We start from the raw sequence: 60948 nt of genomic DNA on the forward strand, positions 1-60948 counted from the left end.
GGCATTCTCCTGGGAGAAAGCAAGGTCCTTGCACTTCTTTATACTCTTAGCACCCAGCCTCGCACTATGCTCGAGAATTATATGAGAAAGAAAAGATGTGGGGAGAGAGGAAATGGGACAGGTGGTGTGGCTTAGGCTGGATCTGGGGCCAAAATGAAAGTGTAAAAAGACATTCTAACTTCTATTTCTGAGTGAAAATTTCATTATAGGCTACAGTTGGATCCTTGTGGTGGACCTCATCACATAACATCCTAATGTTAACTAATCTTAAGATATCAATGTGGGCCAGGAAATAAGAAAGGGTAGAATGGCAACTTTGCTTGTTTACGATGTTGAGTTCCTGCTCCCCCCCTCGAAACTTCTGGTAGTCTCTGATAACAGTCCTGCACAGGAGTGCCTATCATGCCCTTACTGTGTTCATGTTCTCTAGAGTCTAGCAATACAAAACTATGGAACTTTTTACTACAGGGTGACAGAACCTCAGCTAAGCAAGTTGAAGGGTGGTAATTTTACACAACTGCCTTTCTTAGAGGTCCTGGCAACAACTTCCTTTTCCTCAGTGTGAGCTGATGGCATAGTCACTTCCTATTTGGTCTTAACTGCCAGTTTTTTTCCTGTTTTTAACTGCCACCTTTGACTAGAACCGTTTTCTTGAGAAGCCTATGAATTAAAGAACAAGTGGTCAATTGAATATACTTTCAAAAGTCAACCCAGAGGGAAAAAATATCACCCAGGTTGGTTATTTAACATAATTTCATGGAAACCCACTTAAAGGCTCCCCTGTGACTGAAAAATATACCCTGGAGAGCACAAAGAAGTTATCTGAGCTCATTACAAAGAGCCCAGTCTCCCAAAGCTACCCCCCAAAATGACCTTCAAACTTTTACCAAAAAAAAAAAAAGTTTTTCATGTACCCACAGAGCAAGAGAAAATGATCCTTTATGGGACGACCAGTTCAGCAAGCAGTGTGCCTCTTGGCACCGAGGAGACTGGGAGTAAGCTTATGAAGGCTGTGAGGCCTTGGGTCCAAGTCATCTAAAGGTCAACAGTAGCTTTGTACTGGACAGTTTGGACAGGTGGCAAAACCGGAACCAGGAAAGGAACTCTGAACATTCCATCTTTTTTTTTTTTTTTTTTTTTTTTTTGATACAGGGGATTGAACTCAGGGGCACTCGACCAATGAGCCACATCCTCAGCTCTATTTTGTATTTTATTTAGAGACGGGGTCTCACTGAGTTGCTTAGCACCATGCTTCTGCTGAGGCTGGCTTTGAACTCGCGATCCTCCTGCCTCAGCCTCCTGAGCCGCTGGGATTACAGGTATGCGCCACTGCAGCTGGCCATTCCATCTTTTGATTGCTACCCCTACATGTGAACAAAAGTGTCCAGGCCATGTTTACCTTTCTCAACTCTGTAACCAATTGGTAAAGACAAGAAGTTGTGAGCTTGATTCTTTCAGTACCTGAATGCAAATATTTCAAAGTGAGTAAGCATATAAGAAATGCTATAAGCAGGAAACCACTTAAGCAGCATTTGCTTCCACCCACCTCCTCTGTTGCTCTATTCCCCTCAGTAGTGTCAGGAAGTAAAGCCAGTGAGAAAATTCAGCTGTGCAGAGTCTCAGATAGTGTGGTTTCTGTTATAAATGATGCTATGATAGAGTATTGTGTAAGCCCCAAAAGGTACAAGGTTATTCTAGAGAATTCAGCAATTATACAGGTTTAATGTTCCCTGACCAAGAACTGATTCAATAGATTTTTCCGTGGGATGCTTTGCTGGAACTATAGTGAGGATACAACATCTGCAAGAACTATTATGTCATGGTTTCCAATTTGATACCCACAGAGAGTAAAGAGGAGATGTGAGGTATCACATATGCTTTTATTAATAATAAAAAAAGGATACTTGAAAGCTGTAGTTCCAAATATCAGTACAGAGTTTCATAGCCTGAATCAAAATATTTCTATCAGTGGATGGTGAGCTTCTAGAATTGCCCAGATCATTTCCCTTCATTTTAAATATCCTGATAATGGAAAGAAATCCAGGTAATTGTATCATTTACCATTATATTTTTACACATTTTATATATTTTAACACAGTCATTAGGCTAAAAATGTGAAAGTTCAAAATGTGAAACACTATCTTTAAATTTTGTAAAGTGAAGTTAAAAGTCAAATTTAACTTATGAGTTACCATATTTGAAGGCTCTTGGGTAATGTCTGGTATGTTAGAACACCTTCAGTGACTGTTTTTTAAACAAGTCAATTTTTTCCTTTAAAGTTGTTTTTTGTTCAATATTACTTTGAAGCAGGGGTAACAAAAGCATACTTGAATTTCTTGTCATTATATTCACTCTTTGGGGGCAGGTGACCTGTGGTTTAGTACAATGTTAACATAAGAATACTGCTTTGGCTGGATATAGTAGCACTCACTTGTAATCCCAGCTACTCAGGAGGCTGAGGCAGGAGGATCTCAAGTTCAAGGCCATCCTGGACAATTTAGTGAGATCCTATCTCAAAATAAAAATAGAGAGTGCTAGGAATGTAGTTCAGTGGTAAGTTAACCCTGGATTCAATCCCTAGTACCTACCCACCAAACAAAAAGAGTAGACTGGCTTTGTTTCCACTACTCACTTTTTTATGGCCCCAGATATCACATTAAACTGAAATCCTCAAGGAACAGTGAACCCCAAGTCTGTTTCTTAATAGCATCTAATATCGAGAGTGTAGCAGATGGTTTCTCAAGCTTCAGCCTCATTTGCTTTTAGGCTAGATTATTTTTTGTTGTGGAGATTGTCCTGTGCACTGTAGGATAATTAGCCTTTCTGGCCTTTACCCACCATTAATATTTGGTCATTTCTATCTACTTAACACTTTAGCTATGAACCAGTCCATTTAGTAAATATTTATAAACATGGGTAACATTAAATATTTAATGTTAAAGGTATGACAAATATCAGGAAATTGGAACCACAGAAGCTAAATTTAAATAAAGTTTTTTTGAGCTCAAGGATATTAATTTGTAATCCAATGACTGCACAATCTGTGTAAAACCATTTTATATAGTTACTAAGTATTCATAGTCACTCAGGTCACAAGAATCAAGCATGTACCAAAATCTATGTGAGGTACTCTATTACACCCTATATGCCTACCAAGAGGCATAGGTGTGGTATTAACGCACAAACTGATCATCTCTAATCTGAAAAATCCAAGAATCAAAACACACTGGAATCAGAAACTTTTTGAGTGTCAACATGGTGCTCAAACATTTTGGAACATTTCAGTTTTCAGATTTTCATATTAGGCAATGCTCAACTGGTAAAGTCTATGCAAAAGGCCCCAATCCAGAAAAATTCTGAAGTCACTTGTGGTCTTGTGTATTTTAGATAATGCAAGGCAGAAAAAATCTCCTAGTGCTCTTAAACTTTAAATTGTTTTCAAATGTTGACCTCTTCACAAGATTTTTATGCATGCATACATATATGTGCAACATATACATACATGCACATATAATGGAAAAGGTACAAGAAAAACCACAAGGAACTTCATATAAGAACACAAATGAAGGCAATAGTGCAGTGGTAGAGCACTTGCCTAGTATGTGCAAGGCCCTGAGTTCCATCCCCAGTGCTGAAAAAAATCCAAACTATATCTATCAAAAATAACAACCTGAGATGGTTTATTTAAAATTACTAGTCCTGAATAAAAGTCAAAAAGCTTACTAAGCAGTGTCTCTTTGGAAATATCTCAGTTGTCTAGGTCTCAAACTTTAGCATTCATTCTTCCACATTATAACATAACTCTGGCCCAGAATGATGTCAGAGAAAACCACTTGTCTAAAATGTTTAATTTACTTATTTATTAAAATTACACATCCTGGGGCTGGGGTTGTGCCTCAAGTGGTAGCGCGCTCACCTGGCATGCACCAGGCACTGGGTTCCATCCTCAGCACCACGTAAAAATAAAATGAAAATATATTGTGACCACCTAAAAAAATAAATATTAAAAAAAAGATTAAAAAAATTAAAAATAAAATTACACATCCTGGGCTGGGAATGTAGCTCACTGGTAGAGCAGTTACCCAGCATGCCTGAGGTTCTGGGTTCAACCCCTCAGCACCAGGAAAAACACACACACACACACACACTTTGCTCTTAGGTAATTGTGAAATTAAACTGGAAAGAATTTAGGAAGCAAAAAATGAACAGTGTTAACACATTAAGTGGTCAATTTAAAGGTTTAGCAGAGCAGTTCCTAGGAGTTTAGCCTGGCATCAATAAAACATACGGTGTACCTATTATGCACCTAATACCCTCAATGAAAAATTCAAAGGAAGTTCATTCATTCATTCATTCAACAAATACTGGTTGAGAGCCTACCATGTGCCACAAACTGTTCTACGCTCTGAGGTTACAACAATGAACAAAACAATAAAAAAAGTTTGCTTTGGAGAGCCACCCTTCTACCTGAATAATTTTCATGTAAGCGAAGCTGTCACTTCAAGGATCTAGTAATCATGATGGACAGAAAAAAACACATGAAATAAGAGGAAAGAACTACAATGTAAGTGCTGCTTCCACCAACCTACAATAAGGAGAATTTGAAGGGGGGCTTAGAGCAACAAGGAAGGCTCAATGGGCTCACTTGAGGTGTGTCTTAAATGATGGAGCTTGACTCAGATCCATGCTAAGTCGAAGTGTGATCTAAGAATCAGCAGAATCAGCACCACATGGGAGCTTATTAGCAATGCAGAACCTAGGGCTTGCTTCAGACTTGTGGGATCAAAATCAGCTGTGGGGGCATAGCTGAGGATGTAGCTCAGTGGTAGAGCTCTTGCTTACCATGTGCCAGGCCCTGGGTTCAATTCCCAGTATTACTAAAGCAAACAACAACAACAAAACCCTTGGAAATTTCTATGGTCAATAAAGTTTAGGAGGCACTGCAGCTTTCTGGCCAGGCTAGCATTAAGTGTGAGCAAGGCTTCTAGGAAATAAAGATTAGACTGAGGCTATCATCAGGTTAGAAATCCTAAGGACCTGGACTTGGGGAACCAGGAGTAGGGAAAATGCAATTTTATCACCTTTTAAAACAAACAAAAACCATACAGGAAGTAGGAAGTTGATCACCAGAGAGACCTGGGTCTGAATTCCCAGCTCTACAACTTCTTGGTGTTTGATTAAAATATTTACCTGGTTGAGCTTTTTTTTCCTTCTGTAAAATGGGGGCATGTGCTGGGATTCAATAAGGCAACACACATACAGCGTTTAGTGGTTACTGGCCTGCACAGAACAAATGATTCATTAATAACAACGATACTGGGCTGGGAATGTAGCTCAGTGGTAGAGCACTTGCACAGTCTGCACAAAGCCCTGGGTTCAATCCTCAGAGCCTCAATAACAATGTCAATGATGGTGATATTGATAATAACCCTATGCTATTCTCTGAGAAACATTAAAAATAATAAAATGTATTGAGTGTCTACTTGAGCCCCTCCTACACTGTATTGGGTACACAGACTCCTAACAAACTGCAAGGTAAGGAACTTCATCTTCATTTAAGATTGGCTCTTAGATATTATGTTTTAAAAATGTAATTAACCTGTTGTGTGTTCCCAAAAGTGCCTTCATAATGAGATTCCTGTAATTGCTATTAATATCATTGTTATTTTGTTATTATCAGGGTCTCAAAAGAGTTCCTGGAGTGGAATTTAAACTTGGGCGGAGGCAGAGAGTTGCGGAAACCATGGCTGTGTATGCTGAATTCAATAACATGTACTGCTGCTGCTAATGATCCAATCTCATTTCCCTTGCCTCTATTATCCTCATTAATTTTTCTGCCGATATACCATCTGTTTTCCCATTTCCCTCTCCTTCACACGTGCAGAACTTGGCGCCGAGAAGCCCAGCCTGGCCATCTCCCAACGAGTAGTCCAAGAGGTAGAGAAGCCTCAGGTTGAAGTCACCTGAAGCATGTGGGCGGGCGGGAAAACCGGAAAGCAGGAGAGAGACTACGGATCTGCCCAGTGGCTCGGCCCGCGGCTGAGGACACGGTTCGCTGAGAACGAGCTGGGGTCTACCAACTCCGCGACTCTGCGTGGCCCCACCCTCGGCCAGGTGGAGGAGCCAAGGAAAACTTCCAACACTCCCCAAGTTTCAGCTCAAGACGTCTCGGAGGCTTCAAGTGCCCTAGCCTCGCAAGCCTGCCTGCAACGTGGCCACGTCTGGGACACCCTCATACCCCCAGGGTCTCCCAAACTCTTTCATTCTCTCTCCAGGCCCAGTTGTGTTCCAGGTTTCCCGTTCTCGGGGTCCTACTCTCCGCTTGCCCGGAGATTCCCCCCTTCTCAGGCTCCTGCCACCCCAGCCAAACCCTTTCGCTGCCTGGAGCTTTAGCTCCCCCGACACCGCCCCGCTGCCGGGCGGGGGCAGGGCCAACTGCGGAACCGCCCCCAACCGCCTCCCAGGCCAGGCGAGCGGGCGGGTTGCTGGGGCGCCTCCACCTCCTCTTCCTAAAGCGGCGAGGCGCAGACGAGCGGCATCACTCCAGCCCAGGTCCCAGCCACCGCCACACACAGCGCCCTGCATTCAGGAAGAGGAGCAGCAGCGGAGGCGGCGGCCACAGCGGCGGGCGGGCACCAGAAAGGTAGACTGAGTCCCAGGGAGCCGCGCCGCGAACCGCCCACCTCCTAGCCCGGGGTTACAAGCCACGAGCCCAGTAAGCCCACTTCTGTGTGTCCTTCCAGGCCCCGATCGAAAAGCCTGGGAGGGCCGCCGAGCTACCCCTGTAGGAGGAGCCAGCCTGAACCCAAGGCGCCACCACCGCAGAAGCAGTGCAGAGCAGAAGTCGCCTTCATGGCCCACTCACCGGTGGCTGTCCAAGTGCCTGGGATGCAGGTGAGGAAGCCCAGGCCTCCCCTCCCTCCCACGTGACTGCTCGGGGGCCCAGTGCGCGTCCCGCACTAGGCACCAGCGACGAGGGGCGGCCCCAGGTCTCCCCTGAAGGCAGGGCCCAGCGCTCTGGCCAGGTGACCCTGGAGTAGGGCTTGAGGTATTTTCCTGGCGTCTAGGCTAGGTCGTGCTCTGCGCTGGGCAATCAGGGAGGGACTGGGGTGTGCAACTAGACGGGGTTTGCTGGGGGGGAGGGGGGGAGGGTATAAAAATAGGCCAGAACCAGAGACACCTGCGTCTGTTGAGCGTGGCACCATGGAGGATTGGGGGTGGGGGAACTTAATCTGGAAGAGATGGAGGTGTCTCGGAACTTGTGGGATAAAGCGCGAGTCCCCCAACACACACACACAAGTTCGGGCGGGGCGAGACAGGGGGTTGTGGTGGCACTGAATTGGGCTCTTCCTGTGTGTGTAGAGCAAAGAAGAGTGAGGTGACTTCTTTTTCCCTTTCGGTGTTATTTCTTAAGGGCGAAGTTGTATTTCCCTCCCCCACCTGGGCTGGCTCATAGTGGTGTGAGAAATGCAGGGTCCTATTCAAAGTGGCTGAGGTGATCATTTCCCAGCCCCCTCTCCTTGCCTTTCTCATAAGATGATTGTTGCATGTGATTAAAGGAAACTTTTTGTCCAGTACATGGGACCACTGCATGGGACCCAACTTCTTACTCAAGATCTCATCGCCATCCCCCATTATATTTTCATTTTATTAAAGGAAAGTTGTATCCAGAGACTTTTTTTTATGCTGTTACGTTTTAGAATCAGTACATTTCAGCCTATCTGATGTTAATCCTAATTAACTTTTTAAAGCATTCACGCTTTACCCCCTTTTGCTAGGTAGCCTAAACAACCCGTTTAAGAACAAGTCAGAAGCTTAAAAAGCACTAAAGCCTCAGTCCCTCATGATCTTCTGAAAATGAGAAAACAAACTTTTTTTCAAGTTAAGAAAAAAAAGTCCAGAGTGGTACATAGCTTATGTTTCTAGTAGAAGATCAAAGCACTGTGGATTGATGCACAGAATTCATCTTTCCTTAGCAATTGGTCTTATTTTACACACGGTGGCAAAAGTGATTTTTAAAATCATTTTCCCACAAAAGGGGCCATCTGTGTTAGGGCATATATCTATCTAGCTGAGGACTCCTGCTGTGTCTGAAGCCCTAGGCCTTTCAGCTGCATTGAAGGCTAGTCTGGGTTGCGTCCCAGGAAGTCCCTGTATATTTCATAAAAATTAGGGGAGGATGTGAAATAGGAAATAGTAGGGCTTTTTTTTTTTAAGTTAATCTATTCAAGCTTGCTAAGTACCTCCTCCAACTTTCTTCTCACTTTCCCCCCTCTTTCCCTTCCCCCCTTTCCTCCATCCACTCTGCCCCACACCCCATTCATTCAGTTGTGCCTTTGATTGTATCAAGAGAATTGTAGTTTGCAGTACTAACTGTCGTTTTGCTCCATCTGATCTGGAAGAAAGTGTAATGCGCCCCCCCCCCACGCGCGCTCTCCTTTCCTTTGGGTGGAGAATAGAACATTACATGTGTAAAGTTTGTCTCTGAGGGTCTGCATGCTTCTTTCTCCATTGTGTGCGTGCGCCTGCTTGCGTGCATCAGCCTTGTCTCCTGTTCATCATTTGTGATTTGGGGCAACTCTGTGTGCTGAGTAGAAAATGGTTTCTTGTCTTTATTTCATTTGTCTTGATTTTATTTGATTTATATGGTTTAAGAACTGCTGTTCAGTGTTTCTTATTGCTTCCTGCTTTGCTTAATCATCTAAGTTGGCTATCTCTTGAATGTTTAAATCTTAATTGAGGTTGGTTAGAATGTGAACCACATATTTTAAATTTTGCTTTGCAATTTATGCCCTCTAAAAGTTGTGGTAACTCTCAGCAAAGAAGACTATTTGTTGTTCTCCCCACCTTAATGAAAAATAGCAAATTCTTGACTTCTTATTTCCATTTTCTTTTTAGATGTGATTCTTTAGCACTTGGTGAAACAAAAAAGTTTTTCCCATAGTTGAAATTGTACAGTCTCCTAAAAATAAATTTGATGGCATGCAGTGTGACCCTTGAACCTAGACTTTTACTATTCTTTTGCAAAAGTATTGCAGATGAGATGTAGAAATATATCGTGAACTGGTAACATTTGCCTGAAATTTTGTTAACATTGGGAACAACTTTTAGGCCTTTAGAGGAAAACTTGAGTTAGCCATGTGTTCTTGAAATTAATGTATAGTATTTCCACAAATCAGGGCAAAGTAGCCTACTTGCCTAAAACTTTTTAACAGTTTATTTTAGAGAATTATGAAGATTGATGGAAAAATGATTTTTCCAGAAATAAAAACAAAATTGCTTTATCCACAATGTTTTTCTCCCTCTGAGGAGAGCTGTGAAGTAGAAGCTGAGCTACCTGTTCTATCACTTAAGACTTCAGCATTCCTAACTTTCAAACAAAGAAATTTCTGTTGCCACTAGTTTAAAATAGAAAAGAAACTTGGAGTGAACAGAGAAAACCCAGGATTTAGTCCAATTCAAACTCTTCCTTATGAATTAGTTACTCAAACTCATATTGTTGATATTTCTTAATATTGTGGTAATGAACATTTTTGCCCTATTACAACAAATGTTGAGAGTATTAATTTTTTGTAGTTAATTTGTGCTTGCTTCTTTAGTGTATAACTAAAGGAATTTTCCACCCCAGGAGCTGAACTCTTGAACAATATTTAAAGTATAACTTTAAAAAAATAATAAAGCAATAAACCTGTTTCTTTCCACCCAAATATTTACTCTTTAATGATTTAAACCCTGTTTTTTTCTTTGAAGTTTTAGTTATAAATCACACTTAAAAGCTTAAGATATTTCCCCTTGGAACTTGCATTAGCATTTATGAAGACAAATACTCTAATTTTTAGATCTCGCATAAATTTAGGTGGGGAATTAAAGTTAAATGTTGAATTGGAGTACTAAATGTTGTTTTATGCTTTGTGCTATACCTTTCATTAAATAATTTTTAAACTTTTTGCTAAACAATTTTAAAATTAGCTTTTGATTACCTTTAAATATAGTCAAGGTGGTACAGTTTAACAGTGGTTGTTATTTGGGAAATGAGTGGTAATAAAATTTTAGGATTAATGAACACTTTACTGAATTGGTTTTTTTAACCTAATGAATAGAAAACATTGCCTGGCATTGGTAAACCTACTGCTGGGCTCTGTAAAGTATACTACATGATCTGCCCTTATGGATTTAAAAATCTTGTGGGGTTCTTAAAGCTAGTATATGAAATAATCAAATAATGCCAAATCTGTGAACTTACTGTAAGTACAATAGAAGTTTCAGACTGGAAGAGTTGAAAGCTTCCAAAGTGTTGTTAAGATCTATACTGAGCAAAATTATATATAGATAGATATATAGGGGAGGGTACATGTGCACGGGTAAACATGTGCATGCATGCACACACACACACACACACACACACACTGAGAGTGTGATAAAAAGCATTTGGGTCATGATGAAGACTATCCCTAGAGAAGTAATAGGAGATAAGATTGGAAAAGTTGATTGAGTTCAAATAGTGGTGGTCCTCAAATGCTAGGGAAAGATTTAATTAATTAATTAATTGATTAATTTTAATTAGATATATATGACAGCAGAATGCATTTTGATTCATGGTACACAATTGCAGCACAACTTTTCATTTCAGTGGTTGTACACGATGTAGCATCCCACCATACGTGCAGTAATTACCTAGGGTAATGATGTCCTTCTCATTCCACATCTTTCCTGCCCCCATGCACCCTCCTAGGGAAAGATTTTATTAGCCTTTGAACTAACCATTAAACATTTTTGAGTAAAGGATACTCAATGAAAAAAGTTATTATGCAGGAAAAGAAAACTTAATATTGGATGAATGGATGAACAGGAGAGTTAAGAAATTTAAGGCAGTTTGACTTAAAGAGGCTATTTCAGTGGGTCAATCCTAGCTATACAGATGCAATGAGCCTTACATTGACAGAATGCCTTCCATATGCTTAGTAATGTGAAGAAAAAAATTTGGCAGAGTTAATAATTAGCTAGTTACAGAAGGAGACAAATTCTTTGCGAAACTGGGAGAATTATGGTACATTTGAAAGAAATTGGAATGTAATGGGGAAGAGCCTAATCTGGTAGAATGATTTCTATTCCAGACTCACAAATTTTGAGGTAACAATGGGATAACAAAGTAAATATGTCACATAAGTAGTTAAGCCATATAGAACTGGAGCTTTAGCTATTCATCAGACATTAACTTTGCATCTAGTATATGCCAGGTACCATACTTGAAAATGAAGAATGGGGTGCTTTCAAGGAGGGAGAGGTTCATGATACCAGAGAGAATATATGGAAATGAGGGCCCTCATGAGACAGGAAACAGAAGTTTTTGAGAAAAGAAGGATATCTTTGAGAAGCATGGAACAATGAGACAACGTGTTAAGATAGAGGGGGAGGTAACTGGGTTGGGGGTGGTTCTTTCTTTAACAATCATTAGAAAAACCAAATTGGAGAAGGAATTCTTTTTGATATCAGAATCCAGCATGTGGAGTTCTTATCTCTTATACCTTCCTAAGGGACTAATTAGATTTGCAGTTTGAGGTGCAAAGAGGTAACAAGCTTTGTCTTGAATTGCTGAACCCAAACCAGTGTCTCAGTTGTCCAGTGGTTGATACAGATGGATTGAATACACTAATCATAATAGCAGAAGACCAGCTGAAAAAAAGAATCAAAGCCAACCTTAGAGAGGTGGGGGTAATTGGAAGGATTGAAGCTAGGGACTAGGGACTATTGGGGAGAGTAAATGGGAATTGGGCACAGTGGGACATGTGACTTGATCAGTAATGAGGGTCTAGAAATGGCACTTGAGTATAAGGTCCATCATGTACCTCCCTTGCTTGAGTCATAGAAAATGAGAGAAAATAATTTAGAACCATTGAACATTGTGATACTGTTATTTTTTATTCTTTCATTTATTCAGTAACCTTGAGCAAATCATGTACAAAATTGGGAATAATAAAAGCTGCATTTTCTTTGCCTCAATGAGAGGTTATTTTGATGAATTAACTATCATCTGCGGATTGTATTTTTGGGCTCCTTTAAAAAAATGTGTTATGATGTATATGGACAGTTCATCCTGCAAAACAATGTTGGGCTAATTACATGAAAACACTGTCATTATCTCAGCCCTCTCCTGCTTTGATAACCCAGATTTTTCTATTGAACCCCAATCACAGCAACCCCACTTTCCTCAGTCGTATCCAAAACCCTCTACTCTGACTCCCAAATGTTCTGTTATTCAGCTCCTCTCTATAGACCTAAACTGAGTTCTGGGTATTTCCCAACAAGAAATTCCATTTATCCTTGTGCTGTGGTGCACACCTGTAATCCAAGTGACTCAGGAGGCTGAGACAAACTAACATAATTTTTAAACTTTTTTATTTTCCTGTTCCAACTGTAACATTAGAATCATACAATTTCATTCATATTAACATGTTTTTATTAATGGATCAGTGTGTGAACTATTCCAGCAGGAATAAAGCCTTAAAGAAATGGAAACTTAATAGTGCAATTTCAGGCATTCCCATAATAGTTTTTGACTGAGTTGTGTCTTCTGAAAGAGTGGTGGTTGAACTTTTGTTGTTGTTGTGAGAAAATGGAATTAGGAGGACAAAAATTAATACTATTATAAGGTATGATGCAACAAACTCCTTTTCATTTTTTACATAAATCCCAAACAATTTGCATCATGGGTACATACAAAGCAATATCTCTGGAGCAATGCTATGAATAACTGGCTTTAAAACAAACAAATATCAATAAAATACATGTAACTAAAATGTTGGCCCCATCTTAAGAACATTTCTCACTTTTCATCTGCTATTTTAGACTAAGGTGTTATATGGTAGGGACCATATCTTTGAATTAATATGTACCAGATCAAATATTTATTAAAGATATTAATTAATTTCTCTCAACAACCTTATGAAATAGGAAGAGTGATTAGACAGGAAAATGCCTTCAAAATTGTATTAAAAATTAAGACTGTCAACATATTGCTTGCCATCTCTACCCATGATTCTCTTTATTTTCCCTCCCCAAAACTTCATATGATGGAGGTAAATCACTTGATATGTTAAAAAAAAATCAGAAAACTTATACATGGAGCAGATTCTATCCTCCTCCTCCTATTCCTGCCTGCCTCTCTCCACCACACCTTCTCCACATTACTCCATATTACCTAGAGCTCCAGGCTGCTGCCCAGAACTTTTCCTTAGCCTTCTCTGGACTTATTCCAGCATTCCCTGACAACAGCCTGATGCCCTTTCTTTTTCCTCAGTTATCATAAGATCATGAATTAGAATGATTCACTTTGCAAAATATCAGATTAGCCATTAGTATGGCATAGTTTGGGATAGTCTGGTAAAATTAGAACAAAATTGTCATTCCTACTTCCTGAGCCTCAGAGTAAACAAAACTGTAGACAGCTTAGATGAAAGAGCTGAAAATATTCTAATTAGCTTTTTCAGTATCCACGTTCCCCCCTTTTGGTCAAGTAACTTCAAAAATGTGTGGTTGAGAAATCCAAGGTGTTTTGTTCCTGTATGTTTCTGATGAAAAATATTTAGAAAAAAAATTTTCAACCTATCTTTGTAACAGATTGTGTGTTGGTGGTATTTTCCCTCTCTCTCCTGTTCATTCATCTGTTAAAGAAAAACAGGGTAGGGGGGATGTGGAATATGTAAAACCTTATTAATTTAAAATACAAAGGAAAATACAAAGGGCTGAAATAAGCTGGGCTCAAACCAACCATCATTGGATTTTCTCAGTTTGTTTATTATTACAATAGGGTGTCTAGCCAAAGTATAACAGTTGCTTTGAATTTGAGAAACAGTTTCCCAGTATCAACTTAATGAAGTTTTACTGGTTTTGAAATCCATACACTAGGTGTGTTAGGACATTTCTAAGTATTTTAGTGAATTACTCTACCAGGTTTCAATAGTGCCTGGTAACATAATCCTAGGAGTGAATTTTTGGCAGGTGGAGGAAATACTTTAAGGACATCTAGAATCATCCAGATTTTTCTTTGAAAATACATTTTTTAGTTGCTCTGTTAGTGGTTTTTTAACCCTGCTCCCCCCAGCTTTCCATTAAACCATTGGCTTTGGAACATATCAGTTTACAGTATGTACATTAAGCTAGGCTTAACTATTTGATGCAGTATAGTATAAATAACAGCAGTGCATGATGGGAAATCAAGATAATGAGGTGGGGTATAAACTTATCAGTGCAAGAAAATTTGGGGGAGCTGGACCAATAGAAATCATAAAGTCAAAAATTTTTTCCCAAAGCCTCTGCATCATCATTATTGCTGCCCACTAGAGCTGGGAAACTTTTTCGACTCCCTGGTCTCAATTTCCTGCTGCCTGCCTTAACTTTAAGCAGAAGCACAAAAGAAACCAATCAGTAAAGCATGAACACATGCTACTTAAGAATGGTGAAAAAAATAGAACTTTGACCTCTTGTGTTTAAAGACACTATAGTCAGTGTATCTGGCAGCCTTAGGAAAAGAAGTGCATTTCCAGTGTATGCTTTTTAATGCTACTGACCCCATGAGAAGAACAGTTAACAAACTCATTAATTAGGGTCCTGTTTGCTTCTCTAGTTCAAGTCCTTTGAACTTAGCTCTGAGCCTTTCTATGTGCTTGTCAGTAAATGGTAATATATTGGACTTTCCCAAGTTGGACAGTAGTGAACCAGGCTTAAGGTTTTTAATGCTTAGTCTTCATGAAACAACTGAGTTTGATTTAAACTAGATTATTAACAGCAAATTTAGGAAGGCTTATTTTGAGTAGAACATAGGACTTGATGCTTGTCTTTAAGATATAACAGGTATAAGAGTCTTTCACTCAAGAAGTTTATACTCTAATGAAATGACTAGACACCTACATTCTTAGCAATCCTACAATGCAAAGCAAAAATGATGAATCCCAAATGAGATAGAATCTGATTTAATGCAAGCATCCCAAGGAAGATTGGACTTAAGTAAGGAAGCTATCATTTACAGAATGAATATCTTTATGCCAGCCACTTGTGTTTTGCCACTGCATTCCATTGCTTCTAGGCAGGGCCACCTTCATTAGACCCTTAAAACAAAATGGGAGACCAATGGGAGAAAAGACACAAATAGTGTTTTAGACAGCTTTTACACTGCTGTGACTAAAAGACTTGACAAGAACAACTGTAGAGGAGGCACAGTTTATTTGGGGGGATCACAGTTTCGGAGGTCTCTGACCATAAACAGCTGGCTCCATTCCTCAGGGCTAGAGGTGAGGCAGAATATTATGGCAGAAGAGTGTGGCAGAGGGAAGTGTCTCACAGGATGATCAGAAAGCAGAGAGAGACTCCATTGCCAGATACAAAATTTATAGCCCAAAGCCATGCCCCCAGTGACCCACCTTCTCTAGTCACATTCTATGGCCTTCAGTTCCCACCTCAGTTAATCCCATCAGGGGATTAATTCACTGATTGGGTTAAGCCTCCCATAACCCAATGATTTCACTCCTGAACCTTCTTTCATTGTCTCACACATGAGCTTTTAGGGGATACCTCATACCCAAACCATAACAAGGAGGCACACTCAAGATTCAGTGTTCTGAAGTAGGTGCCTATTGGCATAAACTGTGTTTTGGCCAGGTTGTAAAAGGCCTTAAATGCCAGACTGAGACATGCATTCTTCAATGGATAATAAGGAGTTTTTCAGCAACACAGTGAAATGATGGAAGCAATGTTGTTTGTTTTGGAAGACTGCATATGGCTTCCAAAAACCGAACAGCCTGGGTTGGAGATAGAGAAGGGCTAAAAGATTTAATTGATAAGGGTTTGATCCAGGGCAAGGATGGTCAAACTTGAGCCTGCATAAGAACACCTGAAGGGGCCCATTCTGTGTTTATGATTTAGTTGGTCTGGGGTGCATTTTTTTTTAATGAGTTCCTAACTGCTCTGCAGGTTTGGGAACCACTCTGAGCATCACTCAAGGAAGACTTTGGACACCTTGGGTTGCTAATTGAATGGCAAGAGGAGAAACCTGATGAGATATTCAAGAGTCAAAGACATGGCTGAGCTTGGAAGAAAATGGGTTTAGTTTTAGAAATACTGAATTTGAAGTGCTGGTCACACAACCAAGCAGAAGCAATTATTAATTTATTCAGGAGAGAAGATGGAGGGAGATAGGAGAATCCTGCATGAATATACCTAATTAGATGAAATTATGAGAGATGAAAATAACAAGATTTCCAATTATCCTTCCAAGAAGCTGAATACAACTTTGTGTCAGTTTCTACAGTTTCCAAAATTTCACTGTCACCCATGACTTGTATTTTCCTCGATTGAAGTAGGTTTGTAATTTAGGCAGCAGATGCCCATTCTTCTTATTTGTCATTGACCCAGTGTGCTATATGTAAAGTACTTCAGTTTTTTATTTATTGATTTAATATCTTAAATTTTGTTATATATATTTTTAGTTTATCTGGATAAGCCTCTTAGATGATCTTAGAAATAAATATTTTGTGGAGTTGTTACTGTACTTGAAATCTGTATGTTTACAGCTTCCAAAATGCAACTTGGCTAAAATGAAGTAAAATGTCAGTATCTTAAATGCCAAAAGTGACAATGGAGATTTTTAAGACCTTTTCCAATTTTGACACATCTCGCCAGATTTTATTATTCAGAATACTTTTCCCTCCCTCCATTACCACCCCTTCCAAACTCTACCTACCTCAACAATCAAACAAACTGAACTTAATATCTCTGGGCTGTTATTATATAAAAAAATTACTCATTCACAATGATGACATTCCAAAGCCAACTTTTGATTGCATGTGTAAATTCCTGGAAGGAAGAGGAAGTTAATTCTGAGTCATTAAGGAAATATCAAACCACTTTCTAAATGCCCTCTTCTGCTCCCTGAAATATTCCCTATACCTATCAGATTAATATATTAGCACTTTCCAACAGGTTCCATGTAGGAAAGCTCAGAATTTAGTTCAAACATATGATGAGAACTGAAAATATGAGAAGCAAATATTGAATGAGTTTGCCAACACCAAACAGTGTGAGCAAATGTGATTACCCACCTCATTCACCAGCCTTGTACCTAGCTTACTTTTCAATTTCTAAAATGAACAGACAGCCAACGAAAATAAATCCATCCTTTAGAATCAAAGATTTTCCACCTATGTGGATGTTCAATAGCATGTATAGAAATGTCTTCTTAAAACGACTTGAAGTCATATTTAATTATTGTTAGAATAAATCCATAGAATTACTAAGAGGCCTATTTCCCTTTTAGGGAATACAATTTGTTTGGGTGTAAAAATTAAGAAGTTTTTATCTTGGGCTGGGGTTGTGGCTCAGTGGTAGAGCACTTGCCTATCATATGTGTTCAATTCTCAACACCATGCATAAATAAATAAAGGTCCATCAACATCTAAAAAAATTTTAAAAAATAAATTTTTATATTTCCCACTTCTCACGTAGTTATCTCTTCCAGGATACTTATTCTTGTAAATAAATGGTAAATTAGGTTTTTGTTGGTGAAAATGATAGATGAATGAATGGACAGATGGATAGATGTTTGTATTTATACACACATAATAAGTGTCCCACATGAAGTATATTTTGCAATTTGAAAACATTTTATTAAAAATAAACTAAGGCTCAATATTGGCCAGTTGAGTTTTTAATCAGTTGTACCAATTGTAGATATAACTACTTTTTATAGCTTTATTTTATTCTTTTATTTTATGTGGTGCTGAGGTTTGAACCTCAGCATGTGCTAGGCAAGTGCTCTACCACTGAGCTACAACCCAGCCCCAGATATAATTATTTTTAAAAAGTAGAGAAATATGTAAAAGATAGGATGTTTACTAAGTTCAAGAAGTAGAAAACTATGACAGTGTCATTTAAGATCTGCATATATGGGTGCTAACATATAACAAGGGGTGGGGGAAGAATAGAAGTTCATTGGATAATCAAAGGGGAATGAAGGGAAGAGAGGGAGGATGGAAGTAGGAAAGATATAGGAATGAATCGGACATAATTTTCCTATGTTCATATATGAATATACCATGTGAAAGTCCACATCATGTATAACCATAAGAATGGAATCCTTGTTAGAATAAGTTATACTTCATGTATGTATAATATGTCAGAATATAGTCTACTGTCATGTATATCTAAAAAGAACAAATAAAGACATCTGCATATAAAAAGAAGTAAAATTTATGTAAAAACTATGTAGTCAGGAAATGCTGATATTCATGAGGTTGCTAAATATTTTAAAACAAATGTTTTAGTTGTTGATGGACTTTATTTTCATGTGGTGCTGAGAATCGAACCCAGTGCCTCATACATGCAAGGCGAACGCTCTACCACTGAGCCATAACCCCAGCCCTAAATATTTTTATTATATGAAAAACAGAGTAAATGTGTAGAATTCTTATCTCATTTAAAATATGTACTCTAAAGTAAATGTGTGTATGTACCTATGCATAATGAGATTATCAGGATTTTACATGTTGTACTTATGTTGTGACACATGTTGCCCTTTTACCATGTCTGGTTCTTTCTGCCTTTGATATTTAATCCCCTATTATTCTTGAAGAAATTGAACTCACAGCAGTCTGTTCCATACAGGGTACAGATCATGGGAAATGACTTTTAATGAAATTCAATACCACTGTTAAGCAGTTTTAGTGAATTAGAATTGAACATTATGTAGGATTACATTTATCAAGATTTCCAATTCTCTGCTTAATTTCTCCCATAGAATAGTCTTACAGAGAATCATTGCATCAAAGGAACTGCCTTTGATAAATGTAAATCTGTTCACCTGTTAGTAAAATCAGAGCTATTGGGCAGTAAACAAATGACTTCTACTTAACAAAAACTTGTCATCATTGTCTAAGTACTTATTTTGAAGCTAAATTTATTATGGGTACTTCACACTATAGAGGAGACCAGGCATTGGAGTCTGTTTCAGTGACAAACAAAATCTTGTACCCAGAGAGCTGCTTTTTTCAAAACTATTTATCTCTTTATGAAAAATGGTGACTGTCACTGAAAGATCTTTTTTCCTCTGTCACAAGCTTCCCAAAGGGCACATACAATGAAAAACGTGGGATTCAACTAGTTAAATAATGAATCAATTTTGAGGTTTTAGCATAGGTGACACCTCCATGGTCGTCTTTTTGGACTGTGATTTCTGGTAATAGCAAGTGAAAAAAACTATTACTGCTGTTGCTATGGATCTTCTATCTGCTGAGGTTCGGGCATCGTTTTTGGAGGCTGCGGTGTAAACCCTGCTTAGGGAAGGTAGAATTTCATAATACCAGAGGATTACTGCTGCCTCATGAACAAACAGAAAATGTAGGTGAGGAAAGAGGTGTTGGAGTCTGGAAGAACAGAAAGACAGTATTTCCAAGGAAAGGGAAAAGTAGTCTTTTGCTTTAAAGATTGAGAATTCTTTCTATATTTTTTAGAATGGGAAATTTTTCTACTTTCTGCAGAGAGGAGAAAAGGCTAACAGAAAAGGAAATTGGGGAGGTAATAGTAATTCATTTCTTTCTTGTTGCTTATGACTTCTGTAATGAAAGTTACATTTACATAATTAATTGGTTATGGCAAGAAAATGTCTTGTTAAGTGTCTTTTTGGTTGGGAGGAAGCTTGGGGAAGATCAGGGGAAGAGCTGATGACATGGGGAGAGTGATTTCAACTGCTTTTCTGTTTAAGATGTGCAATTTTGGGGGCATGTATATTGTCCCAAGACACTGGAGTCATTTTGGGTGGCCTTTTTTTCCCCTTTAGAAGGTAAAGGAGTCCTCTTCATTAACAAGGGAAAATGCCAGAATATCACAGGTTTTATTTGGTTAATTTGGACTGCTATTTTTGTGGGGGAGGGAAGGCAAAAGAGGAGACTCACTGTCAAATGACTGGATTTAATATCATTGTTACTTTTCCAGTAGATTCTGGCATTAAAGGTCTCCCTCAGGGAATGATTAAAATAGTTCTTTGGAGCATTTCAAGGCTGTGAAGCATCTCAGATTTACTTGAAAATAAGTTTGCCTAATGACTTTTTAGCACCATTTGATTTCAGCTTTGGCTGAGAAAAGAGTTTTAGGTAGTGGTAGTACAATTCACTTTTATTTCTAAGAACACTTATGAATGCTAAATATTGTTTCTATTACATTAACTTTCTGGTGGTTTGAAAGGTATAAATGTCATCTTACTTTGAAAAAAAGAAAGCAAAACAAAACCCACTTCTTTCTGTCCAGGGGTTACAGCTTCTTCTTCAAGTTGTAAGGCAGAAACAACTCTCTCCCATTGTCTGCTTAACCTGCTTGGGTTTGGGGTCAGTCTGTTTAAATGGATGCATTTTAATTTGATTAATCTGGTGTGTATTTTTTGATGAGTGTGTTATGAAGTTGTAGTATAAGGGATGATCCTGGTTGAAAGGTAAGGCACAGGTTTAGACTTTCTAATTAATTAATTAATTTTGTGGTGCTGGGGAGGGAACTCTGGACCTTACACATGCTGGACAAATGCTGTATCACTGAACTACACCACCAGCCATTTTAGACTCCATGGGCAAAAACCTCCATTATCTGAAAAGAAGATGTATTCATTATGAAAGAATATTCTTACTTAATATGATCAGATGTTTTCCAAGCCAGAATATTTAATTGTTATCCCCAGTATGATATTAAATCATTTCCTCCTACCTGCTAGGATAAAGAATGCAGTATATTCTTTGAAATAATGCCTGCAAGCATCTCCTCAAATGTGAAATGAGGAGATTGAATAGAAAACCCTTATACTTTGAATTTTGGGGGATCCTGCTTAGGAATTAAGACTAGATTATTATTTGTAAAAAATTAAAAAGTAACACTTACCTGTTTATATATCAAAGGGATTTGGTACTCATTCCAGGCAAATTTTGAATTAGATGTAATTCAGTTTCTACTGAGGCAATTAACGTGTAATTATTTTTTGACTCTGTGTAATTAATTTTCTACTAAGATATATTAAGGCTATAATGTTTGCTTTGTGTTTCAGAAGAAAAGTTGTTTGAAATTTTATATTTTTAACCTCTCCCTTGGAAATATTTTTTAATTTCTATGTGTTTGAATATAATAATCATTCCCCTTCTTTCAGTAGTGTGTTTGGAGCGTTGTTAATCTAACTCAGACTTTCTCAATCAAAATTCTTCTCTGAACCATAAAACAGGGAACATGATTTGAATTATTCTTTTCTCAATTCTCTCAAGAAGGACACATAACTAAGACCAATTCTAGATGCACTACAGAGCAGTTAATTTATTACATCCAGTGGATTCCTTAGGGTGACAGTTGGCAAACTACAGCCAAGGGCAGAATTCTGTCTGTAGCCTGTTTGTAGGTGGCCTGCAAGCTAAAAATATTTTTTTAACACTTTTCAAGAATTGCTAAGAAGAAGAAGATGGGATACTCAGAGACTATAGAGTATTCCTGACCCACAAAGCCTAAAATATTTATTATCTGGCCCTATACAGAAAAGTTTCCTGACATTAGAACCTTGAACACCACTGAGAATTGCTATTCTAAAGAAAGGAGGGCTTTTATGGTATTTTCACTGAGGCTGGGGATATTGTATGAAAATAGATAAGTTTTTCTGTTTACTAATGCAACTAACTTGCATATTGGTCCCAGTAGTGTAATGCTGAATTCAAGGAAAGACCTCAGATTATAGTAAATATGGAGATGTATTTTTGTCTATTTTTTAAAGATAAATTTTAACCATTGAATTATATGGCAAGTTGTGTTGGTAATGATGATGAATGATAAATGTGTTTGTATAAAGATACATTTTAATATTTTTCTCAGTTTCTGGAAAAAGAAAAAAAATAAAAGTGGACGAATTTTATAAAGGAATTTAAGGGGGGAAGGAGAAGGCATTAATTGCTTTTATCAGTATTTTAAATTAAACAGCCATATCTATTAGAGAAGGAAAGTGAATAGCGAGTGTTAAGTGTCAGATATAATCACATTTGTTTCCTTCTTGTACTGAGTAAGTGTCTTCACCCTACAATTAACATCTCAGGTACCTTGTCAGCAGTAAGGAGAATAATACTTAATCAAAAATGCATTAAAATTATTAGATCATAGCACATGAAATAATCAGGCTCTACCAAATGCCACTTAACTATTTGATTTAGTGGGGGGAGGTACCAGGCCATAAAACATGTATTGGTGAATCACAAAATTATCAAGGGAAGAGAAGCTCAGCAGGCATTTATTTGGAACTTGCTGCTGATTTCCTTTCTCTCCATGTTTAGTTAATCATGAAGTTCTATCAGCAATTTCCCCCAGAAAGTGTCAGGCATCGTCCCTTCTTTTATCATGCCATTCTGGCCTTTATCACTAAGTACAGTCAAGGCTGCCTGCAGACATGATGGAATTACCTGAAACACAGCATTTATTTTTTCACTCATCTGCTGAGAGCTGTCAGTGGCTTCTTAGCAGCCTGAGCAGAAACTCAGGAAAGATGAGTCAAGCTTGGCTGCAGAGATGGTCAGAAAAGGCATCCCTGAGTGGCTGAGATGATTCTAAGACTAGGTGTGATGAAGGGAAAGAAAGGGAGGGAAAAAATTAGCTGAGGCAAGAAAGGACAAAGGGACTTCTTGAGGTTGTATTTTTCAAAGTGCTTTTTAAGTCCTTATGGGGCGAGCAGTGAGGATTTGTTTCGTGAATGGTACTTTCTCTCTGGGTAGGACTGGAAAATGATAGGGTACAAGTCAGCTCAAGTTGTAGATCACAGATCTTTTTGGGTAGACATTGCTCCAAGCATTTTAATTCCTTTGAATTGCTCATCAAGCTTATTTTGGTGATGGCAAGTCAAGAACTAATTAAGGAACTTTGTCATTTGTCTCCATCCTGAGGTTACTTGTCATTGCCCTCCCTACCCCAGCCACAACTAGAAATCACTTATCATCAAATCAAAAATGTCAAGTGTTTTATAATGGTCATGTCCAGTTCTAAAATCATGATGCACTTTAAAGTTCCTAAATAGACCACATAGCCTTTGTTTTTTTAAAGAAAGAAACATCATATTTTGTACATTTATGCAAATTTAGTACTGGATACTGATGCTAATTGAAGAATCACAGCTTTGTTAAATTGATTGCTAAATACACAAGGATTATAAATGCCACCTAATAAATGGTATTCACTTTGCCGTATTTGTGTAGAAAACATGGAAATAGCTTTATGTTAATAGTGATATTTGTTAAAAAATTAGAAGATTCTACTTATGTTAGCAGATATCTCATAATTCAGTAACATTTCCCCTTTTGTTTGGACATTTAATTTATCAAACATTTAAATTGTTACAAACTGATTTCAGCAATATCAACATAGATCAATGGGTGTAAATACTGGTGAATCTGTACCTATAGAGATTAGCATATTCTAATTGCTATTGAGGAGGACAGTGGGGTGTGGGGCAGGATGGAAATAAGTTGAAAATTTTTCAGTTCAGGAAATGTTGGGGGACTTTCAGAGGAGATTAATTCACAGTAAAGTGTAGATGTGTTTCTAAGCTGCAATTCTTTGGTAAAATGGAAATAGGACAATATTTAGGGCTTTATAAAAATGAATGGTGTTCTCTGTGCAAACAAAAGAATAATAAAATCATCATCTTCCAGCCAGCCTGTCTTGTTAATGTAAGCTACTTTCTCATATAAGTGGTGTGTGTCGTGTGCTCAGTACAGAGCTAATCTTTATGCTCATTTGTAGTGGTCTTCTTTGGTTAGGTCAGCAGGTTTCACATACCTATACCAAGAATACATGGTTTTAGAGTGTATTCTTTTTTGTTATTGCTATTCTAAATCTTTTAAAGAAGGCTATAAAAATAACAACAAGCATTCTTTAAGCCCTAAACACAGACATACATACATAAACAAACACTCTGATGATATTTTTCACTTTGAGGAAATGAAAAAGTGGACTGTTGAATTTAAAAGAGAGCTTTCTTCTAAAGTACACTATAATCTCCCCTCAGCTCCATTCTTAGTGCTTGCCAAGATTAAAATCATATTGCTATTGATGCCTTCGTGCCATCAGTATCATTTTCTTGTGATCATAGAATGTTAAAGCCAGCAGGACCCAAGAAATAATTTTCCTTAGTCTCAAGATTCCGTTGGGTAACTATTGCAAATACTATTTGATTAAATTCATTCAGAGCATAGATTTGATTAAGGAGGAAAATGTTGGAAGGAAATTATTCTGCAGCCACTTTCTCATTAAGAATGAAAAGGTAAGTCTATGTAAAATTCCACTTTTTCAATCAGTGTTAATTTTCTAAAAGAACTCATGGTGTTAATAATTTAGTGCTGTGCTTACCAGCTTCAAACCTATTGATTTTAATTGGAGTTCTGCATCTAGAAGGAAGATAGGCAGTGAGCAAATCAATTTTGTTTTAATCCAATGCATTTTAATAAGTGTGCTAAAGATTCACCATAACATTACCCATGATAGTTCGATATTTGCTATAACGGGCTGCTGCCTTAGAGTCTAACCAAAGGTGCTTATTATTCTAACCAAAGGTACTAGAATGACATCCTTTTATTTTCCCGCTAATATGGGTAGCATAAATGGGGCTCTCGTTGTCCATCACTTTTAAGTGCCCTGTGCGGGTTTGATTAAATAATAGCCTGAATAAATTAGCATAGCTTTTTTATCATTTATATATTAACAGAACCTTTGTCTTCCTTTCATCATATGGCCTTTTCTCCTTTTCTGAATGAATATTTTATAGTTAGGGCTTATTATCAATCCCAGACCATATTTATGTAACATCCTGTCTAGTCAGTAATAATCCCTCTAATTTTAACACTAATATTCATGGTTAAATCAGACCCCAGGTTGAATTGTATATTTCTACATGGGTTTAGCCCAACTAAATTAAAAGACATGTACAGCAGAGTAATAATGCAAATTGTGGCTCTTGGAGACCTCTAATCTTTACATTAGAATATGAAATCCTAGATGGCTCCAGGACATGCAGTAGTCATGTGCCCTGGTTAATTGTGATTGTAGATGTGTTTTCAGAATTATATTTGCATATGCTGGAGATATGTACCCTGTGCCTGCTTATGGTTACTACCATCTTTTGTTTGCGCAGACCTTCATATTATTTCAAGAACTGCTGTTTTGCAACCTAATGAACTCTCCAGTTGAAAGGAAAAAAAATCTCCAGGTGTTTAGAAAGCTTTTATTATTTTAATCACATGTGAGGATAGGGATCAGCTTAAAATTTCATACCTATTTTAACATCCTTTAGCTTACTGAATGTAATTTCTTGTACCAAAAGTGAGAAATCAAATTGCAAATAAAAGTATAATCTCATGCCAAAGATTTCATCTTAGGTAGTCTTTCAGGTAAACACTCCACAAGCATCCAAGGGCCACAGTGTGTAATGTACTGGGTACCATGAGGGTACCTGGCACTGAGTGAAACAGAGAGCCATATCCTTAATGATCTTACTGTTGAAGATAGAAAAGTCATGGCAATGAAAGAGTTTGCAAACATAATAAATGTATGCTTTAGAAGAGGCACGACTAAAGGGTTTTGAGAGGGCAGAGATGAAGCAATAGATTCCAGGGGGGATTGGAAAGTTTGGTTTTGTTGTTTTAATTAAAGATACTGGGACATTCAGAGATGGAGGAGATATTATAGATATAGATGGAGGATATGGTAGATTGAGAAACTGGTGAGAATAAAAGATTCAAAAATAAAAAAGTAGAGTCATTCCCCAATGAAGCATTGCATTTAACTGTGTGTGTCTAAGCTACTACCTACTGAAGCATTGGGCTTGAGATATGGTTAAGATAGCCCTGGAATTTTCCCTTTAGACACTTTGTTTTGTTGGATGTTGAAGTTCTATTTATGATTAAATATAACTGTTATCTTGTGAAGTTCTATTTATGATTAAATATAACTGTTATCTTGTGAATACTTTACTTTCTGAATGAATTTACTTAATGATTAAGGACAGGAAGACTAATAAAAACTTATGTCCTGTATTTGTTGAGTTCTTAGCTCCTTTTGACTTCCTTGGGGATAGTCACTCATATATAATAGGACACAGTGAGGGGCAGAGATTAGTCTGAAGAGTTGACTCGTGCATTGTACAGCTCTTTATCCTGCCTTGGCTTCCAAACCTGCTTCATTACTATATCAGAATTGAGACTTGAATGCAGCGTACTAGTGATTCTGATTTTCTAACTGGAACTGCAGGGTATTATAAACTTTTCCTTTTAGCCATTGTGTACTGCTGTAGAATTGACTATGGAGCCAATGCCAGTTCATCCCTTACTTTATATTTCAAAACAAGGCTGGGTGCGGTGGTGTATACCTATAATCTCAGTGACTTTAGAGGTCAAGGCAGGATGCCTACAAGCTCAAGGCCAGCCTTGGCAATTTAGCAAGGCTCTATCTCAAAATAAAAAGAGCTGGGGGGTTCAGTCAGTGGTAAAACACCCTGAGTTCAATCCCCAGTACAAAAAAAGTACATTATATGTTTATATATAAACTAGGTTTGGTGAAGCAAGTGATAAAGGGAGAAGAACAAAGGAACCTGCCTTCTAATACTTCACAAGATTCACACAGCATCAGAACAGGAAGCGATTTAGAGATCATGAGTCCACCTCTCTCCCTCATTATACAGATGGTGAAGCTGACATTTAATCGCTGATTTCTTGTAATTTCCGGGATAAGCAAAATTAAGCCAATTTTGTCTGACCTCTCTGCTCTCTTTACCTCTGTAATACTTATGCGAAACCAGACCTCCTTTTTCCTTTGGAATGGCTGTAAGGTTAGAGAGAAATGAGCTAAATGATGTGATGGAATTTGCATCCAGCATTTATTGTGATGATAGCCTTGAGTTTCGGTTTATTGAGAGAAAAATGTGATTGTTTGCAGGACGTTTCCTTCCCCTTCCCCATGGATATAATTAAAGGTTTAAGGAAATTTCAGATCCTGGAGTTGGTTGAAAAGACAAAATTTGTTATTTCCTTTCATTTAAGGTCTGAGATCCAAGGATGATTTACCTAGCTGAACAAAATAATCTGATATTTCTAGTCTAAATTAAAACAACAGGGAGATAAGACCTCCATATGTGGGAAATGAAGTTAATAAAAGTGCTGCCTGTTATGACTTGGGTTCTTGCTTGGGGATTTCTAATATGAGGGAAGGTCTGATTAAATTTCTTCTCATTCTTTCTGAATTTTCATCTTACTTTACAAAAATGTGGTATGTGATAAAGTGACAACAGAGTCAAAGAAATGTCTCATTCTACTTTACCCCATTGTAAATTGAACTGACTTACAAACATATGTAAAGAACTGCATTCTTGGGGACCCTTTGGCGAGAATGGTTCCTGCTGGTTTCATTGTTCTTGTGATCTGAGTTTGAGTAAAGAGAAGAATGCAAGTTAGGAGGCAAAGAGGAATCTCTTCTCCTATCCTCCCTTGAGTAGGAGGAATTAAGATGAAGGAATATTTTCAATTATTCTTTTGTTCTTAAAGATGAAGTAGAATCACAATTGCTAATCAGGGGAAACTCCCCAAACTGCTATGTTATTCATACAGCTATGTCAAAACCTTTGGTAATAATTTTAATGAAGTTATCCTTTACTAAAATATTTGCATTCTAAATATTTTTGCTAATGAGGTGCATTTAAAAATAGGAATAATAAAATAAAGGGGAGATGAAAAAGTACTTATACATTTAATTGTATTTCTGCTTTATGAACACATTTTTCTTGTTGCTGCGCATAATATTGCTCAGAGTTTAAATGGTTGCTTCAAGGGTACAAAACAATGCTGTATGAGACCTCTGACTTCATGCATTGCTATTAGGATCACAGTGGCAGGGCTGGCCTCATCCATCTCAAAACTCTGCCTTTTAAGTGAGTGAGTCCAGAAAGGGATTCAACTGTGAGTTGATCGAATGCTGTTGATGACCATAAGGAAGCCCAGAGTTGTTATAACTGCATTTCTGACTATATTTCATTTATCTCATTGCGTGTATATAAAATCTGGCAATTCAACTGCTACTTTACGATGCAAAGACAAGTTAAAATAACCTTTGAGAAAGATGTAAGAATGTGAGTAAACTACAAAAATAGATAAACTGAGGACATTTTCTTTATACACTTACATATTTTTTAGCTCTTATAAACATGGAAATACAAACTTCCATGACTGACCACCTAAAGGAATCTGACCTCTTGCAAATTCTTCATGTTTAATTTAAAACATACATAGACATATTTAAATTTTATCTTAGTTCTTACTCTGTCATATGCAAAATATGGTGAAGCTAAGTATTTTGTTTCAGGAATATACATCACAGGGGTTTCTTTTTAAGGAATCCATACAATTTTATCAGATAATTGTAATATGAACTTGAGGTTATACACAGTAGACAAACACTCTGCTAACATCTTATTCTCCAAGAGTTCAGACAGATTTATGGGGAGTTTATTTTATCCTTCTCATTATAAATCTGAGCATTCACACAGCCACTTAAACAATTCTAGGTCTACATGAAATAGCACAAGATTAACAATTGATGTTAAATATTATTTTTATTCTTGGACAAGTTCATTGATTTGTGGGCTTTTTAATGAGCAGAACTGAAAACCTTAGTGTTAGTGTTACTGAAGTCTACAATAAATCACTGATAGAGCTGAAATTGGAGCCAGTGGCTTTCTGCCATTGGATCCTATGGGAATTATGATATGGAATACCATCACTACTTTGCCTCCTACACTCTAGAGACTAGCAGATTCCAGCCTAGTTACTGACATGGAAAACAAAAAATAGGGTCAAGTAACTTTGACAGAAAGTCAAGGTACTTACAGATTACTTTTCATTATGATTCTAATATGAAATTTGTTGTATTTATGGACATGTACAGGGGTCAACCAGTTGCACAGTGGTTCAAAATTGTAAGGAATTATATCATTTGGACCAACATCTCCCTAATACCTGCCTTCTGCCTAGTGCCCCAGGCCCTGGTAGCCACTTACTGTCTAGTTCTATTAGACCAACATTTTAAGATTCCACGTAATGAGTGAGATCATGCAGTATCTTTCTGTCTCTGGCTTATTTGACTCAACATATCACCCTCCAGATTTGTCCATGTTCTGGCAACTGATGGATCAAAGGGTACAAACTTTCAGTTAGGAGTAAGTTCAAGACCTCTATTGTACATCATGGTGAGCATAGTTAGTAACAATATGTAGTCATCTTGAAAAATGCTAAGAAACTGGATGTTAAGTGTCCTTGCCACAAAAATGATAACTACCTGATTTCAGCATGCCAAAATGTATATGTATGTCAACAGTATTGTAAACATGATAAATCGATGCATTTTTATCATTGTTTAAAAATAATAAAAATTGTATCATTTGGAGAATAGAAAAGTCCCATATTAAATTTTAAAAATTATTTCATTTTTAAATTTTTCAACTTCTTTAAATATTGGGATATTACAATTAGACATTGGACAGTTGTGTGATCTGTTTATGATGGAAATAATTTTGGGTTTATAGCAAAAGGGAGTATAGTTTTAAGTTACAAATCTAAGCTGTGGCAAAGGAACTTTAGACACAAGAGTCAGGAAATCGGGTTTCAAGTGTAAATTTTGCCACTGGTTAATGTCTTATATATTTCAAGAATTTATAATCTCTCTAGGCTACTTCTTTCTGTGTTAGAGAAAATGGATTTTGGATAAGATATTTGCCAAGTTCCTATTCATCTCAAAGGGTCTATAATTTGTTTAATTCCAAGACTCTCTATTCATTCTTAACCTCTCTCTTCCTTTACCATCATTTTGACATAAATAACCTTAAATTTCATAACCATAAATTTCATATTGCTTGTGTTTTGACAAATATTATGTTTCTAGTATTGAGAATAAGTGCTAATTTTAGAGATACATCCTTTGAAGTGTCGGAGACTTGATTTTCAAGTGATGTTAGTTTAGGACATAGCAAGCATTGTTGTTGATGGTAGTGATAGTGGGTTGGATTGAATGATCTATGTATTTCCTTCCAGCTCTAAATGTCTATGCTGAGGGAGAAGGCAGTTGTGCAGGATGATATGTAGCACTTAAAAAAGATAGCATCCTGTGGTCTTGAATTCAGCAGTGCTAAGAAGGACATGACTGTTGATTTTAAACTTTTTTTTTCTTTCTGGAGTTATCTTAATTAGGAAACACTCAACACTTTTAGGCAATATTCCTAGAGCAAATAAAAATCTTAATGTAGGAGATTATAAAAAACACTAATTAATTAATTAATTAATATTTTTAGTTGTAGATGGACACAATACCTTTATTTGATTTATTTATTTTTATGTGATACCAAGAATCAAACCCAGTGCCTCCCACATGCTAGGTAAGCACTCTACCACTGAGCCACAACCCCAACCCAAAACAATAATTTAACATGAGGCTCATGAAGCCAATAGAGGATGATTTTTGTTAATATCCATTCTGCTTGTCAGATGATAGGTAATGGTATAGATGTGGGAGTCATCCAGAAAAGCATTTCATCTCCAGCTCGGGAGACCTAATCTGAGTGATTTAAATAGATAGCTAATTAGATGTACATCTCAATTTTAGAACACTCTTAGGCTGAAGTTTTTAGTTACTCTCGGTGATTGTTAGCATACCCTATTTTCACTGTATGTCAGTCCTAGTATTACCACTTGAGAATCTGAAGAGAGTAAGTGGTCTTCCTCTTTAAGCCTTGATATCATTAGCACACTCTTTGCTCATCATTTTCTGTCGTGTTCCTCCTCATCAGGGAATCGCTGATGGGTCCTCAGACAGGCCAGTCTTTGTTAAAAGCAAAAAGTTATAGCTGAGAGGATTCATTGCATGGGCTTCATTAAGTAGGATGGCTATGAGTTCAGCCTTGCTCTGCTTGCTTTTGTGCCTTGCAGGTTCCTTAAGAACATCTGAGCTCAACCCTTCCTGATCAAATCCTTTGAGAAATCTCTTTTCCTTAAACTTACTATATTTTCAGACTAGTGCTCTTAGCTACTTCAGATTCAAAGAAATAGATTCTTTTTAAAAAATATTTATTTTTTAGTTGGACACAATGCCTTTATTTTATTATTTATATGTGGTGCTGAGGATCTAACCCAGGGCCTTGCACATGCTAGGTGAGCACTTTACCGCTGAGCCACAACTCCAGCCCAAGAAACAGATTCTTTACCTTACATTCTTCCCCACCTTTCAAGATTTTCATTCTGGTTGGGCAAGGTAGCACATTCTTGTAATTCTAGCAGAGGCTGAGGCAGGAGGACTGTGAGTTCAAAGTCAGCCTCAGCAACTTAGTGAGACCATGTCTCTAAATAAAAAAATAAAAAGGACTGGGAATATGGTTCAGTGATTAAGCACCGTTGGGTTTAATCCCTGGTACAAAAAAAAATTTTATTCTACATCTGTCTATAATTTTCTTATTTGATTTGTTCACCCATTTCCTAATGTCACCCTCTACAATGGACCCATTTTCTCCTGCTTACTAGAGATTTTAACTTTTATCCTTCATCAGTGTTGGCTCTTAACCTCAAAACTCTATCACCAATTACATCCTAACCTATAGAATATTCATAGACTGTATTGAGTAAAAGCAATGTTTAAAAATGATTACACCTAGAAAGCATGATATATATTGCTTGTGTTTCGACAAATATTATGTTTCTAGTATTGAGAATAAGGGCTAATTTTAGAGACGCATCCTTTGAAGTGTTGGAGACTTGATTTTCAAGTACAGGCACAAACATGTAAGTATCAAGTCCTCTTTTTTTTTTTTTTGTTTTCTTGGTACTGAGGATTGAACTCTGGGGCATTTAACCACTGAGTCACATGCACAGCCCTTTTTAGTTTTTTATCTTGAGATAGGGTCTTGTTAAATTGCTTAGGACCTTGCTATTTTGCTGAGGCTGGCTTCAAACTTGTGATCCTCCTGCCTCAGCCTCCTGAGTTGCTGGGATTCCAGGCGCGTGCCACCATTTTCAGCTTCTTGATTTTTATCTTAATCTCCAAGTTGTTCATTTAGTATACAGAACTAGATGAGACCCCCATGCTTGTCTGGGCAAAGTAAGGATAATGTGTTTCCTGTAATCAAGAATACAAATTTCACATCTGTCTCCTCTATAGTTTCCAAATGTTGATCTTAAGCCTGATGACAAAATGACGACATGGTAATCATCTGGGTCGCTTTTTCAAAATACTCATGGGGCTCCAGTCTCAAATATACAAATCAATGGTTTTGGGATGAAGCCTGAGTATCTGCATTCTTAAAGTTATCCAGGTGATTCTCAATGCACAGCCAAGATTGGTGAGCACTTAGAGAACTTTTAAGAATTCCTCCAGTCAGAATGCACCCAATTGCTATGTAAAATTATGATGTTCTAATAAAAAAGAAACTAAATTGTGGTTTGAGAATCCAAAAAGTCTTCTTCCATCTGCCTCTGACTTTCCATAGAAGAAAAGCAAGATGATCACCATAAAAATTTTCCCCTTTTAGGCTTCTTCAGAATAATTCCCTAGTGAATAGTTGGTTAGTGGTAATAATACCTTGTATGATTTAAATTTGTTATAGTGAAGGATGCAGATTGAAGCCAATCTGAACAGGTAAAGCAAATCAAAGTATTAATGTGAGTGTCCTGAGGTGGATCTATATAAGTTTTCACTTTCACAGACCCTCATTTATGGGGCATGTAGAAATCCTCTACCATTACCTGTAAATCAATATGAAGTTTTCTTATGTTGTATTAGCTTCTACACAACTTACAACACCTTCCTAGACTATGGCTTTGAGAAAGGAATGCAAACAAAGTAGTAAAGTTTAATTTGCAGCAGAAATAGTAACATTTAGAGATTCTATATTCTTAAAAGAATATTGGATCTGGAGTAGAGAGGATGCTGACTTGATTTTCTTCTAGTCTACAAAAGTAATGGGAATAATTGGGCAAATCATCTTTTTTTTTTGTATGGCACTAGGGACTGAACCTAGGAGTGCTTTATTACTGATCTACACTGCTAGCTCTTCTTGTTTTTTAATTTCGAGACAGGGTCTCGCTAAGTTGCTGAGGCTGGCCTCCATCTTGTGATCCTCCTGCCTCACTTCTCAAGTCGCTGAGATTATAAACATGTGCCATCATACCTGGCACAAACCAGCATCTTTTTTTGAAAAATTTTTAATTTGTTTTAATTAGTTATACATGACAGTAGAATGCACTTATATACTTTGATATATCATACATAGATGGGATATAATTTGTCATTTTTCTGAGTATACATATTATAGGATCACATTGGTCATACAGTCACATACATACATAAAGTAATAATATCTGTTTCATTTTACTATCTTTCTTATCCCCACATCCCTTGCCTTCCCCTCCTTTCACTTTCCTCTACCTAATCTAAGGTAACACTATTCTTTTTTTTTTTTTGCATTACAATTCTTAATACACATATATATCACAATTTTTATATCTCTTTTTATATATAAAGTATGTTGACACCCAATTCAAGTCTTCATACATGTACTTTGTATAATGATGTCCATCACATTCCACCATCCTTGATAATCCCCTGCTCCCTCCCACTCCTCTTCCCTATTTAGAATTCATCTATTCTTCCCATGCTCTTCTTCCCAATCCCACTATGAGTCAACCTCCTTATATCATAGAAAACATTCGGTATTTGTTTTTTGGGGATTGGCTGACTTCACTTAGCATTATCTTCTCCAACGCCAGCCATTTACCTGCAAATGCCATGGACAAACCAGCATCTTTATGTGGGTGTTTTTAAATTGCATTATTTGGGGTGTTTATCATTTATTTATTTATTTATTTTTTAAGTTATAGTGTACACAAAATCTTTATTTTGTTTGTTTCTTTTTATGTAGTGCTGAGGATCGAACCCAGTGCCTCACCTGAGGGGCAAGTGCTCCACCACTGAGCTACAACCCCAGCCCTGTTTACCATTTATTTACCTGACTTTTTCCCTTCTACTAAAAACAAAGCAATCTGTGTTTATTAAAGATACTTAGAATGCCTTGGCTTAAAATGCTGAAGGAGAAATTAGAACTTGGCTGTTATCTATCATGGATTCAGAAATTGGTAATTGGGTAAGGATCCCCATTCCTTAAATGCTTACAGAAGTGAAGTTATGCTAGAGAAAACTTGTTTTCATGATTCCATTCTCTCTAAAGATAATGTTTTGCATAAGTTTTAGACCCAAAATGAGAGTAGGGAGTATGATACATTGCATAAATGATGGGTGTTTCCGTCTCCAATAAAATGTTAAACTATACTGATGAGTTAGGATTTACTTTAGAGCTTCCTTAAAATGCAAAATGTGACTTGATTTTTAAATCCTTGATTTACATATTTGCCAGAATCCATTTATTATAGAAAGCAAGACACAGCTGTATCCTCCCTGGGGCTGATTGTTCCAGTCAAATCCTTCTAAAACACTAATTAGGAAGATTAGGATTTAATTTTTGTTTCTTAACAACAGAAGATTCTTGTTATAGAGTTAATGAATATACACACTTCCCAGAGTATGTTATCAAAAGGTGTATACTATGTAGTTTTCATCAATGGTTTATTTCCAAACTTTAGTATATTTAGAATGAACAGGCTGACTCATTTTTTTTAGAGAAATTTCCAAGATCACTGAATTTGGGAAGTTATATAAAAGTAACCCATCACCAAGGTATTTGTTAGAAATTTTTACCACAGGGTAGTAGAAAAACAAAAAACCATCACCAAAAGTAGGAAGAGGTAACTATTGGATCACCACTGTGTAATAGTAATAAAGTAATGATCACAATGAAATACATACACATAATAGCTTGATAAAAGAGGACACCAAGGAAATCATGTTTTTGAGAAGGTATTACAACAAAATGTGAGCTTTAAAGAGGCATGTTCAACCTACTGGAATTCTTCAAGTTATTTTTAAAAGGCCATATGGGAATCTCAAGGTGTATTTGTTTCATGTGCATTCTGGAGATAGGTGAGGATATACATATAGCTTGCAATATCAAAGAGCCTCCAATATGGAATGTGCATGTTTTCGAAATGGAAAAAATACAGGAGTATGTGGGAAGCTTATAAGGTAAAATACATCATGTGCAAACTGTATTTTAGGCAGGCTAAAAAAGAGAAGTTGATAAAATTCTTTAAAAGCAGTAGTACGTCTTGAAGTTACCTCAAAAGGAACCAGTTTACTAAGGTAGTAGTGTGTCTATTTGGTTATCATAGAGCAAAGAAATTGATAAGAGAAAAATAAATCTTAATGGCCTCTTTAATAATAAGATATAAGGAACATGTTAACTCCATAATTATCTGCTGAAATTGATGATAAGGTAAAACTAGGTAAAATTATAGAAAATGAACAAATATTCTAGGTCCAATAGACAAAGTTGATTATAATTTAGCTCACCAGAACTAAATTGCATCCTCTTATATTTTGGCAGAACTCAAAGTTTTAAACTAATAAAGTACTTAAGAATAATTTAATAATATGCTTTTGGGGGAAGGCTTGGACATCTTGAGATGCTACTTGATCAGAAGTATGTCTTCAACATTAAAAGTTTAAGAAGTATAAAAGAATTTCTTATGGGAGTAAGGTTTTAATTCAAAGTATATTGTAAGAAAAGAAAAAGAATATTTCTATATCAGGAAAGGACAGTGAATTTATAAATCTAAGTCATGCCTATACATTCATTAATCTAAAAACCTTTGCTTCATGTCAGATTTTATCAGAGAAAAGTGTTAATATTATTATTCTCCACTGTGAAATAATTTGTGAAAGTTCTTCTGTATATTTAAAAACTTTTCAAAGTTCCTACATTCTGTTTTTTAAAACAATACTGGGCCTCAAACCCAGGGTCTCATGCATGTTAGACAAGTGTTCCACTATGTAGGTTCATCTACCATCATCAGATGAATAATTTACATTTATTTTTTTCCATTCTGTAGTTTGTCTCAACTTTATTGTTTCCTTTGCTGTGCAGAAGCTTCTTGATATGATATAATATCATTTGCATAATTTTGCTTTGTTTCCTGTGCTTTAGGGGAATAATTCTTTTTAACATTTTTATTAGAGCATTAAAATTATATATAATAGTGGGATTTGTTACGCCATATTCATATATGCACATAACATGATGCAATCAATCTCATTCCCCAGTACCTTTTCTGTCCCTTCTCCCCTCCCCCTGATCTGCTTCCTCTACTGATATTATTATTACTATCTTAATTAGTACATTGTAATTATATATGTAAGCAGGATTAATTGTGATATATGCATATATGGGCTTAGCATATTTTGGTAGATTTCTTTCCTCAGCATGGAGAACAGTTCTTAATAAAGGCATAGAATCGCTTTTCAGCCATTGATGAGAATATTTCACACAAATAGGATCCTAAAAATGTGAACAGACAGTTCTTAAAGGAAGAAATTCAAATGGCCAACAAATTTATGAAAAATTGCTCAACTTTATTAGATATCAGAGATATGCAAGTTAAAACTGCAATGAGGCATCATCTTTTAGAATAGCTATTACCAAAAAGACAAAAATATTTCAGCCATTGATGAGAACATTTCACACAAATAGGATCCTACATTAAAAAAAAAAGATCAGAAGTATTTTGTGTTCTTTGTTGCTTAGAATTATAGGTGGGTTTTTTGGCGTGTCTGAATTGAGACAGAGGAGAGTTCAAAGGTAATATTGAGAGAATGTTGTTTTCTTTTGTTATTATTTTAGGTACTGGGGACTGAACACAGTGGTGCTCTACCACTGAACTACATCCCCGGTCATTTTTAAATTTTGAGATTTAGAGTCTCCCTAAGTTGCTGAAGCTGGCCTCAAAATTGCAATCTCCCTGCCTCAGCCTCTGAATGACTGAAATTATAGGTGTGCACCACCATACTCACAAAGAATGCTTATAAAACTCTTCTTACATTTGCATTAATGTTCAAACTGTATACAATCCTTTGCTTTGTTCCAAAATATATCTGATCTTTTGGCAGACCTCAGAGACTTTGCTGTATGGGATTGTTAGTGGTAGCATGATCAGCTAAACCCTTTTGGTATGGGTGATCCAGTAGAATGTGGACCAGCTGGCTGTTTGAGATTACAGTTGTTCTAACAAAGCAATTGTGGAGAAGAGTCAAAGGAGTTTGTAAGCTTTAAAAAAATTAAGAAATGATAAATGTTCAAGGAGATGAAAATGGTAATTACCTTGATTTGATCATTACACATTGTATATGTGTTGAATGAGCACACCATACCCAGTAAATATGTACAATTAAAAAATATTAAAAAGTGAAGACCTATACAAAAAGTGTTTTTGTCTTATGATTCATTTTCCTTCATTTAAAAAATCATCTGTGTTCTTTCTTCCATAGAATAATATAGCAGATCCGGAAGAACTGTTCACAAAATTAGAACGCATTGGAAAAGGCTCATTTGGAGAAGTTTTCAAAGGAATTGATAACCGTACTCAGCAAGTTGTTGCTATTAAAATCATTGACCTTGAGGAAGCCGAAGATGAAATAGAAGACATTCAACAAGAAATAACTGTTTTGAGTCAATGTGACAGCTCATATGTAACAAAATACTATGGGTCATATTTAAAGGTAATGTGTGTGCTATATTATTTAAGTCATAAGGTATTTTCATTATGTTTTTCTTCCTCTCTTTTTAAATTCTGTTTTTGAAAAGCAATGTCTCAAATTAGGATTTGGCAGTCTTTGTCCTTTAGGCAGAACCCAGCTCCCTCCATTATAGTGCCAAATAAATTGTTGTTAGATTTAGCAACTGTATCCTGAATATATCTCAGCACTCAGCTGTACTCTGTTCTATACCTGAACTTTTGGTTCAGTGGAGGAACAGCAGCTGGTTCTTGAGACATATCCTTTGTCAGGAAAAAGCCATCCTTCCTTGGTTCCTGCAAACTCTTTTCAATAGTTCATTCTGTCTCAATCTCAGAATTGATGAAATTTTTAAGTATGTCCCTTATTCCATTGAGTTAAGGTGGTTGCATTTCTCTCTCCCATCAGGTTGTGAGCTTCTTGATGGCAGGCAGTTTAGCTTAACCAGTCTTGGTTTCTTTGTCACAGCACAGACACAGAGTCTGGCACATCTCAAGCACATGATAAATGTACTCATTCATTCATTATTATCCTCAGGAGATTGGTTGTAGGCCCTGCTTCCCAAGACACTAAAATCCTCAGATGCTCAAGTCCCTTATATAAAATGACATAGTATTTGTATATTACCTATGTACATCCTCCCTTATATTTTAAATCATCTCTAGATTATTCTCTAATACATTGTAAATGTTATGTTAGTAGCTGTTATACTGTATTGTTTACAGAATAATGACAAAAAGTCTGTACTTATTCAGTAGAGAGGTTTTCTTTGACCCACAGTTGGTTGAATCTTGGATATGGAACTTATAGGGGACGAACTTTTTGTTAAAATGGAAGAAAATGAAATAATATTGGCCCCCTGCTGAAGCTGGAATTTTTCCTGGTTCCAAGATCATGTAATTAGCAGCCACCTAAATTTCCAGCAGATGGAGATGTTACTGCATAACAGAAAATTCTTTGTTTAGTAAAACCCAAGAGTTCTTGGGTTCCAGAGGTAAAAGTCAGGATTTGTGTCCATTGAAATGTAAATAATAAATAGCTACAGTGGATTAGACAAAGGAGAATGAAGAGAAGGAAGGGGGATTAGGAATAGGAAAGACAGTGGAATGAATCTGACATAACTTTTCTATGTACATGTATGAGTACACTGCAATGAATCTTAATTCCATGTACATCCTAAGATGTACTGCATGTTTGTATAAATATGTCAAAATAGACTTTACTGTCATATATAACTAAAAAGAAGAAATAAAAATAAAAGAGATAAAGAAAAAGAATAAATAGCTAGAAAATTCTAGGTTGGGTTTTAAATTATTTTTAAAATAAAATTGTTGGGGCTGGGGTTGTAGCTCAGTGGTAGAGCACTTGCCTAGCATGTGTGAGGCACTGGGTTTGATTCTTAGCACCACATATAAATAAATAAAGGTATTGTGTCCATATACAACTAAAAATGTTTTTTTAAAAAATTGTTTTACTGGATGTGGTGGTGCATGCTTCTAATCCCAGCAGCTTGGGAGCCTGAGGCAAGAGGATTGTGAGTTCAAAGCCAACCTCAGCAATAATTTAGGAAGACCATAAACAATGTAGGTAGACCCTATCTCAAAATAAAAAATAAAAAGGGCTGGGGATATGGCTCAGTGATTAAATGCCTCTGGGTTCACTCCTGGCACCCAAAATAAAGAAATACAAAATTGTTTATTCCCATGTTGAAAAATTTCAAAGGAAAGCAGTATTAGACCTTTGCCTTTCAGGGATTGCTTAGTATTGTTTCTTATGCAAGGCGCCAGTGTTTGTGAAAAAGATGGAGATGGACACACATCCCCAACTCCCCCATCCCCCGCAACACACACACAAAGCTACTATGGGACGGAGAAGAGAATACTTCACTGACCTCTGAGAAGATGTCCAGAGTGCATGCATGTGCAAAAAATTCGGCCCAAAGGGAGCTAGCTTGTTGTGGCGATCTGTCTGTCTCAACTTTTCAGGTTGGCTGCAGTGCGGCTACAATTTAGACCCTAACTCTGGGCTGAGTGTATGTCTGCAGTGCAGACATGTGCAGAGCAACCTTGGCGCGGACCTGGTGTGAGCCATTAAATATGGATCGTCTGAGGCGAGTTTACATTCCAGATTCCAGAGTACGTGGTGTCTCTCAGTGGCCTCAGAACTGGTGTGCAGAGTGAGGACAGAAGCAAAGAAACCTTGGTTTTGACAAGGGTGCATATGACGTATGCGTGGGCTTTCCTCCACAAAGCGCGTGCGCATGGCCGCAAAGCGGGTGTGTACAACTGCAGAGTGCACGTGCACACAGCTGCAAAGCCAGTGTATACAACCGCAAAGAGCATGCGCTCATAGCTGCAAAACGTGTGCATACAACTTCAGAGCGCGCTCGAGCCCGGCCACAAAGCCCGTAAGCGTTTGGTATGTGAACTCGCCTGGCAGCCATCTCTCGTGAACCTGGAGCCTGGTGATGATGAAACTGATAAATAATTCCTGCCTTACTTCTTTGTTCCTAGCGGTCCACTGGTGTCTCAGGTATACTAGATCCACCTGTGATCCTTCTTGTGGGTGTATAATGCCTTCCTATGCTCCACTGTATTGTTACAATTTCTTAAAAGGGCCCTTGAACCATTCCAGGATTATTTTGGTTTGCGTCTGTGTGGCAGCTGTTGCAAAGATCGCTCTTTTTTATTTCTCTTTTTTTTTTTTTTAAAGAGAGAGAATTTTTTTTTAATATTTATTTTTTTTTTAGTTTTCGGCGGACACAACATCTTTGTATGTGGTGCTGAGGACCGAAGCCGGGCTGCACGCATGCCAGGCGAGCGCGCTACCGCTTGAGCCACATCCCCAGCCCCTCTTTTTTATTTCTCCATCTTGGTGACTTCACTTTGTCATTGCTTTCTTTATCAGTATTTATATTAATTAATATCTATGTAAGCGAGGCATGATGGTGCACGCCTGTAATCCCAGAGGCTTGGGAGGCTGAGAAAGGAATCTCACAAGTTCGTCCTCAGCAACTTAGGCCCTAACTCAGCGAAACCCTGTCTCTGAAATACAAAAATGGCCTGGGGATATGGCTCAGTGGTAAACTTCCTCTGAGTTTAATCCCTGGTATCAAAAAAAAAAAAAATTACCTTCAGTTTCCTTGCCTTTTTACAAGTTTGATTTATTTTAACATTATATGAATTGGGTAGAGAGTATATGCATAGTAGAAATAATCCTTAAACAGCCACTATATTAAACACTGTACTAGATGCATAAAAATGGTGCAAATTTTATGATTAAAGTGCATCTAAAATACAGATGAGGCACAAATACGCCAGCATCCTGTTTTTGAGAATAATTTGAAAAAAAAAGTCCTGAAAAAGGAAGTAATAATACTGATAATTTTTATTCAATTTCAGCATTTCTTTCTAAGTGTTACCTGTTACTATATTTTACTACATACCTTATTTTTTGTCCTTTAGCTTTCATGTTCACTCCTTTTTTAAAAATTTTTATTATTTATTTTTTTAGTTTTCAGCGGACGTTGTACAACATCTTTGTTTGTATGTGGTGCTGAGGATCGAACCCAGCGGGCCGCACACATGCCAGGCGAGCGCGCTACCGCTTGAGCCACATCCCCAGCCCTCATGTTCACTCCTAAAAGGCTAATTTTACAGTTAATATTAAGTTAGAGAAATCTCGTGATTATTCAGTCTCAATAGTTTTTAAGTCCCCCTTCTAATTGCTACAACAGACTTTGTTGTAGACAGTCCTAGGACTTTTTTTTTTTTGTGTGTGTGTGTGTGTGTGTATGTGTGTTATTTGTTCTTTTGGGTTGACTCTTTCTGGATTGAATACTGGTAACTCCAGACCCCAGTCTAAAGCAAACCTGAACCCTTGCTATTTTTAGGCCCATATAACAGATAAGCTATTTTTGGTGACTGACTTAAAATATTTAATAAGCCCTATTTAAAATGGGTCTTGTTTATTATATTGGAAATAACTACTGATATGGGATTGAACTTTTTACTAGTTGTTATAGCCTTTGTTTATTCATATTCAGTGCTTGTAGAAAATGTATTACAATTCTATTTTTACAAGATTTCACATTTAAAAAAATTCTCTTCAAAACTTAGTACCGCATTATATATGAACTGTTCATCTCGTAATTACTTAATCTTTAAATAAATATAAACTATTTTTTGTGCCAAATCTTGATTGTAGAATATACTCAGACTAGTTGGTGATAATAGAAAAAACACCATTGTCCAAGGTGTTCTTAATGGATTAAATTGAAAATTTTTTTTATCTCCTTTCCCAATCATTAATTGAAGTCTCTTAGTAAAAGAATACTTTGAGGATGGGAATGGCTCAGTGGTAGAGCACTTGCCTGGCATCCATGAGGCCCTAGGTTTGATCTCCAGTACTGTAAAAAAAAAAAAAAAATACAGTGAAGAACTTATTGTTTCATGATAAAATTATAGAAATAGACAGTTGACCAATACTGAATAGTTATATCTATTTAAAGTAAACAAATGTATGATATACATGTTTATCTCTATACAGATAAATATATATATATATATATATATATATATATATATATATACACACACACACACACAGAAAACAAAATATGGTCTTTTAATACTATTTATTTGAATCACTTTTTTAAATTGAACAACTTGTTTTCCATTTATATTAAATCTTACAGTGATTGTGTAGACTTGGGTTTTTTCCTAAACTAAAATCACATATAACAGGATTCTGTTTAATGCAGTCAATGTAATTCAAGGCCACATCCTCTAAGTAACATCAGAAAACTGCACTGTCAATCAACTGTGTACCTTCTTTGGTCCATCCTTACATTTCAGATGACAGGAGATTTTGTGAGTCAAGTTAATTGAACAGTGTAGGGTATCAGTTTTCTCAGTTTGTCCTTACACAGGATATCACACATAACCAAAACCTCACCATAAGCTGGAGGAAAAGGTTATTGCATTTGAGAGAAAATTATATACTCTCTAAAACTGTATGCAATTGTAGTGATTTCCTTGAGACATGCAAAAATGTACTAGGTATTCATTTTGACTGAGCTCAGTGTATAACTTCATTTTTAAAAACAAGAGTAAAAACCAGACAAACACATCAGTGTGACCACAGTGTTTTCCTTTAATTTTAGTTCACTGCAGAGTTTCTTGACAGACAAAGTTAGTCTTTATGAAGAGTGCTAAAATAAGCAAACCCTTCCTTTCTGATCTCATAATGTTGGAAGAATCTTTTATAATCTTTAAATATTTTTCTAGTTCAATGTAAATCTTAAAATGAAGCTCACTCAAGCATTGAGTAGAATTTGAATCATGCTTTTATTTGCTGGTAAAAATTGCCTTTAGATTTCTGTTTATGTTAAGGAAATAATCGCCCCCTCCACACACACATACATATGCCACCACTGAAATTTATTTTAAAAAAGAATTGAATGAATAAAATGAAATATTCCAGAATAAATTCTGTACACTTTTGTGGCCTTCTCATTTTTCACTGAAGCTTTGTGTGTGCTTATATCTGGTATATGTTCAGTGTCTTTAGAATATTCTTTTGTTGAAAAATTTTTATAGTTAAATAAAAGAAAATTTATTATAATTTATATAATTATATAATTTATTGAAGAAAATTAAGGACAGTATATATTTCTCCTTATCAAAATGTTTTTTTTTTCTCAGAATAAATATACCTTGCCATGCATGGTGGTGCATGCCTATAATCCCAGCAGCTTGGGAGGCTGAGGTGGGAGGATAGCAAGTTCAAAGCCAGCCTCAGCAACTTGGCAAGGCCCTAAGCAACTCAGCAAGACCTTGTTTCTAAATAAACTATAAAATAGGGCTGGGGATGTGGCTCAATGTTTAAGCACCCCTGAGTTTAATCCTTGGTACAAAAAAAAAACAGCTTTAAGTGTAAAATAATATATCTCTAAGAAGCCTCATATTAGATTCAGCTTAATAGACATGTATTTATTGAGTACCTCTCATTCTGTTTCTTTGCCCTAGTCAATCTCATCTACTTTTTTATTTTTTAAATATTTTTTTTAGTTGTTAATAGACCTTTATTTTATTTATTTATTTTTATGTGGTGCTGAGGATTGAACCTAGTGCCTCACACATGCTGGGCAAGTGCTCTACCACTGAACCACAACCCCAGCCCTCATCTACTTTATTTTGACAATTAAATTAATGCCTCTGGTCCAAGACTCTTGTCAGTCTCAGATATGTATTTCTAGTTTGCCTCATCTATTACCTACTTACCTGTGGGTACCTTAAGGGTAGTAACCCTAAAACTGAGGAGCTAACATTTGAACTAGGTTTTGAATATGATTGCGATGAAAGTTGGAATGTGAGGTTGGGGTAGGGACAAGGCATTCCAAACTGGAAGGAAATGGTTCAGAGGTGGTAAAGTATCTAGACATATTCTAGGCAAAAATAATCTCTACTGTCCCTTGCAGTTCTATAAAATCTTTTGTTTTCTGTGGTTTTCAATTATGATAAAAGACACATAACATAAAATTTACCACCCTAACCATTTCTAAGTTCACTGGCATTAAGTACATTCACAATGTTGTGTAGTCATCATCATTTATTTCCAGAACATCTTTACCAATTAATGGGTAATTAAGCAATAATCCCCATTCCCTGATCCTTGGAAACCACCATTCTACTTTGAGTCACTGTGAATTTGGCTATTCTAGGTACCTCATATAAGTGGTATCATAGAATATTTGTCCTTTTGTGACAGGCTAATTTCAATTGCACTTGCTGGTTGATTTGGTCAGTGTTATTATTGCCTGTTGGATTAATAGACCAGCTACTTAATTGAACACATAGGTAGCATAAATAATCCTCTTTTATATGTACATACAATTGGTATATTGAATTGTTTTTTTCTTTTTTGGAGCGGATACCAGGGATTGAACTCAGGGGCACTGGGCCACTGAGTCACATCCTCAGCCGTATTTTGTATTTTATTTAGAGACAGGGTCTCACTGAGTTGCTTAGTGCCTCCCTTTTGCTGAGGCTGGCTTTGAACTCTTGATCCTCCTGCGCCACTGGGATTACAAGCATGTACCACCATGCCAGCTAGAGCAATTGTTCTTTAGGTATTCTGAATTTAGGGACAATTTCCTAATACCAACTGAAAACCCATGTTGATACAGGACTCAAAACTTAATCCTCCAAACCATTGTTCAAATGTATGGATTCGTTTATAAGCAGAGAAATGGAATTTTGTATGCTAAGTTTATGGTTACGGTTTACACTCACCTGGCTCTTTTAGAATTGTAAACCCGCATGTAGATACCATCTTAGCACTTTAAATTATTTAAAAGGCAAACCAACCACTTATTTGTATCCTCCAACAATAAAGCCTTTTGTAGAATTTGAAGATAGAACCTGAGACGCTACACCCCGCCCCCCCCAAAATAGTGGCAAGCTAGTTTAGATTAGTTTTGTTTGTAGTTAGTGTTTTCATTAAGCTGCCTTGAGCAGGGAGGAGCCCTGCCGATTTGCCATTTCTACCTTGCTCCCTAGGCCTTGCTTCAGGCTCCTGCCCGCCTAACAGTCTTCCAGATGTCCAGGTCTTTGGCCATCCTCCAGTGATGCTTGTCTCCAGGAGTGACAATCAAAAGGAGGCAGTCAGAAAAGCTATCTGATACCTCTGGCCACTTCCTGTGTCAGAGGAGTACCTAGTTCTACTGAAAAGTTCTTCTGGTAGTAAGTCTTATTTTCAGATCTGGAAGTTGCTTAGTCTCAACTTTAATAACTAAGCAGTATATACTGTTTTGTAAGGTCACATATCCAGCTTTTTATGAATACCCTTTTGGTGATAGTTTGGAAGTTTCCATTTTGAATTGGTACAAGCAAAAGGGCATACATTGTTTTTAGACTTGAAAAACAGGTGCTTTTCATTCATAAAAAACCTTAAAACAGATAAACTAATTTTACAAGATCTTGTTTTAAAATGTCAGCGGCATGGGAAGCTTTCTGCATTCATATGATAGAATATAGTACTTACTGGAAACAGACTTATGGTAAGAGAAAATATTCTTAAGCTGTAAGCCATTATAAGAACCACTTTTATGTGTGTGATACTAGAGAGTGAACTCAGGGGTGTTCTACCACTTAGCTATATCCTTCAATCTTTTTATTTTTTAATTTTGAGACAGGACCTCACTAAGTTACTGAGGCTGGCCTCTAACTTGCAATCCTCCTGCTTCAGCCTCCTGAGTCTTTGGGATTACAGGCATGTACCATTTTGAGTGGCAGGAAATACTTAAAAAAAAATAAAGTTGTGTCAGGTTTATAATTCTCTGGTTCTGAATGCCTAATTTCTATGCATAAATTCAAGTTACATGAACCACTCCTAGAACTCTGCTTCCCTCCCCACTGTTGTAGAAATTTATTTACTCTTTCCTTCCATGCACACACGACGTTCAGCTTTTTCTTTCCTCAGTTCAAGTTGACCTGCTAAGGCAAAACAGAGCAGATGTTAAGATTAGTGGAAGTGGACACGATGGTGGTGCTCTATTCCTCTCTTTCTTTTATATATTGTACATAGTGTCAACATTAAGAAAGGAGAATCTGTCTGTTTTAACTGAACTAATCTTTCCCTCCTCAGCCCCTAGCTCTAGACCACATCCTAGCCCCTACACTACAATATCAACTTAACTCTGATTCGTCAACCTTGCAACATTCCCCTGACTCATCATTGTGTCACTAGAGTCCATTCTCTGCCTTAATAAAATTCCAGCCCCATGGAGATGCTTGACAAATTTTAAATTGAACTCCTCAGTACTTCCCAGGGATTTTAGAGTGAGGGCACCAGCAGTAGCTTGAGAATCTTCATCCCACAGCTGGGCCTGTAAAGGTGAGAAATGTGTTCCTGGCATCCCAAGTTGGAGCACAACACTGAATATATATTTTCCCCCAGAAAAATTGCTAAGTTATAAGTAGTAGTGAGTTTCTCCAATATTCTTCATGCTATATACTATGGATATATTTATGTTAACATTTTCTTTGGGGGAGACAACTCCACGATCCCAAACGTGATTTTTTTATGGAAAAAATGCTTGCTTCTGAAAAACTTACTTAAAAATGGACTTTTGGGACATAATTCATTCACAACTTTGCTACTGCCAGTATAATAAACCCAACCTTTTGATTTCTAGTCAGCTATGTGTTCTCAAAAACAGAGAATATCATTCACGAAATGGTATGGAGAAAGAATTATCCTTAATATTTCAAGCTATATCTGAAAAATGGAAGTGTTTTATTCCAGTGTTTAACTGATGGAGGAGAATGGTGTGTATGTGTGTATACTCGTTTTAGAATTCATATACATATATTTCCCCATAAACCTCATTACTCTTGTTCTGGTCACAATGAAATTAATTTTTCCTGGAGTAATCATTTGCTTTTTGCGCTACACACTCCCCTTTCTTTATCCATTTATATAAGTGTCCTTTCTTCTCATTCTTTATTGTAATTATCTTTTCCTTTTAGTATTATCATTCAAGATAACAATTGCAAGCTTTGGATTTTTTTTCTCAGTTTTGTAATGATTATTAGTAGCTTAACAATAACAAACAATACTATTTTTGTTTAGCTATATCAAAGGCTAAATAGAATTGCAAGATTAGGCTCAGAATTTTTATTTTTTTGTATAATGGTATATGGAAAAATATGTTCTGTGTTCCAAGCAACCACTTTTAAACATCTATTTTAGAATCATTGCATTAGTATGTAAGATTTAACTTTTTGTTAATATGCTATTTTGGCTAAGGTTTATAATTATTAAATTGTTCCATGGCTTTACAGGGTTCAAAATTATGGATAATAATGGAATACCTGGGTGGCGGTTCAGCACTGGATCTTGTAAGTATTTTAAAATAATTACACAAACATTTTTAACTGTTCTTTTATGTTAAGTAAGCAGTGGCTTTTGAGCAACGCTAAGTGGTTATATTAGTTAATATGATCAAATTAAACTTTCTTGAGGACCACGGCACTTATGTCGATAATTCTTTTTTTAGTATGACAGCGGAATGCATTACAATTCTTACGTAGATACTTCTTTATTGCAGATTTGAATCTGTTGCTGACAATCTATGAGTATATAAGAAATACAAATAGCTTAAGATTGCCCCAAATTAGGAGTGTTTGCTAATTGCTGTTTGTTTTGTGTTTGACTTTTACAAACTAAGACTGAGTTCTTAGATTTTTAAAAATATATAATTGTGATAACTGTCACTAAAAGTGATTATGAACTGAATATTTGTGTGCCCCACAAACTCATATGTTGAAATCCTAACTCCCAGTGTGATAGTCTTAGAAGGTGGGACTTTGGAAAGTAATTAGGTAATGAGGGCAGAGCCCTCAGGAATGGCATTTGTGTGAAGGAGATTCCAGAGAGCCCTCTAGCTGTCTTTCAACCCTGAGAGGGTACATTGAGAACATGGCCATCTGGAAACCAGGAAGAGTACTCTCATCAGACTTTAGTCTTCCAGAACCTTGATCTTGGACTTCCCAGCCTCTAGAACAGTGAGAAATAAGTATTTGCTGTTTTAAGTCACCCAGTCTATGATATTCAGGTAGAGCAGCCCAAAGTGACTAAGACATTGGTTTTAGGGATTTGACCAAGTAGGCCTACAGATACAGTTCTGTACAGATTTCTCTCTGCCCCACTGTAGGTTATTTGGAAAGGTGATGGCATTTTTGGATTGTTAAAATGACTGAAAGTGTTACTGCCATTTTAGTGGGCCATTATCAAGAATGCTGAAGTTCTGCAAAGTACAGGAAAACTTCCATTCAATGAAGATATGTTCATGTGCAGAATGCCTTTGAAAAAAACTGATGGTTTTCCCCCACGTTAGTATAATACTATCAATGTTGATTTCTTTCCTTTAAAATCTTTATTAATATGGCTTTAATTATAAGATTAAATATGAATTATGAAATGACCACTGGGTCAGTCAGTCTATAGGGGTTTAAGGTTATAGGGCCAGCGTTGCTCAACTAAATCTGTGACTGTGAACCAGACCCAGGAACTCCCTGAACTTGGGTGTGTCATAAAACAAGTTGCAGTAAGTTATTTTTCAGTTCTCTTCCATCTTTAATACTATAGGATATATTTTATTTACATGCCTCTTCCTTTGAAATTATATAGCATGCTATGTCTAAGAAAAGAGTGTTTTGTTAGGCTCATTAAGTAATATTTTAATTCTTATTTTTTAAATGAAGATGAGTTTTCCTACCTGAAAATGATTAGATATTTTTAAAAGATTTTAACCCTGACTACTGATGAGTCAAAATTTCTAATACTATGAACGGAAATAACTGAAAAAATTTTCTTTGCTTTAGGCAGAACTGTACTGAAAGTAAAGATATGATAAACTTGATCTGGAAAGCCTCATTTACTTCTAGTAGTTCATTTTAGTTTAATCAGTTGCCACATTTGGTAATCCTTTCTTGTCTAATCTAATTCTCATATCCTAAAGCTTAATTTCATTTTTTTCTCTCTCTCCTCTGTAGTGCAAGAACACCACTGGCATTTCTTTGTATAATATTTTTCATGCATATAGAGTCAGACTTCATTCTTAAAGTTAAATGATCTCATTTCTGTTTGCTTTGTCAGTCTTATTATTACAATAGTTTATTGTTTAGCCCCAGAAGAAGCCTCTCAATTGCTCTGAGAACCTCCTTCTACTTTTAAAATATTGAGAAGCCTTTACAAATTTATCATTTACCTTATCTGTTCCCCCATGGAACTCACCATTTCTCTTCTCCATTTTGTAGGCTTTGGCAAAGCTAGTCCAATCTGTTTATCAAGATCATTAATAGCAACATCAAGCATTTGAACACTGGCCTAACCCTTCCTAATAGCCATAATCGATACCCTGAGTAAAATGATTGTGAGTTCTTGATCTCATCCTGCCATTCTGCACTCTACCTGATAAAAATGGCAATTAGAATAAATTAAATGAATTGAAATGTTGTTAGTACTATATTGGCTGAGAATCTAAAGACCTAGTTCTTAGTCCCATTTCTACCACTGACAGTTGACTAAAATTGGGCAAGATAATATCTTTGTGCCTTAATTTCCTCAAATGTTGGTGAAGAAATTTGATTAATGAACTTTTTTTGTTTTCATAGCTCTAAAATTCAATCATATTGTGATTTAATTGTAAACCTCATTGAACTGAGCTTTTAAAGGAGAGCAAGTGCTGAAAAAAATGTGCTGTTCCTTTTCCATGTATAGTCATATAGAAATGAGTGCTGTCATTTGGGGAATCTAAGAAAGAACGATGATAGTAGTAGAGGAGGACTCTGTTACCAGGAGCAAGGGAAAACAAAGAGAGATGTTGAACAGAGTATTTATCACTTTAAACTGGTGTCTGACTAATGGAATAACATAAGATTATGATTTGTAATTTATATCAACATTATACATAGTGTACCTCAAGGGTCTCTCTCATTCTTGAAAAACCATTTGTCCCATCTGAACAAACTTTGAGCATACTATATATTATTTTATTGAGTTTATTATACCCTACTGCTTTCCAAAAATAATTTACAGTGGCTTACAACAAAAACCCATATAATAAAGTAAACAGAATAAAACATGAGCACCAAGAAAAAATGTTGGAAACAATCTGCTAACTGTAAAAGAAGGCATAATATAACATGCTGTATTAGGAACTGACTGGCTGAAAGTCAAAGGAATGTAGGGAAAATCCACAGGCCTAGGTCCACAAGAGTACAGTTTTCATTTTTTCTCTCTTCTTTTTTTCTTTTTGAACTAGGGATTGAACCCAGGAGTGCTTTACCACTGAGCTACATCCCCAGTCTTTCTACTTTTATTTTTAATTTTGAGACAGAATCTCATTAAGTAGCTGAGGCTGTCCTCAAACTTGTAATCCTCCTGTCTCAGCCTCCCAAGTTGCTGGGATCACAGTTGTGTGCCACCACACCTGCATACGGGTACAGTCTTTGAAAGAGCACATGTCCCTCTTTTGCATATGCTTTCTTCATAATAGAGGCAAAATTACACAAAGCCTGTACACTGTCCTGGGACAGAAGTGTTACATATTAGAGACATGACAAGAAGTTCAGTCATTGGAGAGAAGTTCAGTTATGCACTTTAAGGACAGTAGACCACAATCTTGGCATGATCTTTCCTTAAGTTGTATTAGATATTTTTTAAAAACCTCTATTCCTTCTACTTTACATTCCTTCTCTTTCCTATTCTCTTTCTTCTCCTTTTCTCATCACTACCAACATGCCTAAGGAGCCATTTTAACTACAAGATTTGAGACAGTTTTCTGTGTGATAGTGTGGGTGGTTTTTTTTTCTTCCCTGATTCACTGTCGCCTTATGCCCATTTCACTGCTACAGTTGTCCAGCATGCTGTAGCCTGCCAACATTTTTGATAGTACCAGTCTTATGAATATGTTTATCCCTCAGTTAGTTGGTAGTACCTGAGAATTTTGTTGCCAGCCATCAATAAAATATCTCATTTTCACCTTTTAGAATTACTTCAGTACTGGTTTTTTTTTTTTTTTTTTTTAGTTGTAGTTTGACACAAACCTGTATTTTATTTATTTTTATGTGGTGCTGAGAATCAAACTCAGTGCCTCACATTTGCTAGATGAGCGCTCTACTGCTGAGCCACAACCACAGCCCCACTTCAGTACTGTTTCAGAAAGGAACTTTTGGGGTAGAAGTTGATAGATTTGGAAATAAATAGATAATGTTGCCTAGGAAAGGGAGCTATTGAATTGCAGCCATCCCTGGAGTATACTGTATACCCAGACTAGAGTTAATATTAAATGTTGAGACCAAAGTATGGGTCCTATTTTAGGCTGTTAAATTCTGACATGAAAGTGCCCTTTATTCAGCATAAATATGGCATTCATGAAAGATGAAATACACAAGGTGCCAAAGAGCTGTGAATCCCTCCCAGTGTGAGGCAGAGTGTGCAATGTTTGATTTTCACCACCTCTTTCCTCCTTCCAGCAAACAGAACTGTGCCTCGGCTCTGACTTTAGATTCCCACCCTTTCCTGTAATAATATTGTACAGTCCACTGTTTGTGCTTTATGAGGTACCAGAATTTTTAAATTACCATTTATTTTAAAGAGAAATTTTCAGATATTCCATTACAAGTTCTGAAACCTAGTCATTGCTTTCCTTGTATTCCAGTTGGAACTATTGGCTTCAGTACAGGGATGGGGAAAGAAAGGGAAATGTGTTACATTTATTTGAAAAATATTATCCCTCCATGATTCAAATTTTGTTTTACAATGAGTCTGAATGGTTTAATTATTATATTCCTGGATAAATTTAAAATTTGAGTCTCAACAAGACTCTGTTCCTTACAATATTATTGAAACATATAGAATGCTAAGTAACTTTACTGTAGTTGACCTGTATGATCAGATAGTTGCTGGGGAAATCTTACAGATTATCTCATCTAAAAATCAGTTCAATGTCAATATTTAGTAACTTTTTAATAACAAATGCCAGCATGTAAGTAGTTGATTTTTTCCCCATCTGAAAAACAATTTAGCTAGCACTATCACCATTTAAACATATTTGTTAACTCTCTAATATAAAAAGTTCAGGAACTCCAGAATTTGAAGCTAGTATCTAGGAAAAAGTGTTCATATTATCTTTAAATATTAAATTTAATCTTTTAAAAAATCTGTTCAGCCTTGTGACTTAAAACTCTTTTGCTTTCTTCCCCCATATTTAAAAAATTTCCTCATTTGTTTAAATATTGGTTTAATAAACAATTGTTTTATATACCTAAGTGATTACATTATTTCAAAGATAGCAATCTTGAATTTTATTTTGCAAACTTTTTGTGTGAGTGTGTGTATGTTTTTCCCCTTAAGCTGCGAGCTGGTCCATTTGATGAGTTCCAGATCGCTACCATGCTAAAGGAAATTTTGAAAGGTCTGGACTATCTGCATTCAGAAAAGAAAATTCACCGAGACATAAAAGGTACATAGCAGTCTAATACGAATCTTAGAAAAATAGATGCCTTCTGCAGAAACTGAATTTTTTCCCCTTTTTTCTTTACCTCCTAGCTGCCAATGTCCTGCTTTCAGAACAAGGAGATGTTAAACTTGCTGACTTTGGAGTGGCTGGCCAGCTGACAGATACACAAATTAAAAGAAACACGTTTGTGGGAACTCCATTTTGGATGGCTCCTGAAGTTATTCAACAGTCAGCTTATGACTCAAAAGTAAAGGATTGCTTGTCTAAACTGTTTTGTTTTTTTCAAATAAATTTTATATAGCAGAAATCTGATAGGAAGAATTTTATTTCAGATAGAGGAACGGCCAAGAGCAAAGGGTTCTGGTGCTATCCTAGTTAAAGAACTGCCTTATTTTCCTTCTTTATCAAATCTTTCTTAAGGAAAAGTTATGTCATATTTTGTTGTTTCCTCATAAATTCCCTTGATGCCAATAATATTTGGACCCTGTTCACATCAATGACTTTCCATCTCACTTGGAATGAAATCTTAAGTCCTTACTGTAACTCCAGCTGTTATTTGCCTCTCCAGTCGTGGTGGCCTCATTGTTGTTCCTCAAGCATAGCAAGTATACTCTGGCCTCAAGACCTTTGCTCTTGCTCTTCCCTCTTTCTGGAATAACCTTTTTCTAATCAGGTCTCTGCTTAAACATCACAGACACAAAGATGTCTTTCCCAGACCTTCCATGTGAATTCGCAAACTTCTTCACACTCTCATTCATTATTTCTTTATTCTGCTTTATTATTTTCCTCACAGAACTTATCACTGTCTGACATGTTTGTTTCTTCTCTGTCTCTCATACTAGAATGTAAACCCCTTGAGGGCAGGAATTTTTGTCTAGCTTTTTTACCACCTGAATCCTCTGGGCCTAGAATGATGCCTGGCATAAAGTATGGAATCCAATACATTTTAAAATAAGTGAATTCTATTAATAACAATTTATTAATGCCACCTATCTTGGCAGACTTTTCAAAACTATAGGACCACTACATTCTACAGACTCTTTTGTGGCAGTATACTGGAATGAAGTTTCAAGGTAATAGAATTTTTTTCTTTCTTTTACCTCAGGCTGATATTTGGTCATTGGGAATTACTGCTATTGAACTAGCCAAGGGAGAGCCGCCTAATTCTGATATGCATCCAATGAGAGTTTTGTTTCTTATTCCAAAAAACAACCCTCCAACTCTTGTTGGAGACTTTACTAAGTCTTTTAAGGAGTTTATTGATGCTTGCCTGAATAAAGATCCATCATTTGTGAGTATTTAGTTCTTTTACTACTATCTGTTTTCCATTATTAGATCTATTTGGAGTAGAGGTGGCTTTTTCCACAGTGGGGAATAGAATGAGGTGAAAATTGGCTGAGATCTATCCAGGAACCTAGTTCTTCCTTCCACATTGCTGATCTTAGTCAGTTCTTAACCAGATCTTTACTCCTTCCCCTGTATCTTTTTCTTGGTCCCCAGCTTCCTGCTGTTTACTGATCATTTCCTATTTCAAGGAGAAAGAAATTTGAGAAATAAAATTCATCTTACGTCATTATTAAAGTACATGTGTAAAATATTCACGATGATTCCTTTCAACCATGTTATCATTTTTCATGAAAGTTTGTGTTTACTTTTTATTTGATATTCAGAGACTTCAACATGAAGTTTTATACTTTTTCTGGTCTAGTGAAGTCCTCTCATTTACTTGGCAGTTTTATTATAGTTGTTTTTGCTGTTATTTAAATTAAAGCTGCCTTGTGATTTCTAGAGACTAAAAATATACAAGAACTTGATATAACTAATTTTAAGTTAATAGTAAACCTTCTGATATTAATAAAATGCTAGAGGGAAAATATCGCCCACAGCACCTGCTGTTTGCATTTAGACACAATATGAATTGATGCTTTATAGAGAAAGGATAATAAGATGTGGGCAGATAATAACAAAATTAGGCATTCCTAAGATGTGTGCAGATGATAACAAAATTATAGCCTTGATAGTTTTCATGAGTTTTTTCAACTTACAGTAAATGTTATAAAAGTATTTTAAAGCTTTATTTTGAGATGTTTTTACTTTCTAAATCCTTCCACGGGCTTTTGAGAAAGCTTTACCTTCTGGTTTATTTGGTTTTACCAAATTGGTGTAAAAACGTAGTGAATTTAATGTGGTTGCCTTGAGCCACTTAAAAAGTAGAATTATCTGTTTTCCTACATTTTAATTGTCCTCCTGTCTATAGATTTACTTTTAGTTCCAGTGATTTTTTTTTTACAATCACAAAGAGCTTTGATGTAGTCATGCATTCTTCATTTTATTCCTTAGCGCCCTACAGCTAAAGAACTTCTGAAACATAAATTCATTGTAAAAAATTCCAAGAAGACTTCTTATCTGACTGAACTGATAGATCGATTTAAGAGATGGAAGGCAGAAGGACACAGTGATGATGAATCTGATTCTGATGGCTCTGATTCGTATGTACAAATTATTCAATTTGTATGTAGGTGGCCCATTTGAATACACTGTGTCTTTTAATAATTATCTGGTATGCTTGCATTAGCATGAAACATTAACCATATTCTGAGGTTTCATTATAGAAGCTGAAAGTTCCCCAATCACAGTCTGTATAATACAATGAATTTGGATACATGTTGTTCTTGGAAGTGAATAGCTGTAGTTTTAAATGGTCTTGGTCTAACCCCTAGTGGGTACTTGAGCATATTACAAAATTTTGGAATAAAATTTCATTAAAGGTGTTAACATTAGTTTGCAAAAAGTAATAAGGAGCCAAATGCAGTGGAGCACATCTGTGATCCAGTAGTTCAAGAGGCTGAGGCAGGAGAATCACAAGTTTGAGGTCAGCCTGGGCAACTTAGCAAGACTCTGTCTCAAAATTAAAAAATAAAAAGAACTGGGGATGTAGCTCAGTTGTAGAATGTCCCTGGGTTCAACCCCCAGTACCCTAAAAAGTAAGGAGCTATGTCTTCTCACACTTTGATGGCAATCTCCAAAATCCCTCTGGAGAACTGACCTTTCCCAAGTCTCAATCATGCACCAAACTGTGATCAGATTGGTACATTTAAATATTCATTTATGGGAACTGAGGGTGTAGCTCAGTTGCCTAGCATATACAGGGCCCCAGAATCCATCTCTACTACTGCAAAAAAAAAAAAAAAAAAAAAAAAAAAAAACAATATACATGGACTGCAGATGTAGCTCAGTGGTAGAGCAGTTGCCTGGTATGTGTGAGGCCCTGGGTTCCATCCCCAGCACCACAAAAATAATAATAATACCCATTTCTATATGATTTTTCACCCCTTAAAATGTTGCAGTGGCTTTTTAAAATGGCAGCATTTATATAAAAAATTCAGACTTTAGGTTTCTAATTTAGTTTTGACTAGGAGACTATGTAGGCTACACCATAATTTACACTTTCACTAGGCAAACTGGAAGAAAGGAAAGACCAAATTTTTAAAGATAATACTCTTAGATTCCCACATTTATGAAAAAATCCCCAATATTCAAAATGTGTAAAATATATTCAAAATAGTTTGTACCCTGTTCTAATGGTGTCATTAGCCTTAGGTGCCCTTGTGAGTCACCCAATGAAGCCTAAGACCACAAGCCGCACTGCTTGAGGTCCTGGTTCAGTAACTGGGGAGTAGTGGGGGATGGGTATGTATATATGTAGGAAGTATTCCTATGGGATTCTGATGCACACTTAGAATTGAAAAACACTTGATTCAGGAGGCTGAGGCAGGAGGATCGCAAGTATAAGGCCAGTCTCAGCAACTTAGCAAGACCCTGTCTTAAAATAAAAAATAAAAGGGGCTAGAGATGTGATTCAGTGATTAAGTGACGCTGGGTGGTTAAGCTCAGTGGTCAATCCCTGGTGCCAAATAGTAATAATAATAATAATAATTAAATAAAGAGGGCTGAGGTGTAGCTCTGTGGTAAAGTACCCCTGGGTTCAATCCCCAGTATTACAGAGAAAAAGAAAGTGGGAGGAAGGAAGGAAGGGAAGGAAGGAAAGGAACACACACACACTACTCTTTGGTAAAATGTATGTACCTGAAAGTGAGGTCAAATGCTTTTTTATGCTATGTTTTTTTTTTTAAACATTGAGATGATTATCTTTGCATTGATTTGATGTTTTTATCATGCTGAATTATTTATAAACTTATAGACGTATCTTTGGCAATCTCTTTAGGGAATCCACCAGCAGGGAAAACAATGCTCATCCTGAATGGAGTTTTACCACTGTGCGAAAGAAGCCTGATCCAAAGAAACTACAGAACGGAGCAGTATGTATATGGAAACTATCACTTCCTCTTGATAGACTTTTTCCAACTATGTAGTGAGATTATATGGCTAAAAATTATTAGGATTCAGTACCCCTAAATATCTGTCTGCCTCATTACACATGTAGTATGCTTCATTTATCATAGTTTTTAAAAAAATTAGATGTTGATGAACCTTTATTTTATTCATTTATTTATATGCGGTGCTGAGAATTGAACCCAGTGCTTCACACATGCTAGTGCTCTACTACTGAGCCATAACACAACCCCGTATCATTAGTTTTGAGCTAATTTTAAAAGATAAAGCCATTTAAGTGGTCATTGGTATTTTAAAATGTGTTTCACCTAGAAATAATAAGCCCAAGGAATCATAGGTATCTATTGTAATTCTAGAAGAAGCCTTCTTGGTTATGGAGGGGAATTCATGATAGGAAGAAACATAGGATTTTGCTCTATCTTAGGTCTTTCCTGGGCCAAATTCAAATTAATTCACATTTGTCATAAAATAAGAAAAGCATGAATGATTATTTTAATTTTATGTGTGTAATCTATATTATTTGTTCAAAGGAGCAAGATCTTGTGCAAACTCTGAGCTGTTTGTCTATGATAATCACACCTGCATTTGCTGAAGTAAGTATAGGTTCTTGAGCATTTGATATCTATTTTAAATAGTATAGTATTTCAGATGTTACAGCTGTCATTCTTTCTCAGCTTAAACAGCAGGATGAGAATAATGCAAGCAGGAATCAGGCAATTGAAGAACTTGAGAAAAGTATTGCTGTGGCTGAAGCTGCCTGTCCTGGCATCACTGATAAAATGGTGAAGAAATTAATTGAAAAGTTTCAAAAGTAAGCTTGAAATGTCATTTTAAAAATAGTTGTATGCTTGAAAATTGTTGCCCATCTTAATCATAACTTTTGAAGTTATTTTCTGTAGACATGAGGAGGTAGTTTTCCAGTAATGAATGAATGGCCCGATTCTCCCCCGACCCCACCTTTTCTCTGCTACTAGTATAGACAAAAGGTCACTGCACATGTTCTTATTTGAGCACTTACAGTAATGTTATTTAGGAATGCTTTCTTGATACTGGGCTCAGAATTTGCAGAAACACCACATAGTTTGCAGTGCTTATGTTCCTAAGTTTGAAGGCCAATATGAAAAGTTAAGGGAAAATTTTTAGGTAGAGGACTATGTCTAGACAATACAATTGTTTGACTTCAATTTCTATACTGTATCTTTGAACTATTAATTTGATTTTACTTGAAGAACTTCTTATAACCAATTTTAAAACTATTTTATTAAATAAGACTTTTGTATGTACACAGGCAATACAGCTTAAGCAAGCTATAAAGTGATACAAATTTTACTTAAATCCATTATATTGCTTCTCAGTGCCTCTTTGTATTTCTTGTATTCATGATTTCAAGTGGGATTAAGTTGGAACAAACCATATGACCTGTAAAATCATACACTCTCAAAGATCTTTCTACCCGATAAAGCCCACTTGTATTCATAAACTCAGAATCCCTTAGATTATAATGGAAAACTCCCATCCATTTTCCAGTATGCAAAGGAATCAGTTGGAAGTTGTGAAATAAAATACAGAGGGATATTTGGACTTGCTTGTGTTTTAATGTCTCTAGGACAATACTCAACTGAAAGTACCTATCTCCTTGGCTAAATCAGATCCTTCATTACAGAGTTCATATAAGTGAGAAATATAAACATGCATAATTGTACATCAAGTTATGTTTTTCTTAATTTTATAGGTGTTCTGCAGATGAATCCACCTAAGAAAGTATTTCTGGCTTCAATTTCATACGGACCCAGAGAAACCCACCAAAGCTACTTCAAGCTTAACAATGCTTAACTCGTGAGCTCCATGTGCCTTTTGGATCTTTGCATCATTGAAGATTTGGAAGAAGCTATTCAACTATTTTGTGATGGTGTTTATCATTTTATATTTTAAAGAGATTATTTTGTAAGGAAAACTTTTAATACTATAGTTTCACCTGTATTGTAGTAAATATTGAGATACAGTTTTGCTTTTAGGTATCATTATTTCTTAAGTTACTAGGATGAATACCTTTCATGTTTTGATCTTTAGTTAACTGTACACTCATAAAACATACAGGTCTTTCAACGTCATCCTAAATATTCAATTTTCGTAAATCATCGAGCTTCAAAAGTTTTTATTTACACAAGCATATTCTAAAAAGGACTATCTGTGGAAAAGTGGAAGTAAGACACATCTTCTTAAAACAAATTTTTAATAAGCTCTTTGAAACTGAACCTGGAAAAGTATTGATTCTTATACCAAGTTGGTATGAATTCCAGGCAGCTCAATGATTATCACATTTGAGAGCCCTGTGTTTGAGGCATTGACAGGCAGCATGTAGCAACAGAAGTACCTCTTGGTGTACAGTATTTATCTTTTCGTTTAGATGGAAGACACAATCAACCCTTATTTAATATGGTTAGAAATTTTAAAGCAAAATCATTTAGCCAAGGATGTGTTTTTGGTAACAATGGAGGAATTATACTGGCTTCATTTTTTAAATCTTTAAGTCAAATTACATATGCTTGGATTTAGAGAGCTTGAAAAAATGCTGATTGTCATGTGATTAAATACCTGATCAACAGGTATGAATATAATTTACACAGTATATTTTTGTCATAGCAGTAAATTGTCCTGTAAACTATTTATTCATTTTTGTTCATCATAGTTATCAGTACAAAAGCATCATATGTTCATTTCTGAAAGGGTATATCAAACATTTTCCAATTCATATAAAAATAACCATAGTACAGGATGATTTCTGTCCATTCAAAGGTAAGTTAGACTGTACAGTTAATTTTTAGCTATATTTATGGTACTTTGAGTGGATAATAACCTTCTTTCTTTTAAGCCCAGTATATATATTATGCCTGGCTGAGTGCTGAACTGGGGCTGTATATCAGTAGTTGTAGAATTATTGATATTAATTAGTTTTAATAGTTAATATTTTGTTTGGGTCTGCACACTTGGATTTTGCACAAAAATCATTTTTAAAAAGAAATCTGAGTAATTGCCAAATATTAAAAGAAAATGTTCTACAAGGAAAGAATACAGTTTTTCATCAAGGTAGCCATTACATGCTCTTTTTAAAATATAAACACTTGAGAAAATTGTGGTGTAATATGCCAAGAAATTTCTTGTCATTGGTGCCTATGCAGTAAAAATTAATTTTAGTTCATTGTATTTTGAAGTAATGGTTCAGTTAAATTTTTCACCTGCTATGTATCTGAAACACAATTAAAGTTTATAATCTGTAGCACTCTCAAAATGATTTTGCAACTCATCATGGATTAAATGAATATTTTTGTAAAAGTAAAAGCAACAAGTTTATAAATTGATTATTTGAAACTTTACAACTGCATCACAGATATGAATTGTACTGCTTATTCATTATAGTTGTTAGTCCTATAAACTGTTTCTAGGTGAAGCATACTCCAGTGTTTTGGGGGTTTTGAAAATAAATATTTAATTTCATGATCTACAATGTTTGTTTTCTTGAGGGGAGTATAATGTGTATAATCATTTCAAAACATTTCTCCTTTGACTTTTAATTTATTATTGGAACATTATAACCAAAGTTTTTATTTGAAACTAAAAGATACTCTTCACTTTTTATTTAGGATTGATTATAGCTAAAGTGACCATCTGTCCTGACTTCTGCCTCCTATCTTGACAGAATTATTAATTAAGTACCATTTCAAAAATGTCCTGGCTTAGACAATAAATTATATGGTCTCCTTAATTGCTGTTTTATTAGAAACTCATGTACAGATTTAAGCCCTATAGTTCTT

At 36.2% G+C, this 60948-nt stretch overlaps 1 protein-coding gene across 1 annotated transcript; it reads left to right on the forward strand.

The window, feature by feature from the left end:
* The first annotated feature begins 6538 nt into the window (after positions 1-6538).
* Positions 6539-60641, forward strand: Stk26 (serine/threonine kinase 26). Its single transcript, XM_027946987.2, has 12 exons — positions 6539-6643; positions 6744-6894; positions 37507-37737; positions 47601-47657; positions 52678-52786; positions 52873-53030; positions 53889-54074; positions 55124-55272; positions 57009-57102; positions 57667-57729; positions 57811-57947; positions 58869-60641. The coding sequence occupies exons 2-12, from the start codon at positions 6853-6855 to the stop codon at positions 58891-58893; spliced, it is 1251 nt and encodes a 416-aa protein (XP_027802788.1). The 5' UTR covers positions 6539-6643; positions 6744-6852; the 3' UTR covers positions 58894-60641.
* Positions 60642-60948: the final 307 nt, after the last annotated feature.

The sequence above is a fragment of the Marmota flaviventris genome, chromosome X (genome assembly GCF_047511675.1).
Source record: "Marmota flaviventris isolate mMarFla1 chromosome X, mMarFla1.hap1, whole genome shotgun sequence".
Classification (NCBI taxonomy): domain Eukaryota; kingdom Metazoa; phylum Chordata; class Mammalia; order Rodentia; family Sciuridae; genus Marmota; species Marmota flaviventris.

Excerpts from the sequence above, each read along its gene's own strand:
- Stk26 (XM_027946987.2), top strand. The coding sequence starts at position 6,853 with ATGGCCCACTCACCGGTGGCTGTCCAAGTGCCTGGGATGCAG. Across the intron at positions 6,895-37,506 it reads TCCAAGTGCCTGGGATGCAG|AATAATATAGCAGATCCGGA; the intron begins GTGAGGAAGCCC and ends TTTCTTCCATAG. Across the intron at positions 57,103-57,666 it reads AGAAACTACAGAACGGAGCA|GAGCAAGATCTTGTGCAAAC; the intron begins GTATGTATATGG and ends ATTTGTTCAAAG.